Source organism: Lepisosteus oculatus, chromosome 11 (assembly GCF_040954835.1).
Source record: "Lepisosteus oculatus isolate fLepOcu1 chromosome 11, fLepOcu1.hap2, whole genome shotgun sequence".
NCBI lineage: Eukaryota > Metazoa > Chordata > Actinopteri > Semionotiformes > Lepisosteidae > Lepisosteus > Lepisosteus oculatus.
The window spans coordinates 27,580,108-27,649,031 of NC_090706.1; the positions used below are offsets into that span (position 1 = coordinate 27,580,108).

Sequence of the window (68,924 nt, forward strand, 5' to 3'; positions counted from 1 at the left end):
AATATTGCATTAATTCTTTGGTGGAGATCTGAACCCTAACCCTAACCAGTGCAAACACAAAGCTAGGGTTAGGGTTAGAACTCCAGCAAAACGTAGATACTTTTTGATGGCATAGCTGTGTTTTAGGACTGAAATGATATTTAGGAAAAGCGTTATTTCAGTGATATCTTCAAAAAAAATTTCTTCCATTTTTTGGTACTCTTCATTGCTCAAAAAGGAAATGTTGCTGAAATTGCCCTAAAGGGAAAAGTTTGAAAAAACTATTATTACATCTCAGTATCTTACCGTTGGCTTTGAACACAAATGCATGTTAACATAGAAAGACCAAATTTAGGCGCGTTTTCGTCTCTAATCCCAGTTAAGCCTTAAACTATGCTCATTAAGATCACCATCCAGCACAACATTTCCGATAGTAGAATACTTGTTCCAGCATGGAATTTTTCCTTTCTTGGTACGTTCTCCTTAGTATGGTGTGCTTGCTTAACCATTCCTGACAAATATTTTCTATCAGTGAAGTATATTTTGCAGTCAAGTGAGTGGAATATTGCATTAATTCTTCTTAGGAGATCTGAACCCTAACCCTAACCAGTGCAAACACAAAGCTAGGGTTAGGGTTAGAATTCCAGCAAAACGTAGATACTTTTTGATGGCATGGCTGTGTTTTAGGACAGAAATGATATTTAGGAAAAGCGTTATTTCAGTGATATCTTCAAACAAAAATTCTTCCATATTTTGGTACTCTGCATTGCTCAAAAAGGAAATGTGGCTGAAATTGCCCTATAGGGAAAAGTTTGAAAAAACCATTATTACATCTCACTATCTTACTGTTGTCTTTGAACACACATGCATGTTAACATAGAAAGACCAAATTTAGGCGGGTTTTCATCTCTAATCCCAGTTAAGCCTTAAACTATGCTCATTGAGATCACCATCCAGCACAACATTTCCGATAATAGAATACTTGTTCCAGCATGGAATTTTTCCTTTCTTGGTACGTTCTCCTTAGTATGGTGTGCTTGCTTAACCATTCCTGACAAATATTTTCTATCAGTGAAGTATATTTTGCAGTCAAGTGACTGGAATATTGCATTAATTCTTTGGAGGAGATCTGAACCCTAACCCTAACCAGTGCAAACACAAAGCTAGGGTTAGGGTTAGAATTCCAGCAAAACGTAGATACTTTTTGATGGCATGGCTGTGTTTAAGGACAAAAATGATATTTAGGTAAAGCGTTATTTCAGTGATATCTTCAAACAATAATTCTTCCATATTTTGGTACTCTGCATTGCTCAAAAAGGAAATGTGGCTGAAATTGCCCTATAGGGAAAAGTTTGAAAAAACCATTATTACATCTCACTATCTTACTGTTGTCTTTGAAAACACATGCATATTAACACAGAAAGACCAAATTTAGGCGGGTTTTCGACTCTAATCCCAGTTAAGCCTGAAACTATGCTCTTTGAGATCACCATCCAGCACAACATTTCCGATAGTAGAATTCTTGTTCCATCATGGAATTTTTCCTTTCTTGGTATGTTCTTCTTAATATGGTGTGCTTGCTTAAGCATTCCTGACAAATATTTTCTATCAGGGAAGTATATTTTGCAGTCAAGTGAGTGGAATATTGCATTAATTCTTTGGAGGAGATCTGAACCCTAACCCTAACCAGTGCAAACACAAACCTAGGGTTAGGGTTAGAACTCCAGCAAAACGTAGATACTTTTTGATGGCATGGCTGTGTTTTAGGACAGAAATGATATTTAGGAAAAGCGTTATTTCAGTGATATCTTCAAAAAAAAATTCTTCCATATTTTGGTACTCTGCATTGCTCAAAAAGGAAATGTTGCTGAAATTGCCCTAAAGGGAAATGTTTGAAAAAACTATTATTAGATCCCACTATCTTACTGTTGTCTTTGAACACACATGCATATTAACACAGAAATACCAAATTTAGGCGGGTTTTCAACTCTAATCCCAGTTAAGCCTTAAACTATGCTCATTGAGATCAACATCCAGCACAACATTTCCGATAATAGAATACTTGTTCCAGCATGGAATTTTTCCTTTCTTGGTACGTTCTCCTTAGTATGGTGTGCTTGCTTAACCATTCCTGACAAATATTTTCTATCAGTGAAGTATTTTTTGCAGTCAAGTGAGTGGAATATTGCATTAATTCTTTGGTGGAGATCTGAACCCTAACCCTAACCAGTGCAAACACAAAGCTAGGGTTAGGGTTAGAACTCCAGCAAAACGTAGATACTTTTTGATGGCATAGCTGTGTTTTAGGACTGAAATGATATTTAGGAAAAGCGTTATTTCAGTGATATCTTCAAAAAAAATTTCTTCCATTTTTTGGTACTCTTCATTGCTCAAAAAGGAAATGTTGCTGAAATTGCCCTAAAGGGAAAAGTTTGAAAAAACTATTATTACATCTCAGTATCTTACCGTTGGCTTTGAACACAAATGCATGTTAACATAGAAAGACCAAATTTAGGCGCGTTTTCGTCTCTAATCCCAGTTAAGCCTTAAACTATGCTCATTAAGATCACCATCCAGCACAACATTTCCGATAGTAGAATACTTGTTCCAGCATGGAATTTTTCCTTTCTTGGTACGTTCTCCTTAGTATGGTGTGCTTGCTTAACCATTCCTGACAAATATTTTCTATCAGTGAAGTATATTTTGCAGTCAAGTGAGTGGAATATTGCATTAATTCTTTGGAGGAGATCTGAACCCTAACCCTAACCATTGCAAACACAAAGCTAGGGTTAGGGTTAGAATTCCAGCAAAACGTAGATACTTTTTGATGGCATGGCTGTGTTTTAGGACAAAAATGATATTTAGGAAAAGCGTTATTTCAGTGATATCTTCAAAAAAAATTCTTCCATTTTTTGGAACTCTGCATTGCTCAAAAAGGAAATGTTGCTGAAATATCCCTAAAGGGAAAAGTTTGAAAAAACTATTATTACATCTCACTATCTTACTGTTGTCTTTGAACACACATGCATTTTAACATAGAAAGACCAAATTTAGGCGGGTTTTCGTCTCCAATCCCAGTTAAGCCTTAAACTATGCTCATTGAGATCACCATCCAGCACAACATTTCCGATAGTAGAATACTTGTTCCAGCATGGAATTTTTCCTTTCTTGGTACGTTCTCCTTAATATGGTGTGCTTGCTTAAGCATTCCTGACAAATATTTTCTATCAGTGAAGTATATTTTGCAGTCAAGTGAGTGGAATATTGCATTAATTCTTCTTAGGAGATCTCAACCCTAACCCTAACCAGTGCAAACACAAAGCTAGGGTTAGGGTTAGAACTCCAGCAAAACGTAGATACTTTTTGATGGCATGGCTGTGTTTTAGGACTGAAATGATATTTAGGAAAAGCGTTATTTCAGTGATATCTTCAAAAAAAAATTCTTCCATATTTTGGTACTCTGCATTGCTCAAAAAGGAAATGTTGCTGAAATTGCCCTAAAGGGAAAAGTTTGAAAAAACTATTATTACATCTCAGTATCTTACCGTTGGCTTTGAACACAAATGCATGTTAACATAGAAAGACCAAATTTAGGCGCGTTTTCGTCTCTAATCCCAGTTAAGCCTTAAACTATGCTCATTAAGATCACCATCCAGCACAACATTTCCGATAGTAGAATACTTGTTCCAGCATGGAATTTTTCCTTTCTTGGTACGTTCTCCTTAGTATGGTGTGCTTGCTTAACCATTCCTGACAAATATTTTCTATCAGTGAAGTATATTTTGCAGTCAAGTGAGTGGAATATTGCATTAATTCTTCTTAGGAGATCTGAACCCTAACCCTAACCAGTGCAAACACAAAGCTAGGGTTAGGGTTAGAATTCCAGCAAAACGTAGATACTTTTTGATGGCATGGCTGTGTTTTAGGACAGAAATGATATTTAGGAAAAGCGTTATTTCAGTGATATCTTCAAACAAAAATTCTTCCATATTTTGGTACTCTGCATTGCTCAAAAAGGAAATGTGGCTGAAATTGCCCTATAGGGAAAAGTTTGAAAAAACCATTATTACATCTCACTATCTTACTGTTGTCTTTGAACACACATGCATGTTAACATAGAAAGACCAAATTTAGGCGGGTTTTCATCTCTAATCCCAGTTAAGCCTTAAACTATGCTCATTGAGATCACCATCCAGCACAACATTTCCGATAATAGAATACTTGTTCCAGCATGGAATTTTTCCTTTCTTGGTACGTTCTCCTTAGTATGGTGTGCTTGCTTAACCATTCCTGACAAATATTTTCTATCAGTGAAGTATATTTTGCAGTCAAGTGACTGGAATATTGCATTAATTCTTTGGAGGAGATCTGAACCCTAACCCTAACCAGTGCAAACACAAAGCTAGGGTTAGGGTTAGAATTCCAGCAAAACGTAGATACTTTTTGATGGCATGGCTGTGTTTAAGGACAAAAATGATATTTAGGTAAAGCGTTATTTCAGTGATATCTTCAAACAATAATTCTTCCATATTTTGGTACTCTGCATTGCTCAAAAAGGAAATGTGGCTGAAATTGCCCTATAGGGAAAAGTTTGAAAAAACCATTATTACATCTCACTATCTTACTGTTGTCTTTGAACACACATGCATGTTAACATAGAAAGACCAAATTTAGGCGGGTTTTCGTCTCTAATCCCAGTTAAGCCTTAAACTATGCTCATTGAGATCACCATCCAGCACAACATTTCCGATAGTAGAATACTTGTTCCAGCATGGAATTTTTCCTTTCTTGGTACGTTCTCCTTAGTATGGTGTGCTTGCTTAACCATTCCTGACAAATATTTTCTATCAGTGAAGTATATTTTGCAGTCAAGTGACTGGAATATTGCATTAATTCTTTGGAGGAGATCTGAACCCTAACCCTAACCAGTGCAAACACAAACCTAGGGTTAGGGTTAGAACTCCAGCAAAACGTAGATACTTTTTGATGGCATGGCTGTGTTTTAGGACAGAAATGATATTTAGGAAAAGCGTTATTTCAGTGATATCTTCAAAAAAAAATTCTTCCATATTTTGGTACTCTGCATTGCTCAAAAAGGAAATGTTGCTGAAATTGCCCTAAAGGGAAAAGTTTGAAAAAACTATTATTAGATCTCACTATCTTACTGTTGGCTTTGAACACACATGCATGTTAACATAGAAAGACCAAATTTAGGCGGGTTTTCGTCTCTAATCCCTGTTAAGCCTTAAACTATGCTCATTAAGATCACCATCCAGCACAACATTTCCGATAGTAGAATACTTGTTCCAGCATGGAATTTTTCCTTTCTTGGTACGTTCTCCTTAGTATGGTGTGCTTGCTTAACCATTCCTGACAAATATTTTCTATCAGTGAAGTATATTTTGCAGTCAAGTGACTGGAATATTGCATTAATTCTTTGGAGGAGATCTGAACCCTAACCCTAACCAGTGCAAACACAAAGCTAGGGTTACGGTTAGAATTCCAGCAAAACGTAGATACTTTTTGATGGCATGGCTGTGTTTTAGGACAGAAATGATATTTAGGAAAAGCGTTATTTCAGTGATATCTTCAAAAAAAAATTCTTCCATATTTTGGTACTCTGCTTTGCTCAAAAAGGAAATGTTGCTGAAATTGCCCTAAAGGGAAAAGTTTGAAAAAACCATTATTACATCTCACTATCTTACTGTTGTCTTTGAAAACACATGCATATTAACACAGAAAGACCAAATTTAGGCGGGTTTTCGACTCTAATCCCAGTTAAGCCTGAAACTATGCTCTTTGAGATCACCATCCAGCACAACATTTCCGATAGTAGAAATCTTGTTCCATCATTGAATTTTTCCTTTCTTGGTATGGTCTCCTTAATATGGGGTGCTTGCTTAAGCATTCCTGACAAATATTTTCTATCAGGGAAGTATATTTTGCAGTCAAGTGAGTGGAATATTGCATTAATTCTTTGGAGGAGATCTGAACCCTAACCCTAACCAGTGCAAACACAAACCTAGGGTTAGGGTTAGAACTCCAGCAAAACGTAGATACTTTTTGATGGCGTGGCTGTGTTTTAGGACAGAAATGATATTTAGGAAAAGCGTTATTTCAGTGATATCTTCAAAAAAAAATTCTTCCATATTTTGGTACTCTGCATTGCTCAAAAAGGAAATGTTGCTGAAATTGCCCTAAAGGGAAAAGTTTGAAAAAACTATTATTAGATCTCACTATCTTACTGTTGTCTTTGAACACACATGCATATTAACACAGAAAGACCAAATTTAGGCGGGTTTTCGACTCTAATCCCAGTTAAGCCTTAAACTATGCTCATTGAGATCAACATCCAGCACAACATTTCCGATAGTAGAATACTTGTTCCAGCATGGAATTTTTCCTTTCTTGGTACGTTCTCCTTAGTATGGTGTGCTTGCTTAACCATTCCTGACAAATATTTTCTATCAGTGAAGTATATTTTGCAGTCAAGTGACTGGAATATTGCATTAATTCTTTGTAGGAGATCTGAACCCTAACCCTAACCAGTGCAAACACAAAGCTAGGGTTAGGGTTAGAATTCCAGCAAAACGTAGATACTTTTTGATGGCATGGCTGTGTTTAAGGACAAAAATGATATTTAGGAAAAGCGTTATTTCAGTGATATCTTCAAAAAAAAATTCTTCCATATTTTGGTACTCTGCATTGCTCAAAAAGGAAATGTGGCTGAAATTGCCCTATAGGGAAAAGTTTGAAAAAAACATTATTACATCTCACTATCTTACTGTTGTCTTTGAACACACATGCATGTTAACATAGAAAGACCAAATTTAGGCGGGTTTTCGACTCTAATCCCAGTTAAGCCTGAAACTATGCTCATTGAGATCACCATCCAGCACAACATTTCCGATAGTAGAATACTTGTTCCAGCATGGAATTTTTCCTTTCTTGGTACGTTCTCCTTAGTATGGTGTGCTTGCTTAACCATTCCTGACAAATATTTTCTATCAGTGAAGTATATTTTGCAGTCAAGTGACTGGAATATTGCATTAATTCTTTGGAGGAGATCTGAACCCTAACCCTAACCAGTGCAAACACAAACCTAGGGTTAGGGTTAGAACTCCAGCAAAACGTAGATACTTTTTGATGGCGTGGCTGTGTTTTAGGACAGAAATGATATTTAGGAAAAGCGTTATTTCAGTGATATCTTCAAAAAAAAATTCTTCCATATTTTGGTACTCTGCATTGCTCAAAAAGGAAATGTTGCTGAAATTGCCCTAAAGGGAAAAGTTTGAAAAAACTATTATTACATCTCAGTATCTTACTGTTGTCTTTGAACACACATGCATATCAACACAGAAAGACCAAATTTAGGCGGGTTTTCAACTCTAATCCCAGTTAAGCCTGAAACAATGCTCATTGAGATCACCATCCAGCACAACATTTCCGATAGTAGAATTCTTGTTCCATCATGGAATTTTTCCTTTCTTGGTATGTTCTCCTTAGTATGGTGTGCTTGCTTAAGCATTCCTGACAAATATTTTCTATTAGTGAAGTATTTTTTGCAGTCAAGTGACTGGAATATTGCATTAATTCTTTGGAGGAGATCTGAACCCTAACCCTAACCAGTGCAAACACAAAGCAAGGGTTAGGGTTAGAACTCCAGCAAAACGTAGATACTTTTTGATGGCATGGCTGTGTTTTAGGACAGAAATGATATTTAGGAAAAGCGTTATTTCAGTGATATCTTCAAAAAAAAATTCTTCCATATTTTGGTACTCTGCATTGCTCAAAAAGGAAATGTGGCTGAAATTGCCCTATAGGAAAAAGTTTGAAAAAACCATTATTACATCTCACTATCTTACTGTTGTCTTTGAACACACATGCATATTAACACAGAAAGACCAAATTTAAGCGGGTTTTCGACTCTAATCACAGTTAAGCCTGAAACAATGCTCATTGAGATCACCATCCAGCACAACATTTCCGATAGTAGAATTCTTGTTCCATCATGGAATTTTTCCTTTCTTGGTACGTTCTCCTTAATATGGTGTGCTTGCTTAAGCATTCCTGACAAATATTTTCTATCAGGGAAGTATATTTTGCAGTCAAGTGACTGGAATATTGCATTAATTCTTTGGAGGAGATCTGAACCCTAACCCTAACCAGTGCAAACACAAAGCTAGGGTTAGGTTTAGAACTCCAGCAAAACGTAGATACTTTTTGATGGCATGGCTGTGTTTTAGGACTGAAATGATATTTTTGAAAAGCGTTATTTCAGTGATATCTTCAAAAAAAAATTCTTCCATATTTTCGTACTTTGCATTGCTCAAAAAGGAAATGTTGCTGAAATTGCCCTAAAGGGAAAAGTTTTAAAAAACTATTATTACATCTCACTATCTTACTGTTGTCTTTGAACACACATGCATGTTAACATAGAAAGACCAAATTTAGGCGGGTTGTCGTCTCTAATCCCAGTTAAGCCTTAAACTATGCTCATTGAGATCACCATCCAGCACAACATTTCTGATAGTAGAATACTTGTTCCAGCATGGAATTTTTCCTTTCTTGGTACGTTCTCCTTAGTATGGTGTGCTTGCTTAACCATTCCTGACAAATATTTTCTATCAGTGAAGTATATTTTGCAGTCAAGTGACTGGAATATTGCATTAATTCTTTGTAGGAGATCTGAACCCTAACCCTAACCAGTGCAAACACAAAGCTAGGGTTAGGGTTAGAATTCCAGCAAAACGTAGATACTTTTTGATGGCATGGCTGTGTTTAAGGACAAAAATGATATTTAGGAAAAGCGTTATTTCAGTGATATCTTCAAAAAAAAATTCTTCCATATTTTGGTACTCTGCATTGCTCAAAAAGGAAATGTGGCTGAAATTGCCCTATAGGGAAAAGTTTGAAAAAACCATTATTACATCTCACTATCTTACTGTTGTCTTTGAACACACATGCATGTTAACATAGAAAGACCAAATTTAGGCGGGTTTTCGACTCTAATCCCAGTTAAGCCTGAAACTATACTCATTGAGATCAACATCCAGCACAACATTTCCGATAGTAGAATACTTGTTCCAGCATGAAATTTTTCCTTTCTTGGTACGTTCTCCTTAGTATGGTGTGCTTGCTTAACCATTCCTGACAAATATTTTCTATCAGTGAAGTATATTTTGCAGTCAAGTGACTGGAATATTGCATTAATTCTTTGTAGGAGATCTGAACCCTAACCCTAACCAGTGCAAACACAAAGCTAGGGTTAGGGTTAGAACTCCAGCAAACCGTAGATACTTTTTGATGGCGTGGCTGTGTTTTAGGACAGAAATGATATTTAGGAAAAGCGTTATTTCAGTGATATCTTCAAAAAATAATTCTTCCATATTTTGGTACTCTGCATTGCTCAAAAAGGAAATGTGGCTGAAATTGCCCTATAGGGAAAAGTTTGAAAAAACCATTATTACATCTCACTATCTTACTGTTGTCTTTGAACACACATGCATGTTAACATAGAAAGACCAAATTTAGGCGGGTTTTCGACTCTAATCCCAGTTAAGCCTGAAACTATACTCATTGAGATCAACATCCAGCACAACATTTCCGATAGTAGAATACTTGTTCCAGCATGAAATTTTTCCTTTCTTGGTATGTTCTCCTTAATATGGTGTGCTTGCTTAAGCATTCCTGACAAATATTTTCTATCAGGGAAGTATATTTTGTAGTCAAGTGAGTGGAATATTGCATTAATTCTTTGGAGGAGATCTGAACCCTAACCCTAACCAGTGCAAACACAAACCTAGGGTTAGGGTTAGAACTCCAGCAAAACGTAGATACTTTTTGATGGCATGGCTGTGTTTTAGGACAGAAATGATATTTAGGAAAAGCGTTATTTCAGTGATATCTTCAAAAAAAAATTCTTCCATATCTTGGTACTCTGCATTGCTCAAAAAGGAAATGTTGCTGAAATTGCCCTAAAGGGAAAAGTTTGAAAAAACTATTATTACATCTCACTATCTTACTGTTGTCTTTGAACACACATGCATATCAACACATAAAGACCAAATTTAGGCGGGTTTTCAACTCTAATCCCAGTTAAGCCTGAAACTATGCTCATTGAGATCACCATCCAGCACAACATTTCCGATAGTAGAATTCTTGTTCCATCATGGAATTTTTCCTTACTTGGTATGTTCTCCTTAGTATGGTGTGCTTGCTTAAGCATTCCTGACAAATATTTTCTATCCGTGAAGTATTTTTTGCAGTCAAGTGACTGGAATATTGCATTAATTCTTTGGAGGAGATCTGAACCCTAACCCTAACCAGTGCAAACACAAAGCAAGGGTTAGGGTTAGAACTCCAGCAAAACGTAGATACTTTTTGATGGCATGGCTGTGTTTTAGGACAGAAATGATATTTAGGAAAAGCGTTATTTCAGTGATAATTTCAAAAAAAAATTCTTCCATATTTTGGTACTCTGCATTGCTCAAAAAGGAAATGTGGCTGAAATTGCCCTATAGGAAAAAGTTTGAAAAAACCATGATTACATCTCACTATCTTACTGTTGTCTTTGAACACACATGCATATTAACACAGAAAGACCAAATTTAAGCGGGTTTTCGACTCTAATCCCAGTTAAGCCTGAAACAATGCTCATTGAGATCACCATCCAGCACAACATTTCCGATAGTAGAATTCTTGTTCCATCATGGAATTTTTCCTTTCTTGGTACGTTCTCCTTAATATGGTGTGCTTGCTTAAGCATTCCTGACAAATATTTTCTATCAGGGAAGTATATTTTGCAGTCAAGTGACTGGAATATTGCATTAATTCTTTGGAGGAGATCTGAACCCTAACCCTAACCAGTGCAAACACAAAGCTAGGGTTAGGGTTAGAACTCCAGCAAAACGTAGATACTTTTTGATGGCATGGCTGTGTTTTATGACTGAAATGATATTTTTGAAAAGCGTTATTTCAGTGATATCTTCAAAAAAATATTCTTCCATATTTTGGTACTTTGCATTGCTCAAAAAGGAAATGTTGCTGAAATTGCCCTAAAGGGAAAAGTGTGAAAAAACTATTATTACATCTCACTATCTTACTGTTGTCTTTGAACACACATGCATGTTAACATAGAAAGACCAAATTTAGGCGGGTTGTCGTCTCTAATCCCAGTTAAGCCTTAAACTATGCTCATTGAGATCACCATCCAGCACAACATTTCTGATAGTAGAATACTTGTTCCAGCATGGAATTTTTCCTTTCTTGGTACGTTCTCCTTAGTATGGTGTGCTTGCTTAACCATTCCGGACAAATATTTTCTATCAGTGAAGTATATTTTGCAGTCAAGTGACTGGAATATTGCATTAATTCTTTGGAGGAGATCTCAACCCTAACCCTAACCAGTGCAAAAACAAAGCTAGGGTTAGGGTTAGAACTACAGCAAAACGTAGATACTTTTTGATGGCATGGCTGTGTTTTAGGACTGAAATGATATTTAGGAAAAGCGTTATTTCAGTGATATCTTCAAAAAAAAATTCTTCCATATTTTGGTACTCTGCATTGCTCAAAAAGGAAATGTTGCTGAAATTGCCTTAAAGGGAAAAGTTTGAAAAAACTATTATTACATCTCAGTATCCTACCGTTGGCTTTGAACACACATGCATGTTAACATAGAAAGACCAAATTTAGGCGGGTTGTCGTCTCTAATCCCAGTTAAGCCTTAAACTATGCTCATTGAGATCACCATCCAGCACAACATTTCCGATAGTAGAATACTTGTTCCAGCATGGAATTTTTCCTTTCTTGGTACGTTCTCCTTAGTATGGTGTGCTTGCTTAACCATTCCTGACAAATATTTTCTATCAGTGAAGTATATTTTGCAGTCAATTGACTGGAATATTGCATTAATTCTTTGGAAGAGATCTGAACCCTAACCCTAACCAGTGCAAACACAAAGCTAGGGTTAGGGTTAGAATTCCAGCAAAACGTAGATACTTTTTGATGGCATGGCTGTGTTTAAGGACAAAAATGATATTTAGGAAAAGCGTTATTTCAGTGATATCTTCAAATAAAAATTCTTCCATATTTTAGTACTCTGCATTGCTCAAAAAGGAAATGTGGCTGAAATTGCCCTATAGGGAAAAGTTTGAAAAATCCATTATTACATCTCACTATCTTACTGTTGTCTTTGAACACACATGCATGTTAACATAGAAAGACCAAATTTAGGCGGGTTTTCGTCTCTAATCCCAGTTAAGCCTGAAACTATGCTCATTGAGATCACCATCCAGCACAACATTTCCGATAGTAGAATACTTGTTCCAGCATGGAATTTTTCCTTTCTTGGTACGTTCTCCTTAGTATGGTGTGCTTGATTAACCATTCCTGACAAATATTTTCTATCAGTGAAGTATATTTTGCAGTCAAGTGACTGGAATATTGCATTAATTCTTTGGAGGAGATCCAAACCCTAACACTAACCAGTGCAAACACAAGCCTAGGGTTAGGATTAGAACTCCAGCAAAACGTAGATACTTTTTGATGGCATGGCTGTGTTTAAGGACAAAAATGATATTTAGGAAAAGCGTTATTTCAGTGATATCTTCAAAAAAAAATTCTTCCATATTTTGGTACTCTGCATTGCTCAAAAAGGAAATGTTGCTGAAATTGCCCTAAAGGGAAAAGTTTGAAAAAACCATTATTACATCTCACTATCTTACTGTTGTCTTTGAACACACATGCATATTAACACAGAAAGACCAAATTTAGGCGGGTTTTCGTCTCTAATCCCAGTTAAGCCTTAAACTATGCTCATTGAGATCACCATCCAGCATAACAATTCCGATAGTAGAATACTTGTTCTAGCATGGAATTTTTCCTTTCTTGGTACGTTCTCCTTAGTATGGTGTGCTTGCTTAACCATTCCTGACAAATATTTTCTATCAGTGAAGTATATTTTGCAGTCAAGTGACTGGAATATTGCATTAATTCTTTGGAGGAGATCTGAACTCTAAACCTAACCAGTGCAAACACAAACCTAGGGTTAGGGTTAAAACTCGAGCAAAACGTAGATACTTTTTGATGGTGTGGCTGTGTTTTAGGACAGAAATGATATTTAGGAAAAGCGTTATTTCAGTGATATCTTCAAAAAAAATTTCTTCCATTTTTTGGTACTCTGCATTGCTCAAAAAGGAAATGTTGCTGAAATTGCCCTAAAGGGAAAAGTTTGAAAAAACTATTATTACATCTCAGTATCTTACCGTTGGCTTTGAACACATGCATGTTTACATAGAAAGACCAAATTTAAGTGGGTTTTCGTCTCTAATCCCAGTTAAGCTTTAAAATATGCTCATTGAGATCACCATCCAGCACAACATTTCCGATAGTAGAATACTTGTTCGAACATGGAATTTTTCCTTTCTTGGTACGTTCTCCTTAGTATGGTGTGCTTGCTTAACCATTCCGGACAAATATTTTCTATCAGTGAAGTATATTTTGCAGTCAAGTGACTGGAATATTGCATTAATTCTTTGGAGGAGATCTGAACCCTAACCCTAACCAGTGCAAACACAAACCTAGGGTTAGGGTTAGAATTCCAGCAAAACGTAGATACTTTTTGATGGCATGGCTGTTTTTTAGGACAGAAATGATATTTAGGAAAAGCGTTATTTCAGTGATATCTTCAAAAAAAAATTCTTCCATATTTTGGTACTCTGCATTGCTCAAAAAGGAAATGTGGCTGAAATTGCCCTATAGGGAAAAGTTTGAAAAAACCATTATTACATCTCACTATCTTACTGTTGTCTTTGAACACACATGCATGTTAACATAGAAAGACCAAATTTAGGCGGGTTTTCATCTCTAATCCCAGTTAAGCCTTAAACTATGCTCATTGAGATCACCATCCAGCACAACATTTCCGATAATAGAATACTTGTTCCAGCATGGAATTTTTCCTTTCTTGGTACGTTCTCCTTAGTATGGTGTGCTTGCTTAACCATTCCTGACAAATATTTTCTATCAGTGAAGTATATTTTGCAGTCAAGTGACTGGAATATTGCATTAATTCTTTGGAGGAGATCTGAACCCTAACCCTAACCAGTGCAAACACAAAGCTAGGGTTAGGGTTAGAATTCCAGCAAAACGTAGATACTTTTTGATGGCATGGCTGTGTTTAAGGACAAAAATGATATTTAGGTAAAGCGTTATTTCAGTGATATCTTCAAAAAAAAATTCTTCCATTTTTTGGTACTCTGCATTGCTCAAAAAGGAAATGTTGCTGAAATTGCCCTAAAGGGAAAAGTTTGAAAAAACCATTATTACATCTCACTATCTTACTGTTGGCTTTGAACACACATGCATGTTAACATAGAGAGATCAAATTCAGGCAAGTTTTCGACTCTAATCCCAGTTAAGCCTGAAACTATGATCATTGAGATCACCATCTAGCACAACATTTCTGATAGTAGAATACTTGTTCCAGCATGGAATTTTTCCTTTCTTGGTACGTTCTCCTTAGTATGGTGTGCTTGCTTAAGCATTCCTGACAAATATTTTCTATCAGGGAAGTATATTTTGCAGTCAAGTGAGTGGAATATTGCATTAATTCTTTGGAGGAGATCTGAACCCTAACCCTAACCAGTGCAGACCCAAAGCTAGGGTTAGGGTTAGGATTCCAGCAAAACGTAGATACTTTTTGATGGCATGGCTGTGTTTTAGGACTGAAATGATATTTAGGAAAAGCGTTATTTCAGTGATATCTTCAAAAAAAATTCTTCCATATTTTGGTACTCTGCATTGCTCAAAAAGGAAATGTGGCTGAAATTGCCCTGAAGGGAAAAGTTTGAAAAAACTATTATTACATCTCAGTATCTTACCGTTGGCTTTGAACACACATGCATGTTAACATAGAAAGACCAAATTTAGGCGGGTTTTCGTCTCTAATCCCAGTTAAGCCTTAACCTATGCTCATTGAGATCACCATCCAGCACAACATTTCCGATAGTAGAATACTTGTTCCAGCATGGAATTTTTCCTTTCTTGGTACGTTCTCTTTAGTATGGTGTGCTTGCTTAACCATTCCTGACAAATATTTTCTATCAGTGAAGTATATTTTGCAGTCAGGTGACTGGAATATTGCATTAATTCTTTAGAGGAGATCTGAACCCTAACCCTAACCAGTGCAAACACAAACCTAGGGTTAGGGTTAGAATTCCAGCAAAACGTAGATACTTTTTGATGGCATGGCTGTGTTTTACGACAGAAATGATATTTAGGAAAAGCGTTATTTCAGTGATATCTTCAAAAAAAAATTCTTCCATATTTTGGTACTCTGCATTGCTCAAAAAGGAAATGTTGCTGAAATTGCCCTAAAGGGAAAAGTTTGAAAAAACTATTATTACATCTCAGTATCCTACCGTTGGCTTTGAACACACATGCATGTTAACATAGAAAGACCAAATTTAGGCGGGTTTTCGTCTCTAATCCCAGTTAAGCCTTAAACTATGCTCATTGAGATCACCATCCAGCACAACATTTCCAATAGTAGAATACTTGTTCCAGCAATGAATTTTTCCTTTCTTGGTACGTTCTCCTTAGTATGGTGTGCTTGCTTAACCATTCCTGACAAATATTTTCTATCAGTGAAGTATATTTTGCAGTCAAGTGAGTGGAATATTGCATTAATTCTTTGGAGGAGATCTGAACTCTAACCCTAACCAGTGCAAACACAAACCTAGGGTTAGGGTTAAAACTCGAGCAAAACGTAGATACTTTTTGATGGTGTGGCTGTGTTTTAGGACAGAAATGATATTTAGGAAAAGCGTTATTTCAGTGATATCTTCAAAAACAATTTCTTCCATTTTATGGTACTCTGCATTGCTCAAAAGGAAATGTGGCTGAAATTGCCCTGTAGGGAAAAGTTTGAAAAAACCATTATTACATCTCACTATCTTACTGTTGTCTTTGAGCACACTTGCATATTAACACAGAAAGATCAAATTTAGGCGGGTTTTCGACTCTAATCCCAGTTAAGCCTGAAACTATGCTCATTGAGATCACCATCCAGCACAACATTTCCGATAGTAGAATTCTTGTTCCATCATGGAATTTTTCCTTTCTTGGTATGTTCTCCTTAGTATGGTGTGCTTGCATAAGCATTCCTGACGACTATTTTCTATCAGTGAAGTATATTTTGCAGTCAAGTGACTGGAATATTGCATTAATTCTTTTGAGGAGATCTGAACCCTAACCCTAACCAGTGCAAACACAAACCTAGGGTTAGGGTTAGAATTCCAGCAAAACGTAGATACTTTTTGATGGCATGGCTGTGTTTTAGGACAGAAATGATATTTAGGAAAAGCGTTATTTCAGTGATATCTTCAAAAAAAAATTCTTCCATATTTTGGTACTCTGCATTGCTCAAAAAGGAAATGTTGCTGAAATTGCCCTAAAGGGAAAAGTTTGAAAAAACCATTATTACATCTCACTATCTTACTGTTGGCTTTGAACACACATGCATGTTAACATAGAGAGATCAAATTCAGGCAAGTTTTCGACTCTAATCCCAGTTAAGCCTGAAACTATGATCATTGAGATCACCATCTAGCACAACATTTCTGATAGTAGAATACTTGTTCCAGCATGGAATTTTTCCTTTCTTGGTACGTTCTCCTTAGTATGGTGTGCTTGCTTAAGCATTCCTGACAAATATTTTCTATCAGGGAAGTATATTTTGCAGTCAATTGACTGGAATATTGCATTAATTCTTTGGAAGAGATCTGAACCCTAACCCTAACCAGTGCAAACACAAAGCTAGGGTTAGGGTTAGAATTCCAGCAAAACGTAGATACTTTTTGATGGCATGGCTGTGTTTAAGGACAAAAATGATATTTAGGAAAAGCGTTATTTCAGTGATATCTTCAAAAAAAAATTCTTCCATATTTTAGTACTCTGCATTGCTCAAAAAGGAAATGTGGCTGAAATTGCCCTATAGGGAAAAGTTTGAAAAATCCATTATTACATCTCACTATCTTACTGTTGTCTTTGAACACACATGCATGTTAACATAGAAAGACCAAATTTAGGCGGGTTTTCGTCTCTAATCCCAGTTAAGCCTGAAACTATGCTCATTGAGATCACCATCCAGCACAACATTTCCGATAGTAGAATACTTGTTCCAGCATGGAATTTTTCCTTTCTTGGTACGTTCTCCTTAGTATGGTGTGCTTGATTAACCATTCCTGACAAATATTTTCTATCAGTGAAGTATATTTTGCAGTCAAGTGACTGGAATATTGCATTAATTCTTTGGAGGAGATCCAAACCCTAACACTAACCAGTGCAAACACAAGCCTAGGGTTAGGATTAGAACTCCAGCAAAACGTAGATACTTTTTGATGGCATGGCTGTGTTTAAGGACAAAAATGATATTTAGGAAAAGCGTTATTTCAGTGATATCTTCAAAAAAAAATTCTTCCATATTTTGGTACTCTGCATTGCTCAAAAAGGAAATGTTGCTGAAATTGCCCTAAAGGGAAAAGTTTGAAAAAACCATTATTACATCTCACTATCTTACTGTTGTCTTTGAACACACATGCATATTAACACAGAAAGACCAAATTTAGGCGGGTTTTCGTCTCTAATCCCAGTTAAGCCTTAAACTATGCTCATTGAGATCACCATCCAGCACAACAATTCTGATAGTAGAATACTTGTTCTAGCATGGAATTTTTCCTTTCTTGGTACGTTCTCCTTAGTATGGTGTGCTTGCTTAACCATTCCTGACAAATATTTTCTATCAGTGAAGTATATTTTGCAGTCAAGTGACTGGAATATTGCATTAATTCTTTGGAGGAGATCTGAACTCTAAACCTAACCAGTGCAAACACAAACCTAGGGTTAGGGTTAAAACTCGAGCAAAACGTAGATACTTTTTGATGGTGTGGCTGTGTTTTAGGACAGAAATGATATTTAGGAAAAGCGTTATTTCAGTGATATCTTCAAAAAAAATTTCTTCCATTTTTTGGTACTCTGCATTGCTCAAAAAGGAAATGTTGCTGAAATTGCCCTAAAGGGAAAAGTTTGAAAAAACTATTATTACATCTCAGTATCTTACCGTTGGCTTTGAACACATGCATGTTTACATAGAAAGACCAAATTTAAGTGGGTTTTCGTCTCTAATCCCAGTTAAGCTTTAAAATATGCTCATTGAGATCACCATCCAGCACAACATTTCCGATAGTAGAATACTTGTTCGAACATGGAATTTTTCCTTTCTTGGTACGTTCTCCTTAGTATGGTGTGCTTGCTTAACCATTCCGGACAAATATTTTCTATCAGTGAAGTATATTTTGCAGTCAAGTGACTGGAATATTGCATTAATTCTTTGGAGGAGATCTCAACCCTAACCCTAACCAGTGCAAACACAAAGCTAGGGTTAGGGTTAGAACTACAGCAAAACGTAGATACTTTTTGATGGCATGGCTGTGTTTTAGGACTGAAATGATATTTAGGAAAAGCGTTATTTCAGTGATATCTTCAAAAAAAAATTCTTCCATATTTTGGTACTCTGCATTGCTCAAAAAGGAAATGTTGCTGAAATTGCCTTAAAGGGAAAAGTTTGAAAAAACTATTATTACATCTCAGTATCCTACCGTTGGCTTTGAACACACATGCATGTTAACATAGAAAGACCAAATTTAGGCGGGTTGTCGTCTCTAATCCCAGTTAAGCCTTAAACTATGCTCATTGAGATCACCATCCAGCACAACATTTCCGATAGTAGAATACTTGTTCCAGCATGGAATTTTTCCTTTCTTGGTACGTTCTCCTTAGCATGGTGTGCTTGCTTAACCATTCCGGACAAATATTTTCTATCAGTGAAGTATATTTTGCAGTCAAGTGACTGGAATATTGCATTAATTCTTTGGAGGAGATCTGAACCCTAACCCTAACCAGTGCAAACACAAAGCTAGGGTTAGGGTTAGAATTCCAGCAAAACGTAGATACTTTTTGATGGCATGGCTGTGTTTTAGGACTGAAATGATATTTAGGAAAAGCGTTATTTCAGTGATATCTTCAAAAAAAATTCTTCCATATTTTGGTACTCTGCATTGCTCAAAAAGGAAATGTTGCTGAAATTGCCCTAAAGGGAAAAGTTTGAAAAAACCATTATTACATCTCACTATCTTACTGTTGTCTTTGAACACACATGCATATTAACATTGAAAGACCAAATTTAGTCGGGTTTCCGACTTTAATCCCAGTTAAGCCTGAAACTAGGCTCATTGAGATCACCGTCCAGTACAACATTTCCGATAGTAGAATTCTTGTTCCAATTTGGAATTTCTCTTTTCTTGGTATATTCTCCTTAGTATGGTGTGCTTGCTTAACCATTTCTGACAAATATTTTCTATCAGGGAAGTATATTTTGCAGTCAAGTGAGTGGAATATTGCATTAATTCTTTGGAGGAGATCTGAACCCTAACCCTAACCAGTGCAGACCCAAAGCTAGGGTTAGGGTTAGGATTCCAGCAAAACGTAGATACTTTTTGATGGCATGGCTGTGTTTTAGGACTGAAATGATATTTAGGAAAAGCGTTATTTCAGTGATATCTTCAAAAAAAAATTCTTCCATATTTTGGTACTCTGCATTGCTCAAAAAGGAAATGTTGCTGAAATTGCCCTAAAGGGAAAAGTTTGAAAAAACTATTATTACATCTCAGTATCTTACCGTTGGCTTTGAACACACATGCATGTTAACATAGAAAGACCAAATTTAGGCGGGTTTTCGTCTCTAATCCCAGTTAAGCCTTAAACTATGCTCATTGAGATCACCATCCAGCACAACATTTCCAATAGTAGAATACTTGTTCCAGCAATGAATTTTTCCTTTCTTGGTACGTTCTCCTTAGTATGGTGTGCTTGCTTAACCATTCCTGACAAATATTTTCTATCAGTGAAGTATATTTTGCAGTCAAGTGAGTGGAATATTGCATTAATTCTTTAGAGGAGATCTGAACCCTAACCCTAACCAGTGCAAACACAAACCTAGGGTTAGGGTTAGAATTCCAGCAAAACGTAGATACTTTTTGATGGTGTGGCTGTGTTTTAGGACAGAAATGATATTTAGGAAAAGCGTTATTTCAGTGATATCTTCAAAAACAATTTCTTCCATTTTATGGTACTCTGCATTGCTCAAAAGGAAATGTGGCTGAAATTGCCCTGTAGGGAAAAGTTTGAAAAAACCATTATTACATCTCACTATCTTACTGTTGTCTTTGAGCACACTTGCATATTAACACAGAAAGATCAAATTTAGGCGGGTTTTCGACTCTAATCCCAGTTAAGCCTGAAACTATGCTCATTGAGATCACCATCCAGCACAACATTTCCGATAGTAGAATTCTTGTTCCATCATGGAATTTTTCCTTTCTTGGTATGTTCTCCTTAGTATGGTGTGCTTGCATAAGCATTCCTGACGACTATTTTCTATCAGTGAAGTATATTTTGCAGTCAAGTGACTGGAATATTGCATTAATTCTTTTGAGGAGATCTGAACCCTAACCCTAACCAGTGCAAACACAAACCTAGGGTTAGGGTTAGAATTCCAGCAAAACGTAGATACTTTTTGATGGCATGGCTGTGTTTTAGGACAGAAATGATATTTAGGAAAAGCGTTATTTCAGTGATATCTTCAAAAAAAAATTCTTCCATTTTTTGGTACTCTGCATTGCTCAAAAAGGAAATGTTGCTGAAATTGCCCTAAAGGGAAAAGTTTGAAAAAACCATTATTACATCTCACTATCTTACTGTTGGCTTTGAACACACATGCATGTTAACATAGAGAGATCAAATTCAGGCAAGTTTTCGACTCTAATCCCAGTTAAGCCTGAAACTATGATCATTGAGATCACCATCTAGCACAACATTTCTGATAGTAGAATACTTGTTCCAGCATGGAATTTTTCCTTTCTTGGTACGTTCTCCTTAGTATGGTGTGCTTGCTTAAGCATTCCTGACAAATATTTTCTATCAGGGAAGTATATTTTGCAGTCAAGTGAGTGGAATATTGCATTAATTCTTTGGAGGAGATCTGAACCCTAACCCTAACCAGTGCAGACCCAAAGCTAGGGTTAGGGTTAGGATTCCAGCAAAACGTAGATACTTTTTGATGGCATGGCTGTGTTTTAGGACTGAAATGATATTTAGGAAAAGCGTTATTTCAGTGATATCTTCAAAAAAAATTCTTCCATATTTTGGTACTCTGCATTGCTCAAAAAGGAAATGTGGCTGAAATTGCCCTGAAGGGAAAAGTTTGAAAAAACTATTATTACATCTCAGTATCTTACCGTTGGCTTTGAACACACATGCATGTTAACATAGAAAGACCAAATTTAGGCGGGTTTTCGTCTCTAATCCCAGTTAAGCCTTAACCTATGCTCATTGAGATCACCATCCAGCACAACATTTCCGATAGTAGAATACTTGTTCCAGCATGGAATTTTTCCTTTCTTGGTACGTTCTCTTTAGTATGGTGTGCTTGCTTAACCATTCCTGACAAATATTTTCTATCAGTGAAGTATATTTTGCAGTCAGGTGACTGGAATATTGCATTAATTCTTTAGAGGAGATCTGAACCCTAACCCTAACCAGTGCAAACACAAACCTAGGGTTAGGGTTAGAATTCCAGCAAAACGTAGATACTTTTTGATGGCATGGCTGTGTTTTACGACAGAAATGATATTTAGGAAAAGCGTTATTTCAGTGATATCTTCAAAAAAAAATTCTTCCATATTTTGGTACTCTGCATTGCTCAAAAAGGAAATGTTGCTGAAATTGCCCTAAAGGGAAAAGTTTGAAAAAACTATTATTACATCTCAGTATCCTACCGTTGGCTTTGAACACACATGCATGTTAACATAGAAAGACCAAATTTAGGCGGGTTTTCGTCTCTAATCCCAGTTAAGCCTTAAACTATGCTCATTGAGATCACCATCCAGCACAACATTTCCAATAGTAGAATACTTGTTCCAGCAATGAATTTTTCCTTTCTTGGTACGTTCTCCTTAGTATGGTGTGCTTGCTTAACCATTCCTGACAAATATTTTCTATCAGTGAAGTATATTTTGCAGTCAAGTGAGTGGAATATTGCATTAATTCTTTGGAGGAGATCTGAACTCTAACCCTAACCAGTGCAAACACAAACCTAGGGTTAGGGTTAAAACTCGAGCAAAACGTAGATACTTTTTGATGGTGTGGCTGTGTTTTAGGACAGAAATGATATTTAGGAAAAGCGTTATTTCAGTGATATCTTCAAAAACAATTTCTTCCATTTTATGGTACTCTGCATTGCTCAAAAGGAAATGTGGCTGAAATTGCCCTGTAGGGAAAAGTTTGAAAAAACCATTATTACATCTCACTATCTTACTGTTGTCTTTGAGCACACTTGCATATTAACACAGAAAGATCAAATTTAGGCGGGTTTTCGACTCTAATCCCAGTTAAGCCTGAAACTATGCTCATTGAGATCACCATCCAGCACAACATTTCCGATAGTAGAATTCTTGTTCCATCATGGAATTTTTCCTTTCTTGGTATGTTCTCCTTAGTATGGTGTGCTTGCATAAGCATTCCTGACGACTATTTTCTATCAGTGAAGTATATTTTGCAGTCAAGTGACTGGAATATTGCATTAATTCTTTTGAGGAGATCTGAACCCTAACCCTAACCAGTGCAAACACAAACCTAGGGTTAGGGTTAGAATTCCAGCAAAACGTAGATACTTTTTGATGGCATGGCTGTGTTTTAGGACAGAAATGATATTTAGGAAAAGCGTTATTTCAGTGATATCTTCAAAAAAAAATTCTTCCATATTTTGGTACTCTGCATTGCTCAAAAAGGAAATGTTGCTGAAATTGCCCTAAAGGGAAAAGTTTGAAAAAACCATTATTACATCTCACTATCTTACTGTTGGCTTTGAACACACATGCATGTTAACATAGAGAGATCAAATTCAGGCAAGTTTTCGACTCTAATCCCAGTTAAGCCTGAAACTATGATCATTGAGATCACCATCTAGCACAACATTTCTGATAGTAGAATACTTGTTCCAGCATGGAATTTTTCCTTTCTTGGTACGTTCTCCTTAGTATGGTGTGCTTGCTTAAGCATTCCTGACAAATATTTTCTATCAGGGAAGTATATTTTGCAGTCAAGTGAGTGGAATATTGCATTAATTCTTTGGAGGAGATCTGAACCCTAACCCTAACCAGTGCAGACCCAAAGCTAGGGTTAGGGTTAGGATTCCAGCAAAACGTAGATACTTTTTGGTGGCATGGCTGTGTTTTAGGACTGAAATGATATTTAGGAAAAGCGTTATTTTAGTGATATCTTCAAAAAAAATTCTTCCATATTTTGGTACTCTGCATTGCTCAAAAAGGAAATATTGCTGAAATTGCCCTGAAGGGAAAAGTTTGAAAAAACTATTATTACATCTCACTATCTTACCGTTGGCTTTGAACACACATGCATATTAACACAGAAAGACCAAATTTAGTCGGGTTTTCGACTCTCATCCCAGTTAACCCTGAAACTATGCTCATTGAGATCACCATCCAGCTCAACATTTCCGATAGTAGAATACTTGTTCCAAAACAGAATTTTACCCTTGGTGGTACGTACTCTTTAGTTTCCAAAAATGTTTTCAAAACATCCACTTGTAATACTTTAGCTGCTTAGTTACATGATTCCATATTAATATACTGTAGCTATATATTTATCTTTTTATATTACCAGCAAGTGGTGTTCTTACTATGTATTCCTAGAAAAGGATATACATTATAATGTTTTTTGAAGTACAAAATATCAGCTCAATGATGTTGATAAAGTAAAATAAGCACATTAAAACCAGAACCCTTGTAAGTCACCAAGTTAAAGACTGTGATTCATAAAATATTTATGATGAAGGTAGACGTTTGTGTAGTTTTGTCGAACTGAGCAATCTTGCTTTTATCAAATATATTGACTTTTTAATGTTTAAATATTAACGTGCTTTCATACGTACTTTAAAATTATTAAAAGTCTAAAGAGTCTACAATTTAAATTGGCAGTTTTACAAGGTGCTTCCGGATACTTTCAATTAACATGCAGAATGATGAGGTATGTTGCACCATGCCCACAGCATTTTAACGCAGCTTACTCCATGCCTTTTAAATGGTTGGACCTGTATGCCTATATACAGTGCAGTGCCCCAAAAGGGAATGTTGTCTAAATTGCCATCCAAGCAAAAGTTGGAAAGAAACTGATTTATTTTTTCAAACTCTTGCAATTGGCGTTGTATGCACTGGCAAATTAACACATAAGGCCAAAATGTATTAGGTTTTTCTGACTCTAACGCCAGTTAAGCCTGAACCCATACTCATTCAGGACACAATATCCAATAACAGAACATTGGTCAAAAATTAACTTTTCCATTCTTGATATATTTTCTTTCTTTTGGCGAGGTTGCTTAGTCTTTTCAGACTAATATTTTGATTCAATGAAGTAAATTTACCAATCATATGAATGGAAGATTGTGGAAACTTGTAGAAGAAGGTCTAAACCCTAACCCTTACCTAAGGCAAACCCTTAGCTAGGGTTAGGGTTAGGATTCCCACAAAACGTAGACAATTTTTGATGGCATGGCTGTGTTTTAGGACAGAAATGATAGTTAGGAAAATAGTTATTTCATTGTTTTCTAAACATTTTTTTCCTGACATACAATATATGCCTATATACAGTGCAGTGCCCCAAAAGGGAATGTTATCTACATTGCCCTTCAAGCAAAACATGGAAAGAAACTGATTATTTTTTTCAAACTCTTGCAATTGGTATTGTATGCACTGGCATATTAACACATACGGCCAAAATGTATTAGGTGTTTCTGACTCTAATTCCATGTAAGCCTGAACCCATAGTCATTCAGGACTCCATTTAACACACAATATCCAATAACAAAACATTGGTCAAAACTTAATGTTACCATTTTTGATATATTCTCTTTGTTGTGGAGTTGTCCTCTCTAGAGGAAAGTTTGAATCATGACATTGTGAAAGCAGCTATCTTACAGGCTTACGAACTTGTTCCTGAAGCTTATAGGCAATGATTCAGAAATCATAAAAGTGTCAGGCCAAACTTCTATTGAATTCACTAGAGAGAAGGGCATTCTCTTTGACAAGTGGTGTGTAAAGAGTAAAGTGAGCGACTAACTCATTGCGTGAGTTAATTCTGTTAGAATAATTTAAGAACTGTTTGCCTGAATGCGTTTTTGTCTATTTAAATAAACAGAAATAACAGGCAGCAGTGCTCGCAGACGAATTTGTGCTTACTCATAAAAAAAATACATCAGTACGCTCAGATAAGAGTTCGTTTACATTAAATACACAACCTTGGTCTACCCCGGTACAAACTGGTACCCCACATCCTTAAGAGAATCATGAATGTTTTTATTGTCATGAAAGAGGTCATGTAATTGTTGATTGTGTGGCAATAAAATGCAAGAAACGGCAAAGCCAACTAAGAGTGTAGGATTATTTCCTGTACTGCCGTTCCTTTGAGTAATGAAACTTATATTTCTGATCCTAGTTATGAACCTTTCATCTGGAATGGGTTGGTTTCATTAAGGGAGATGAGGGATACTGGGGCAACCCATTCGTTCATTGTTGCAGATACACTGTCTTTTTCAGAAGAAACCTCTTGTAAATCTAGTAGTTTAGTTCAAGGAATTGAGATGGGAACTGTAAAGGTACCCTTACATCTACTACATTTGGAGTGTGACTTAATTAAGGGGTGTGTTACAGTTGGGGTACGCCCCTCATTAACTGTTAAAGGTGTAAGTTTCATCCTAGGGAATGATTTGGCTGGAGGTAAAGTAACGCCAGTGGTAGAGGTATTGGATCAGCCAAATGTTAATGCTCACATTGAGCTAGCAAAACCTTTTCCTGATGCATTCCCTGCATGTGTCGTCATGCATGCACAGAGACATAAACTGGGTGACATAGTGGATTTGCTTGAATCATTTCTTGTGAAAGAAATTGCAGATGGTACTTCATCATCAGATTCTTCCACTTTTCCCCCTCCTGAGAAACAGCCTTCGATAAGTGTTAGAGCCTGGGTTGAGTGCTAAGAATACTGACATTAAATGAAATATCGCTTGTGAACAACTTATTGCTGCTCAGCAACCGGGCCCCTTTCTCTCTGGGCGGGTTGTGTCGCTCGTGTGTTTTGTTTTCTTTGTCTTTTGTATGGGTGGAGTTGTTACTGTACGTCCCCATACGTGTCCGTATGTTTTTTTTTTCCACTTCCTGTATTCAGGCACCCCCCCTCCCATTGGTCCTTCATTATACCATTGCTGCAGTTGTGACGTCATTATCAACTCTACTCCCGGCCAATCAGAACCCAAGATCTACAGTTTAAATACCTGAAGAAGTTTCAACTCCATTAGCTCCGGCTCAACTTAAAATGCTCTTTGCTCGACCTTTTGCTTGTTTTGCTAGCTTTGGCTTTGTTTTTGCTTATTTAGTTTTTGTTTGTTGTTTGTGCTTGTATTACCTTGCTCGTTACTCCTTATTTGTTCTCATTATATACCCTGTTCCTGGCTTGTGTATTGTGTATTCAGGTATTACCTGTTTTCCACCATTGTGCAATTTGCTGACTCATGTTTGTGTTTAACTGTGAACTTGTTGTTCACTTGGGGAATAAAGGTAATAGGTAAGATCATCGGATATATATTTCACTCATGGGGTTGTTTTCTGTCTAGACACACTAGGTTAGGGGCGTGTGCTACTCGTGTAGTTTGGTTCAGTGATGATCTCAAATGGGCCCAGTCCCACAGTTCTGTTTGATCCAGCCCACAGGCTACACAGGGCTGCAGGTAGAGCATCTGCCCACAGTGTTCCTTCAGTCTGATATTTCATCAGTCGGCCTTTCAGAATTATTTTCATTCATTACACCATCCCCGCAGACTGAGGGTGATGGGGGCAATGTAAATCGCACCTCACTTCCAGTGAGGCGATTACTGCCTGACACACCTCTCTAGTGAAATGGTTCTCTTGAGCAGAATTCAAGCGGCAGGGCAGTCCCCACCAAGGGATTATTTCCGTCATCAAGTGTTTGGCAGTCACAGAGGCAGTGGCCTCAACCCATCGAGAAAACATATCCACCATCATTAAGAGTCCAGTTTTCCCTTTACATATCGGCAAGCTACAATAGTCAATTTGCCAGTGCATGAAAGGTCCCTCAGGGGCAGGCTTTTTGAACTGTAGCACCCGCACCTGAGCTGTAGTTGAGTTGTTTTGACAAGCATCACATCGAGATACCACATCAGCTAGTGCTGAAAACCTGGTCCCCACCCAGTTTTGGGAAAACAAGAGCACCATTTGGCTCACACCCAGGTGTCCAACGGAATGCATTTGTCGGGCAATAAAGGGCATTAAGCGGTGAGGGCAGGCAGGCATCCGGTCTGCTGGCAGCACCAAACCCCATCATCATGCAGCCCCACATTCTTTTCTAATCATGTGCATTGTTCTGTTGTGGAGGCCTCATCCACCAGCAGTGGACTCAGAGGGGTCTCAGACTCCTGCTCCCCCAGGGCCGTTCACCTGGGGGCCGCATTTGCTGGGTTATTCCCTCAAGTTACTGGACACATTTCTTTATTGTGTCCTTTGCACTTTACCACAGCTACTTCAGTCGGCAGCTGCAAAGCTTCTAACAGTTCAGAGACTAATCCAGCATTCTTAACTGGAGTCCCTGCTGCAGTGAAGAAATCCCTATTCCTCCACAGCCATCCAAAATCATGGCATACACCAAATACATATCCAGAATTTGTATAAATTGTTCGTTTTTCCTTTAGCATATTTACAAGCTTCAATCGGTGCTCTCAACTCGGCTTGCTGCGCTGAGGCAGTGGGGGGCATCTTTCCGGTCGTTAGCACATCAAATTCTGTTGCAACGGCCCAGCCTGCTCTCCACTCTCCCTCACACACCAGAGAAGACCCATCGGTAAAGAGTATTAAATCTTCATTAATCTTATGATTCTTATGATTAAATCTTCAAGCTCATTTTTCTCACTTACATACAAAAAGAATGGTTGATCTATCTGAGGCAACCCCAATCCCAGCAAATTGTTACCAGGGAAATGGGGGGAGACCACCTGTGTCGGAACACTTTGAATGGCTGGTCTCATCTTCCCATAGTTAGGGAGCCTCTAGCTCGTACAAAACGTCGACACTTTTTGTTGGTATGGCTGTGTTTTAGGACAGAAATTATATTTAGGAAAACAGTTATTTCAATGATTTCTAAACATTTTTTGTCTGATATCTATGCCTATATACTGTACTGGGCATTTCCCCAAAAGGGAATGTAGTCTAAATTGCCTTACAAGCAAAAGTTAGAAAGAAACTGATTCATCTTTTTTTTAACTCTGCAATAGACATTTTATGCACAGGCATATGAACAAATAAGGCCAAAATTGATTAGGTGTTTCTGACCCTTGCATCATCTAGGCCTGAACCCATACTCATTCAGGACTCCATTCAACACACAATTTCCAGTAATAGAATACTTATCATAAATTAATTTTACCATTCTTGACACTGTAGGTGAGTATGAGGATTTTGAAGTTGACACAAAACCTGTTAGGAAGCCAGTGCAAAAACTCTAGGGGAGGAGAAATGTGATCGCTTACAAGTGACTTGGTCAGGATTCTGAGCACCAAATTCAGGACATACTGAAGTTTGTTCAGTTTGTACTTACACACTCATGCAAGTAAGGCATTACAGTTATCTGTTCTGGAAAAGACAAGTGTGTTGACCAGCTGACAACATAGGATGAAGTCTGACTTTATTTTTGAGAAGGAAGACTACAATATTTTGCACCTGTCGGTCAAACATCTAGCCAGGATCAAATATTTGCTTGCTTGTGCACATTGTATCTAAGAATGAACAATATGAGTGTTATTTTCAAGGTTGTTCTATGCCTCCCACAAATAATAACAACCTTCATAAAATCTGAGAGTGATGAGCACAGGCTTCTGGATTGATTTCTGGATTCGATGGCTTTATTTTGTGTGGACAGAATGCCACTTGAAGTGAGTTTGTGAGCAATTAGCTTATGACAGACTACTCCATTTATCTCAGCAACACAACGTACAGTGCTCTTATCTGGGAATGACAAGGCATCACTCCATTCTTTTAGATTTGACTCCTGACAGTTTAATTCATTATTGTCAATGTGTGTGCAGACTGTCAGGGATGCGATCAGCATTTCTGAAGAGGACAGAATGGAAAAGCTATCACTTTTGATTGCTCGTGGACAGATGGAGTAAGCCAGTCAAGAGAGCTTTGACAGTATCTGGGCTGCATGCAGAACACGTTCTGCTGTGCTGTTTGTGAATCAAAGCTTCTGCTTATAAGCCTTGGAATAACTGACCATGGATTTCTAACAAGTGCATTGAAAAAAGTAATTTCATGTCCTGACTGTGAGATATTCTTGAAAGAATGAGTCACACAACTCCTGTTACCATAAATGCTGCCATTTCACTTTTCCATCTGTCTTTTCAGCTAAGAATAATGTGATAAAACATTATGACTCAGTTTTAGGTTGACATTAAGGCTGTGTGCTGAAACAGGATAGCTGAGAGAGCATTAGACTAAAGTTATAAAGGTCCCTGGTTCAATCCTTTGAATCCAGGGTTCTAGCTTTGAGTTTGGACTAGAAAGGTTATTCCTTCCTACCTTTTTTCCTGGCAGATCTCAGAAGCTAAACAAGGCTGCGTGTGGTTGGAACTGATATGGGAGACCAAGGAAAACCAGGCTGCTACTGCAAATGATGGTGGTGACCCGTAGGTGGTTCTCTTCCCTCTGGACCAAGCCAATGCCCCAGTATGTTGGTCAGCGACACTGTGTTGCAGGAAGTGCTGACCTATGCTAAACCAAGATCGTGATGACTTGGTCAGAAGACTAAGGGTTTTAGCCCTGCTGTACTCACATGTACATTCTCTCTGCCCTAATCTTCCATCGTCATTCAACAGCAATTTCTCACTCCCCCTGATCTGCTTGTCCATTTTCTAAATTTTTGTCTTCTATTTGGTTTTGAATTACACTCGTGCATTTAAACACCGTAAAAATATTTCCTATTTGAAATAGAGAGATACATTTCTTTGTAATTTACATTGGTTTCATATTGAAAACTCCTTTATTTTTTGTTTTTTATAATCCAATGCTATGAGTTGTTTTAAGGATTGCTGCTTGTGATGTGTAAACAGCACATGGTGTACCTCATTTGAAAAGACAATTTCATCAACTTCATATATGTAAATGTTTTTTTTTCCAAGAAAAAATGTATTTATTATTACTACGAACACTGGTGGAAGCCAAAAAGAAAAATGCCTGTAAGGTGTTTAAAACTTCTGTAACAAAGAATATGTTCTCTTGATCTGAAGGAGAGGATCAGAAGCATAGAACAATGGGCGTGAATCAGTCTAGCAAATCTCCGGTCAGTGATGATACGGAAGAGGGTACTTTGCATGTTTTTATGCCACCCCTTAAGATTATGAATTATATAACTGATTCACACTTAAATTGTAGGCAAGAGTGAGGCTGTATCGAGATTTATTTTAATCGGTGTCAATGAAAAATAGGTTCTTACCTGCAAAATTGTTTTTGAGTTTTTGAGAAGATGGGCTTTTGAAATGAGTGTTTCCTTTTTTTCAGGTTAGCCAGATATAAATAGTACAGATTGCAGACTTTACTAACAGTATTGCAGACTGGAGAGGCCACACACTCTATTCATGACCGATATAGGACTAAGAATTTGGGAAATCATTATGGTTTGTGTGCGGCACAGTGGCTAGCAGTGCTACCTCCCAGCCCTGGGTCCCTGGGTTAAATTCCTGGGGTGGAATTTGTATGGAGTTTGTATGTTTTCCCCATGTTTGCATGGATTTCCTCTGGGTGCTCGGGTTTCTTCCCTCAGTCCACACACACATAGTGGTAGGATAATTGGATTCTGGGAAAACTGGCTCTGCTGAGTGCGTGCTGAGTGTCTGCCCTGTGGTGGACTGGTGTTCCATCTAGGATGTATCCTGTCCTGTGTCCACTGTTTGCTGGGATAGGGTCTGGCTCCCCCACAACCCTGAATTGGATAAAGCCATTAGGAAATGGATGGTACTGTTCAGGAAGGCATGGGGGGGGGGCATTTCTTTGCCATTCACAATCTGCTATTTTACTGATTTTTTCTGACCTCTGACCTTCACAGAGCTGACTTGTCACTAAAAAAAGGGAGGACTCGGATTCCCATGCCGAATATGGGCTGACGCAAAAACTTTTGCCTAAAGCCACAAGGGGGAGCTAAGCCTACAGACTGATCTATACATAAATAGTCATGATGATGTCAGCAAATTTGGGAGAAAGATGATTAAACATTTCCTTCCCTTCTCTTTCAAACATGAAGCAGCATCTAATTTTTCCTTGTCCTGTTAACTGGTATTAAAACACCTAAATTACCTTCTCAAGACAAAATGATCAAGCAAGATTTAACCTGTTATTAACAACAAAGGCAGGCTGTGCCACCTATTGATCAAATAACACATTTCAAAAAGGAATTCTGAATTCCTTCACTGTTTTCCGGCAGATTCAGAACAGGGACTGTGTTCCAACTTCCTTCTAAAAAATAATGTTCTGTTTGCTTTTATCTGTATTCTACTCCAGCAAGCAGAAAAGCATTTCTCTCCCTCTATCTCTCCATCTTTATTTCTCCCCCTCTCACTCCCAGAGGCCTACACATTCTGTCAGACTCGATTTGCTCAGCAGAATCTTTGTTTTCCTTGACAGAGAAAGGAAGATGATGTCATGTTTTCATCTCTCCCCTATGGAGGCTATTATTCCATGTTAATTTCCTGCCTGTGGAGGAACAGACAGGCCACTCTCAGTTCTGCCACTTGCAATAGTAAGTTGCAGAGAAAGAGTCATATTAAAAGAGGGACACTGCAGGGTTTGGAATCCCTACTGAAGATCTCAAGATGAGAACAGGCAAAGAAGTCAGGAGTTATGCCCAGAAAATGAAAGAAATTCAGCACTGGCTTAGGTTCATCGTGAGGCTCAGAGAAATTCTTTTGATTGCACCTTTATTATTGTTGTTTAATTTTTTCATGCATCCATCCACTTTCTAAGCGTTTTATCCAGTAAGGGGTCAGAGGGTGCTGGAGCCTAACCCGCCAAACAAAGGCATGTGCCAGGCACATCTTCAATGCGACACCAGTCCACCGCATGGCATACACACAGACACAGACTTGCACACTCTCACACCAGGGCCAATTTTCCCAGAACCTACTTAAACTACCAGTATGCTTTTGGTCTGTGGGTGCAAAACAGAGCAACTGGAGGAAACTCACAAGAAAATAGTGAGAACATACAAACTCCACATAGACAGCACCCCAGGTGTGGAACTGAGCCCAGAGCTTGCCACTGTGCCACCCCATTTATTTATTTTTTACTAGACAATTACTTAAAATACTTAGTGGTGGCCAGTGCAGAAAACAGGAAGCACTTTGATCTACTCTGAAGGACCTCAGGGTGCTACGCAATTCACCAGGAACAGCCCTCAACTGTCTTTAGGACACAATGGAATTATCTGGTTAGCACCTTGTACCCCTCAATTGATGATTTTTTTTAAACTATCATGGTTATATATTAGAAAGTATTAACTATACAAAACTAGTATTGAAACCAATAGTACTTGTTGCATTCTTATTGCCTGTCTGCACATCCAGGATGTACTATATCTTTTCTATAAATTGTATTAAACTACAGCTTAGTGTACATGGATTAAGGTAGAGAAGTTAAGATGACTCCATGTTTCCTATTTGCTGATTAGTTTCCAATCCAGTTGCATATATAACTTGGATTCCTACAGTTCTTAGGTTGAAAAATTAACCTTTTTGGACAGACGTCAAACAAAGCTTACTGGAACTCCAAATAAATGTTTTAGACCAAGCGCCGAGAAATTGTCTGAAATAAAAAAAACACAGATCATCCCTTTTATTTCCAAACCCTTCATTGACACAGAGCCATGCGTCTTCCCTTCCCCCCTAAATCAGAGCAAAATGTACAGCCTAAAAATAAAATGTTTTCACAGCCTCTGAACCTGGGCTGTCCCTTATATGAGTTATTAGATGTATAACGCATAGTGCTGTTTGCTTTTATGTGGGATTTTGCTCAAATGTAACCCAAGATCCACCAGTGGTATGTGATGACATACTACCCAACACTCCTATGCTAATTTAGAGTTTAAGCTTTAGTATTGTATCTACTTAGTCTTCCAGATGCCAGTGTCCACAATTAAAAATGCAAGGCAATAATTAAAGCCAGCAGCCATATCACCCTGCAACTCACAACGTAACCCACTGAAGCTAAGCAGGTGTGAGCCTGGTCAGTACCTGGTTTGGAGACCTCCTGGGAAAAACTAAGGTTGCTGCTGGAAGTGGTGTTAGTGGGGCTAGCAGGGGGCACTCCCCTGCAGTCTATGTGGGTCCTAATGCCCCAGTATAGTAGCCCGGCGTCCTGGCCAAAATTTCCCATTTGCCCTTATCAATCATGGCCTCCTAATAATCCCCATCTATGAATTGGCTTCATTACTCTGCTGTCCTCCCCACTGATAGCTGATGTGTGGTGAGCGTTCTGGCGCACTATGGCTGCCGTTGCATCATCCAGGTGAATGCTGCACATTGGTGGTGGTTGAAGGGAGTCCCCATTACCTGTAAAGCACTTTGAGTGAAGTGTCCATTATAATTATTATTATTAAACCAACTCTCTGAATGAGAAGTATTCAAGAGGTCAGGTAAAATAAACCTTGTGCAGTTCTAGGTTTCTAACACACAGCCATTAATAATAGAAACACTAGGTGGAGGCATTGAGCTGAAGATGATTAGGCTTTGAAAAATGGGAGTGCAATGTCCTGCTGCAGATATCTTTGTCATTTCAATGTCAACACTGACATTCCATCCCTCCATGCAAGCAGAAGACCAAAGCATCACTGTCAACCAGGCAGGTCTTCAACTGCACTTTAAGAAACTAAACATATGAAACAATAAACATGTATTCATTTCAAAATACATGAAATGTTGTATTTTCACCTTTTCTTATAATTGACTTTTTTTCACTTCTGAGCATTTATTCTTTTTAAATCATTTTTCTTCTTTTTAAAACCAAATTGCTTTCTAGATGCCAGATATGTTTTGTAAGTATTACAGTTTTAGGTTTTTGAAATAAATGTTTTGCACATTTATTCCAGTGTATTGTTAAGTTGCTTTATAATCGTATGCCTGTATGAAGACGGCAAAAATAGAACTCCGTTAAACTCTAAAAATACACATGACCTGATTTAAGTGTGAACGTCACGGATGTTTATAAATTAATACTGAGATTTGACTGCTAGAAGCTACAATTGTCCAAGAGTACATCATACAAATACACAAATTCTGCTTGGTATCTGCAGATTTCAAAAGCAAGGTTTTCAATTATCATTTTGGCTCGGTAATTGATTTATGTTTTACTCTGAAGGCATAAAAGCAACACTAGAAAAGTGCCTAATTTAACAACAGACTTAAGATCTGTTTAGACATTTATATTGAATACAAAGTGCACAGTAGATTCATAGGCCTACAGTCATTACCCACAAACCCCTTCAGTTATATCTTGATTGGAGCATAGAATGAAGGAGAAACCACTATTTTTAAATTTGATACAAATTTGCAAATGGCAAGGAAAATATACCATGATAATTACAGTAAATATATCTCAACTTTATTAGGTTTTCAATGCAAAGATTAAAGTAAGGCTACATTTAAAAGTGACAGAACCTGGATGTTTTTGAAGTTTAAGGACTTCCCCCTGTGGCAACCAGTATAAAGAACGTGTGTGTTTAATTCTCTTATACAATAATACGTTCCCTTAGGACAAGAACTACGACAAACAATTTTCTTAATACCTACTCAGAACATCTTGACCCTGTATTGCAAATGAAAATGCCATTCACTTTTTTCACAGTTAAGTTTTTATTCATTCAACATTTCACATTACAAATATTTAAAAATTATGCATACTGTTATAAATAGTTGGCTGCAAACAATTAAATAACATTAGATTCCTTTTTTCACTAGCACTTCTACAGACCAACTCTAGAAATATGGACATTTGTATTACATAACTTAATTAGAAAGAAAAATACAAAAATAGGAACTTATAAATGTGAAATGACATAATAAAAATTAAGGTGATATCTGAAGTAAAAAATGCTATTAATAAATACAACAACCTTCCCATACACAGTTAAAAACTATTGAAATTTTGCCATTAAGTAACATCATTAACAGACAAATATTTAAATATCTTTTCCTTCTGAAAATGTGAACCATATATTGTTGAGCACAATATAGCAATTAGTAAAAACTAGACACTTTAACATATTAAAAGCTTCACCTCAAAAATATAACAAAAATCTGATCAAAATTATAAAAATGAATTTTACATTCCAATTAAAAATATACCAATAAACTGCTAAATACATTATTGACCTAATAATTACAATGCTATCAATCACAGTAGCTTGAAATAAAGTAACAAAATAAGCAAATGAGCACAAAACTTTTAATGTTTTAAAAATAACTTCAATTATTTATATTAGTACAAATAGTTTGATTTCTTTTTTTTTTACAAACACCAGCATGAAAAGGATTACAATAACAGTAGAAAATGACTGTGAAAAACATATTAACATCTTCTTTAAATGTCTGCAATTAAAAATGGCATTAAAGAATTACATTGCAAAGATTCTTTTCTGAAAAAATTTCAAAAAAAGTATTGCACATAACAACTCGAAGTTAACTTGCGACATTTACCACATTCAAGTCTTAAATCCCCTTTCGCAAAAGGTTTAGGCTCTTCAACACAAAGGGCAGGGGAGCAGGGTGAATTCTCAAGTCTTTCCAACAGTGTCCTATAGAATGCTCAAATCCTGCACTGCAAAGTCTATTTTAGAGTTTTATTTGTGCATTCTGCAGAGGTCTGTGTATGGAGAAGGCATACAGATTAACACATGGGGGTCCTTAAGAAATTAAAACTTTATAAACACGTCTGTATCACAACCACGACAATTAAATTTCAAAAGCTAATTCCTGTATTCATTTTTTCCTCATGCATGCTAAGGATTACAATATGAGCTAGTTGGCAGTTCAAGAATATATATTTTAAATTTAAAATATTTAAACACCTAACATCCATTCTTGTGGTACAAGATAACAGCCTAACATATACCAAATTTTGTATTCGTAATATATTTATATTTCTGCTACCATTAGTGAGGGAGACAGAATTTTTTTTCTAATATAGCCAGGTGCTGAATGCATGTTTAGAAATATTAACATTAGTTTAATGACAACCTATTCTCATCATGCTTTAAGATCATTTGTTTTCAGTTCATACAGAAACAAACTAGTGGAAAAGATATAAGATCTTTAGCAATACACTTTCGATCTCCTCTGCAGACTCAAATTCACAACACCAGTGCACGCTTATATAGTTAAAAAGTTTCCTCAGCACTGAAATGTATAAAAAGCAGAATTGAAAATAATATATATTAAAATCATTCAATTTTTTTCTTTTAAATGAAGTTTACCATATATGCAGATCTCTCAGTAACAAAAGTACAAAAGCTACCTTTCACAATGTGAAAAATTGAGGTATTGCAAAAAGGAGTTTTCCCATTTGTGAAAAATGTGCCTAAAATGACTGTTGGAAAAAAAGATATAGAAAAGTAGTGCATAATAAATGTTTATATGTGCATGACAAAATAATTTAGCTAGAAAACACTGTACCAAAAAATCAGCAGGCCATGTACAAAAGAATTTTTTCTCATTAACAGCAAATTCTTCAAAAAGTGTTATACTACTAAAATGTTAACCCACCACACCCCCTAACTTAAGTCATGGTAGAGTTGGTGCAACAATACACCCATCAAGCCAAAACAAGGATAATTTCTCACTACTATATTAATAAGTTATATTTCAGCACTAAAATCCCTGACAAGTTATATGTAAGCAAATTCAGATACTACTGGAATTACCTACACTAGCGTAAGCTTTTGTTTTCCATAACCTGTTCGTAAGTAAGCTAATGCAGTTTTCTCTAAGATGTTCAACTGTCTAGCAACAAATGTCTCCATTTTGACCTTTGGAACATGGATTTTTCTGATGATGCCTCTACCTTTAAAAAGAACTAGCAGTTCTTGTATCGTGCAGGTCTCTTAACTTCTCTTTAACAATTTGAGGCCAATCTTTGGTTTGCTGGAGCCCATCTGAACATCATGATAAAGAAAAGAAAATGTTCATTCCTCACCGTTGCACAACCATCTTTGGCTGTAGATCCCAAAGTACCTAGGTTTCACCTCTTTATTGCAGTCGTCATTTGAGTGGATAACTTGCAGGTGGCCAGACATATTAAATGCCAACCTGCAGAGCATGCAACAACTAGACTATTTATTGTGCATCACATGCTATATGTTGGTTACACTACCACATGCATTAGTCAAGTTGGCACTAGTGATACAGAAAGGGACTTAGGTTTATAAATTTGTCAATTACACTAACTTCTATTTCCTTTCACCGTTGTTTCTTGCGTTAAATAAAATAGGTCAGCTGTGAGTCTGGGAGAGTTGCACTGACGTGCACAAACAAGGGCTCGGTATCAGCAGTCCTGAATATTACTGTGCTTTCATGTTTGCTAAAGGGTTGCAGATACAAGGTGGTTTAAATGTCTTAACAGAGGCTTGGCCTGGTTGGTTAACTGTAACTATATTTCTTATTTTATTTGTGATGAGCACAGTCTCAGTTTCTAATCCTGCCAGCAAAGAGAGGAAAAAAAACTAACAGGAGAAGCCTTTTTAAAAATCTGTACCTTCGGAAGATGCCTTATCCCTTTGATTCTCATGTTGGACAATGTTTAAGGAGGGGGAAAGCTTGTTTTCTACACCATACTCAATACATTAGCAGCAAAGCTTGAGGTATTAGGTTTTGCATGTCAAAATGGAGAACAAATGCTAACAGTTTTATAATGAAATTAATAACTTTAAACATTGGGATGGTCTAAAGAAATGCACTAACTAGACTCTAGGAAAGGAAACACCAGTCTGCAGCTATTATGTTTACACCAATTTAGATCAAGCTTTGGTTAACTACTGGGAGATTTTATTTCAAATCTGCATCCTAAAATAAAGAAATAAGTGCACCCTTCTTTAGCAAGAAACCTTTGTAATCAAAAGCCAATTCAGGATCTCTCAGCGTTCTTCTTTTCTCTTTTCTTCCTCAAGCAACTACTTTAATTTAATGATTTCCAAAAATTAGTCCAGGTTTAGCCAATGAAGCTCCGAAAAATATAAAAAGTCATATCTTTACTCTGAAACATACGAAAGAAGCACAAAGGTTTCTATCATACTTCATATGAGGTGAAACCTACACCCCTCAGTGGATAAAAAGTTAATGTTCATGAAGAATTAACGCAAACATCTGCACTGTAAAATATTTAAAATTGTACTACTTTCATACATTTCAAAGGTAAAGGACACCAGATTTGGATCATTACAACTACATTTTTTAACTGGAAGCTGTTTATAAATACATGTTTATATATATATATCATAAACAGCTCTAAATGCATTCAAGTCCCATGTGCACTAGTTAAAAAAAAAACAAATGGAGTCAAAGTAAAAATGGATTTCACTTTTCTTTTTCTACGTGTTCTTTTAAAACGAAATTCCAGTTTCAAAATAAGATTAAATAAAAATAAAAAAATAGTAAAAACCAGATTAAAAATAAAAAAAAAGGAACCAGCAACAGAAAAGTGCATTTATTTTGTATGACGTTTGCAGCTCGAGACGACCGTGCTGGTTCAGTTCCAGCGGAATGAAATGTGCCGAGGGCGATCTCCTCCCTCTTTTACCAGTGGCTTGTGGAACTCCCTGCCAGCCCGAGAGTGAATAGCAGCCCAGCAATATTCACAGTAATACTGTAGACAGGTTACATTGGCACAGAAGAACGGGGCGAACTTCCCACCGCAGCGGGTCCCCTGACATTCATCGCACAGCTGATCATCGAGGACATATGGCTTGACTTCCACCTTCAGTGCGGGAAAGGTCCGAGCGCACAAAACAAAACAAAGAAAAAAAAACACACCGTCAGTTATCGCTTAAGAGACAGGTTCCTGGGATTGTAGACTAAAGAGCAGTAGGCAAAAAACAACTACCCTGCCATTACAAATAGATTCATCTCGCATTCTCAGTGACCAACAGTCCCTTCTTCTCCGAATGAGAAACTAGGGTTTAGACGGTCTTAAAAACCCAGGTGAACATGCTGAAAGAAGCAAGTGTGTTTTGTAACTGCAAATCTACTTGTTTTTATCACTCTAATCTATAAAGCCTGAGGCATTAAAATGATTCAAACATACATAAGTATAATTCAAATGCTCATACTTGAGGGAGATGTCAATAAGGAGATTAACAAGGGTTTGACTTATTTCACCAATGGGCCCTATTCTGGATACTTCTTAAGCTTGTGTATTAAATCATAAGACATCTATAAACAACTACAGATGATAACCTTTTATCACTTCCGACTGAAATCAGAGCTCAAGTGGAAATCTAGGCAATTCACAACTTCAATGCAGTACTCAGAGGCAGTGTACAAAACAATCCATAAAACAGCAGAAAACAAATCTGGTCATTTTACATAGTAGATACCTGGTCTGGCAAACTCTACTGGTTTTTGCCTAGAGAATCTGTAACCAATGCAAAATGTATTCTGCTATTAAAATGAGAAGACTTTTGTACCTAGGTGATTACAATATATCGGAAAGCAAGCTGTGCTCGTGTTCTACAACACTTTGATTATTATGATATTGTCATTCAAATAAAACATACACAAACTATCATTTCAACTTGATGAAGGTAATCGCAGCTTTTTTTTTAAATCAAGAAAGCTGTAAGAGCACAAGCCTATTGATATCAGTCCTTGAGGACAGTGCAGATTTAATACAATATTAATGAAATATGTTTTTCTTTTTCATGTTTTTTCTTTAAGGAACAGAATCTAATTTCACTGGGCTTTAAACAATATTTCAAATAATGTGCATTCACAGTTTTGTACATTTCCAAAAACGTGAATACCATCTACACTTTTCATCATGGCGTACAAAGCAAACTGAACAGCGGCATGACTTTTCCTAAAACAGTACTGAGCCGCCTTTAGACCCAACACCCCAACTTTAACACAATATTTACAAACAAGGGAAGATCATTCTGCCTGTCAGTGCTCAGCTGTAACCAAATGACTGATAAAAGAACTGGGCAATTTGTTGCTTCATGACGCAACACCAAAAAAGCCACTACACAGCTTATCAAACGAATGGCTAGACTGACTAAACAATTCCTCCATTCATCACAGGCTTCCTGCCATCAGGCCCTGTTGTTGCTCTCGGTTTTGGGACTGCCTGTGAAGAAGACCCTGCACTGTGGCTATGTACTCACCCGTTTATCAATTTCTCCGTGCTGCAGCTGCACAAAGCGTGCGCTGATAGCAGCAATGTAGCTCTGTTGATTAGAGAAGGCGACCCGCCCAGCTCCTTTGGGGTACTTCAGCTCTGGGTCTGTGTCAATGCCTGCATAGCAAACTCCTCCATACAGCCGGTCCATGATCATGGCAAGCTCCACTACGGTACACAGCAGGAGCATGAGAAGGCAGCACATTACAAGGTACAAGCCACATGTTTAAATACACTATCAGCTTCCTGCTGTAAATGCCCATACGTATCACATACAAACTGCATAAACTGGCAGCAGCTGAATTAAAGGCATGATCCTCGTTGTGTTGTATTCATTATGGTTGCCCGATGTCTCATTAATATTATGTCTCGCAACATATAATGACCAACGCATTTGATAAACATAACTGGGATCACACAAACTTCTCAGCAATAAAGACAGCTATCCTGACACTAAACTGTGCAGCCAGCTTGAATACATCAAATTAACCCCCAAAATGAGAACTTCCACTGCCACAGTTTTTGAATTAAAAAAAAACTATAACTATTTTTCTATGGGGTACATAAGGGGGTGTACATATTGTATGGTTTACTGATTTAAAGAGCACACTACCTGCACGAAGAGGACGTGGAACGCCACCCACAAAAATAGTCTTCCTTGGATCTAGGGGCTGGGAGCCGTCCATCACAAAATCACTATCGTTGAGATTCCAAGGGCGAATCTGAACCTATTATTATCAATGTGGGATTAGCACATATTATGAATCCAGAAAAGAAGCAATTTAGTCTGCTGGGCACTGTTGCATGTCAAGAATCTAAAGCAAGCAATAATAAATATAAGCACACATTTCCCTTCTACACCCAAAAAAACAAAAAACTACTGCATTCTTACAGTAAACTAAAATGCATGATATAATTATAGCAAATCAGATAGCTGCCGGGATTCTTACCGGTTTGTCCTTAATGGTGGGACTGGAGACACAGAGGTACAGCTTCCCATCTTCCTCAATACAAGCATCAATCAAGGCCTGAACTGAGCTCTCATCTTGGAAAAGAAGGAATGCATAACCTGGCCAACCAGACAGGAGACAAGTGAGGTGGGCAGGTGCATCTTCTGTACATCCTCAAACAAACACGCATTTTTTCATTTTAAACCCACTTGGTATTCCTTACCTTTTGGAGGAAAGTAAGATTTGCTCTCTGCTTTGTGAGGCCAATCCACGAAAAGGTGTCCAAAGCGCCTGAAACTAGCAGTTATTTCATCTAGAATGCAAAGGTTTTGATATAAATTACTTATTTTACTTATTTAAGTTATTTATACTATAGAAAAATAAGCTTTCAATACCAGATAAAAAAATAAATGTTTAAAGCAATCCACAAAATCTGCAATATTTCATGGTGCAACATAGGGAATACATTTGCATGTACATCAAACGTTTCATCAAGTCGTTTTTGAAGGAAAAAAGTACAAAAGGGGCAGTATGAACAGATTAACAGGGGCAGTACGCTCTCTTTCTACATTAAGAAAGAAGAAATAAAGATCTCAGAAGTACTATTTCAGGAGTGGTGCATTTTCAGGCAGGTAAATATTCATTTTTCTTCTATTCTTTCGATTCTTGAATCCAGTTTTCGAGCTATTGAACTCGTAAACTGCAAACAAAAGATCCTGATGGTCAACGTGATTTGAAAGGTTTCCTAACAATATTACAAAAAAACAGGTGCGTGAATAGTACAGAAGAATTGCCCCCTATCAGGACTAAAATGTTTGCTATCCTACCATGTTAATTGGCCCCTAGTAAAGACAGAAAAAAAAAGTTAGTGTTATATAATATAATGGCTCGGAATTCCTGAGCAACAGATTTAAATAGAAGTGCAGTTTTTCTCCTGTGTACCCACACCACTTTTGGAAATATGTTATGGAAACTTATATATATTTCCGATACATTTTACCAGTATTATGGGAATGTTTCAATGACAAGAATTAAGTAAATATGATCTAATCCAAACATGAAAGCTCTTCAGCACAGTGGCTCAGTGGTTAGCCTTGCTGCCTCGCAGTGCTGAGGCCCTAGGTTCCATTCAGGAACGACTGAATGTTCTCCCCATGTTCTCATGGGTTTTTCTCGGGGGGGCACCGGTTTCCTGCCACAGTCCAAAGACATACTGGTGGGTTAATTGGCTTCTGGGAATATTGGCCCAGGTCTGAGTGTGATTGTATGTGCCCTGCGATGGGCTGGTGTCCCATCCAGGATGAATCCTGCCTTGCACCTGTTTCTTTGTTGAGATAGGCTCCAGCTCCCCGGCAACCCAGAATTGGATAAAGCAGTTGGAAAACCGTTGAATGAAGGCCTCTTTTTTGACATTCCTTCTATATCATCTTATTAAAACTGTATATTGTCTGGCAGTGGATCTCCCACAAACACTTAGGACATTTGTCCCGGTTGAATCATTCTGCACTTTTCCATGACCATACCTTCATCAATGTCGGGAGGAAGGCCTCCGACGAACACTTTTCGAGAGTAGCGCTCGACTCGCTCCCCGTTCTGATGGGGAAAGCAGTGAGGGGAGCCTAGGCCAGGAAGACTCTGCTCAGGTCGGTCATCATCCGGGAATCCATCCTCCATTGGGAAGAGAGAGGAATGACCTGAGAAGAGACATGGAACAGAAAACATGCCGTGAGCGCCGGCAGCCAGGCTGCAGCTCCGACAGCCAGCTACTGAAATATTTACTTTTACGTGGGCTGAGTTTCTCTTGAGTGATTCTAGCACATATCTGGAATAAAGAAAAAAGTATTCTAACAAAATCGAAGAAGGAATTGTGCATCAAAATCACAGAATTAACTGTATTCTAAAATTAGGAACAGTATTCACAAAATACAGAAAGATGAGAACAGGACTGGTGCATCTGCATCATATTAGTTTACGGCATCACATTTAAAATCAGTTACAACATAACCCTACTTCAAACCCAACTGCAGTGATATACATTTGTTTTATTTATTCTGCCACTTGTGACAGGTCTTGCCAGCTGAGCTAAAGAACACTTTCTTCAGCCCCAACGGCCAGCATCCTTGTTATGCGCAAGGATAACTGTTTCTTGCTTTGCAGCATATAGCTTTAAACCTGCATGTAATTGGAGTTTCATTTCCACCAGCTATCTTTAATGCTTGCAATGCATTTTGAACTTCTCTTGGACTTCCACTGAAACAAATGAAGAACGCAGTAACCCTCTGAACAGCAAAACTTTCAGTATTGCTTTTTAAATCCCCCTTCCCCAGTTCTACAGCAAACGTGGCAAGTAATTGAAATTGCATTTTATGAGAACTGAGTCGAAACAACAATGTGACAGAGACGCTGTAGAGGATTGTTATTTTGGGGAAAGGCATCCTTGGGGTAAATTGCTAAAGATTGTTCTGTGCTGAACCAAAAACTGCACCGATCACAATGAAAGATAAAGCTTCTTTACATAAGAGATCTAGCTCCCTGTCATATTTACTGTCATTCTGTCTCAGCCAGCATGCAATCAAATGGCTGTCACATGCACGTGTTCAAGAACAACACTATATTACAACCAATAACAGCTCCAAGACTGTCATGCCCAATCCTGTCCCTAGGCCCACTGTGATAAATCAGACTTTATTAAAAATCTGTTAACAAAAAAGCCATAGTTATAGGATTTACGAATAATACAAACTAGTAAAATATGCCTGCACTCCAATCAATGTTCAATTAGGCAGTTCTTAATTCATGATAAAATAACAGTGCATGTGGTAAGGAAAATCACAATTTGTATAATTCAAAGATAAAAAGTGTGTTTTGATGAGAGATGAGTGAAGAGCAGTGGAAAGATTGTCATGAGGACACAAACTGCTTTCAGTTTACAGGAATAATGCCATCTTTCATCAGATATTTTAAAGTGGTTTTCTAGAGGACTATGCAGCTTCTAACCAAAGGAGGCAGCTCAGATAGTTGCAGATAGCCCGCACACACAGTACGTGACTTCTAGGTAACTTTGTTGCTGTTCTTAGTACAAAGTTGCATGCTGTTATCAAAGCTATAGCCGTTTTGTGCATCTCCTTATTTCTGCAGACTGGAGACAAAATGTAGATTACATGTGTGCTCTCTCAAATATTAAAGCAGATTGTACTGTGAAACACTACATACAAAGGACTGATTTGTGATCTTGGCTTTTTTGCCCACCATCATAAGCTGAAGCCTCCTTATCAGTTCAAAAAGCTCTTATCGTGAGTCCTGAAGGCAAACATTTCAGCTTGAAATTCCAATAAACGCTCCAAGATGAATTTTCTTTTGAGTTTAAAGGTTAAAGCTATAATTCGTTCAAAAAAGACTTAATAACATTTAAATTTATAACATCCTTTTCTGTGAGCGTTTGGATTACATGAACGTTTGCATGGATGTCTTTCATGGAGGCCGTCAATTAAATGTGTTTGAGGGCTCATCAACATGCAAGTGACCTCTCTCAGAGAAATACACAGGAGACAGAAAGCACTTGCATTTATGTCAGTCACACGGGAATACCATTAAGATGAGCTTCCTGTATTACAGCGGAGACACTGGAAAGGCACAGATATACGTTTCCCTGCTCCTTCCAGCTCACGCTTTTTATTTAATTAAACAGCAGGCTGCCATGCCTTCAATTATCAAGTGAAGTGCAGAGATGGAAGGGATGATTGACGTGCTGTGGCCTTCACAAAAAAAAATGGATCACATTTATACATAATGCATTTAAAAATTATTTCATATGTTTTACCTCGTCGCCTCCCATATGTCCTTGCTGCATGCAAAACAAGACAACAGAACTGTAAGTACGTAGGTCACAAGGTGCAGTCAAGGCATAGCTTGGTTATAACCCCTATGATGGCATCCATGTGTACTGAACATTGATCTTTTGTGTTACACAAGACAGACTGCTCCAAACTGGGATTAATCTGATTCTTAGTAATTACAATACTAATGTGTTTAGTTTAATAGTAGAGTATTAGTAAAAAAGCAAGTTTTGATTCTTTTTACTTGAGGGTTAACAATAGCACTATTACAATATTTCTACCAACTGTTTTTCTTTTGTGTAACATATTATCTTTGCATGCTGCAGTAATCGGCTATCACAGAGCACAGAACAATTCTGATTTTCTTTAGTTAGCATGGCCAAAATACATAAAGACTCAAATCTGTGGTGTTAGTATAAAAAAAAAAACAATAAAGCAACTAAACATGTTGTCATACCATTTATGGGCAAAGGACTATCTCCCCCTTGATGTGAGAATCCTAAACGACCTTTAACCAAGCAAAGAAAACACAAATCAATTATGAGATCAATTTTAAAATAATTTATCAGTTAAATTGGACCATAAACTCATTTTTGCTACGAAAATGTATGAAGAAATCATAGAGAATATTAAATTGTGCACAAAACAGATCTAAATTTTGTGGTACAAAGGAAATCTTGCAGATTTAATTTCATTAAATAAAGCTGGAGCAAAAGACCAACTGAAAGCTGAACTGTAAAAATAAAGATTTTACACTTATACAAAGTAAAGATTGCTGGTCCTAGCACACAGGGGCATGAAAGCACTCGACTTTTTAGTATTCCATCACAGGCCTGCCTTCAGCAATGGATTCCGATCATGCCAGATCGATCATACCTCTATATTAGCACCAGTGATCTCCCTTACCACGGCACAGAACACTGAACCTATTTCAGACCCCACAGTGCTAATTCAGTGATGTTCCCTTTCAAAACCATCTGAATCATACTGCAACAAAGTCAATGATATTCAGTGGCAATACTATTCTGTTACCATAATGCAAATCTGTTAAAAGATTAAAGACACACCAAGTGAAAGAGGAGATGCATTTAGAATTTACATTGATCAAATTCTTAGTTTAAACCCAATTAAAAGTCCCCACCACCAACTCACCAACCACAAAAGAATTAGGCTAATATGCCTTTGTAAACAGACTGCACAGTGCAGTACAGAGATAAAATCCAACCCAAACCCCACCCTTGCCAGCTGAAATGTCACTAGGCTGCTATAAGCAAATCTTCACACAGTGTTCTTACTTTCCAAGTGTTCTGAATTAGGCAATACTGAGGGGAGTCTCCCACATGGGCTTATTATATCCTGAGATCCAAGGTTTTGTTTTTCTTATATGCTACAAAGTCTGTAGTATCCCTATCTCCCCGATACGCCCCTGGATTAGCAATACTAATCCTACTGTAGAGGGGGATGATACCACAATCGCCTGCAGGGAAATCGACATCTACAGGCAATGCACCCGTACAAGTGCAAGCACGTATTCTACATTATTTTTCAACCTCATGCAAACTCCCCCAGGTAAAAAAAAAAAATGTGCACCTGTGCTTAGGAAGCTCCCTATTGGCTTTGAGCCTTTTCGGGCAGCAAAGTAAACACACTGTTCAAACCAGGATATGGTGATTTCAAACCTTCCTGTAGGAAGTTTAGTTTAGTAACTCAGTTAAAGGGAATTATTAATATACTAAAACAATCCTTGAATGGTATTGAGAAAATGTTAATTATATTGGTGTCTCAAAAAGTATCTAAAAATGCATGCGACAGTGCAGAGGTTAATTTTATTATCTTGTTAGACCACTTTTAGCACTCTGTCAAAAAACAATATAAAAAAAACCTGGTACCTGAGTTTCTTTTATTGTTTCATTATAAAGAATGGTCACACATTAGGTTTGTTTCAACCTTGGGCAAATAGGCAAAAAAAAAACTTTTCCTGCCAGTAAAATATGGTATCACGGCAAGATTTCATAACAGCTGTTTCAAAAAGCATAAAGGCTACACTGTCTCGGCTTCCATTGAATACATGAAGTTCCAAAGAAGACAAATACTTAATACATTTCTCAGGAAGGTTAATTCACACATCTGTCCAGCCGTAACGATGTACGACTATACGGTTTTCAAACAACAGACTTGCAGTCATCAGAATTGTTTTTAGGATTTCACCCCAAAATTTCTGACTACATTCAGGAGAAAAAAGCTAAATACAGAAAAACTAAGATTCCACTTTAGCATGCAAACAAAAATACATTCTTAGGACATTAAGGTCCCATATTCATCTATACAAATGCAAAATATTTCTAATTTCACGCAATTGCTGTATTATCCATTACCAGCAATTAAAACTGTCAACTAAAGCTCCTACTATCCCATTTAACAATGAAAAATTAATTGAAGAACACAAGCAAGGAAATAACAGACCAGTTTTTGCAAAAAACAACAACTGAAGAGATGGAATTATTAATTAAATGCAACTCCTTTTGATGCCATTTCATAAAGAATCAGGATACTGCTCAACAAGCACTGGAGGTTCATATTTAGTGGTATTGCAGTATATCTGAATGTAAGACCACACTGCAATTTAGAGTCTAAATACTTTGCTGTGTACAAAGCTGTCTGAAATGCCATAAATGCTTACTATTCCCACATTCACAACTGAGACCAAAATACATCCAAGACGGCTTGCTAAATTGCTAAGATTTAACTGAGAACTGGTTATCCGCAACAAACATTACCTAGAGATACTGCAGATATGTCAAATATTCATCATGTACAGAATAAAACTATCAAAAAACACAGTGATGGGTTGACTTTAGCATCAATGAAGGATAATCATTATTGTTCATCTAGCATAGCATGTCCGGGTGAATCCTTTTATATTCTTTAGCCTAAAAATGCAATCTTAACAAGCAGCATAAATGAATACATTTCACATACAAATTTTATTTAATAACATGTGGTTAAAAGAGAAAACCACAGTTCAAGATCTTACTAAAGACTTGTCCGGTCTTTCAAATTCACAATCTGACTCTTGAATCTCAGCACAATATTAACACAATCATAAAAAGTGCAAATGACACATTTTGGAACCTATATTGAGTACCACATCAATACAAAAGCATGTTAAAGAAACACATCATACTGTACTTACAATGAGCAAAGGTTTTCTATACTGCTTGCTTTATGGTAAAAGAGGTTAACTGGGCTGTTTAATATTTATTTTGAGAGCTCAATACTCGTCGGTGATAAAGTTAGTTTCTTAGAATTAAAACATTTATTTAGAAAGGTAACATTTCATACTGGTGTTTGAAAACATTAAAAGCTTGTGCTGACAAAAAGCACAGCGTACAGTAATACCATTAAATATTCACATCACAACAAAATGTCTCTATGTGGTTAAATTCCACAAAAAAAACAATCGAAAAAGAGGGGAACGTACACAACCATGTGCAAAGAAAATAAGTAAAGTTTCTTTCCACTGGTGAAGAGGTGTGAAATTTCTCGCTTTGAAGCAGACCTAAGCCAAATGATTTAAACTATGCTGATTCTCTTGGATCAATTACTACCGAATGCTCATCAATTTGACAAAAACCTACCTTTCAGCGAGTCTTGCTCAGCCCTCATAATGTCAATCAAGGAGTTCTCCAATGAGTGCATGTTGAAGCCATCAAATGATCTTGTGCGCTCCTGCTGGATATCAAAAAAGTTTGTTAAATTATAAGATCTGTTTTGTTGTTGATTGTTTCTACTAAACCATAATAAATCCACCCTTTATAAGAAAAGCCAAGAAACAACTAAATTAGAATCCCTACATTCATGTTCTCTCTTTATAGGCTTAGTCTATATTTTTTTAATTCATGAAGGTGTTCCCAAACACGCACAGTGAGTGTAGCAGGGTCTGAAAACATATATTCATATTATTGTTGTTGTTATAAAGAACTTTTTGAAAACAAAAATGTGCTTTTTCTTACACAACTGCAGTGAATAGTACAAAATCAATCAAGTGGAATTACAGAACACCGAAGGAACATTAAGAGAAGGAATCATCATAACTTTTCTATCCACAGTATCACGACCCACAAAAAACTGCCAACACTGTTGATCATGTAAACCAAGCAGGACCATTACAAACCAGCCCAACTAGTAATTTTAACGTAATGTCTGGATCCTCCCAAAATATGATGTAGAACTGAAAAGAAAAATCACGTGCTGTCTCGATACATACCGCAGAACCACAGAAAAAAAAACTAAAGATGTCCAGTATGCATGCAACCATGCGTCGTAGACCACAGGATTTTCAAAGACATGCCCACAGTGCTGATTGGTCTTCAGAGCCTGCATTCAACCCAGCAATGCCATGCCTTTCCTAGTTCTGCTGGCAATAGTTAACAGCTTTGTTTCTGTAAAGCGAAACAGCAAGTCTGGAAATGTACCAAAAGTGCTATACTGTACATACAACACATCTGTAAGTATACGCAATGCTAACTTGACAGAACCCAAACATAGAAATAATGTTGGAAGAAGTTCAAGGTGTAACTCAAGGACATACAGCAATATTACACTGGTGATCAGTACCTGAATTTCAATTAGAAAGATTTTGAATAAAGTATTTTTTATGTAGTAAGTGATCCATGGTTTTATACGTATTGCAAATCTAGTATAATCAAGATAATTAATAGTTTAGATAAATAGTACTTAAATAACTTTTTCACTATTTAACTGTGTAATAAAGACACCAGTACCAATAGAGAACCACACACTCCCTTTGCTTCCTCGGGCCTTTGCCTTTCAAGCTTAACTGGAACTTTTGGAGTTGCCCAATTAGACCAGTGAGGAAACTCTTAAGAACTGTAAAGAAGAAATGAACATGGGGTCAAGGATCACCTGAGGACTTTACCTAAGGCCATCTTCGCTGCACCTTATGCAATGGGACTCTGCTGGGAAACATTCTAGATGAAGCTTGTCTATAATACATGTGTGCTACATCAGAGGGTACACAATTATTAAAAAATAAAAGGGGGAATGTGTATAAAAACTTTCCTTTGTGTGTTTTGTCCCTTTTACACCCACTCTTCAAACAATACAGCAACATGCATGTGTGTATGTGTATGTGTGCAACAATGTGTGTACTGAGAGTTGCAGGACGGAGAGAGTGCAGGGTGCCTCATGTTCAACTATTACCATTTTGGACAGTTATTATTTACTATAATAAAAACAGCAAAAGATTATCTCTAACATTCTTTACCATTCTCACAGGTTCCCAATTCAAATCTGTCCAGATTGGATATAAATAACGAATAACAAACCATAACATAAATACTTCTCTATATTATGCCTAGTGATTACAAAGAACCATATAGCAGAAGAAACAGTATAACTAAACCTTTTCTAACATTATAGGTCCCTCTTATCTAACAAATCATATAGATAGAGCATTTCAGTATATGACCAGTGACAAGGACAAACAATGTTTCAGTAAAAACTTGAATTTTTTTAGGGTGAAGATGTTAGCTATATTTACATTTTCATACTAACTCAAAGCTACAAGGAAATGTCAGCTGGCACTAAAGTAGGAGGAAGACTATGATCTATTATCTGCATAACACAATCGACGCCAGCACAAGCCCTTTTTAATTTAGATGAGTCTCGTGAAATTTAGCACTCCAAAGAGGTAAGAATGTGCCCACCAACTGATCTTTCACACAAACTTAGTTACAGTTGTTACGTATCTGATTGGAACAGCACAAAAGAGTGTTTCGATGTAGAATTATTTGACAAAAAAGGCCTGATTGACATCATCGATCCTGCCTCTTAAAAATATCCCATAAGAGGGTCCAGACTGCTTTCCCAAAACTCAACCCAGTAAACTAAACAATTAGTTTTTAGAAAAGGTGATGAATATTTGTAGTCCTCTCTCAAACCCCTACACTACCACTGACATTACTGTCCTTTTAATTACCATAAAATGGAAATTAAATGGAAAGAAAAAAAAAGAAAATAAAGAAGTCCTTTGAGTATTCAAACCCCTTTATATACTAGTATCTTCTAAGACATTATAAAACACTTTTTTCAGAATGGGACTCGGAAAAGAAAACAAAATGTACGTTTCTGTAAAATAAATCATTGCTGTAATTTTTTACACTGAGTGAGTGCACTTGTTAGCTTTTCCTTTGAGTGTGTAAGCCTAAAGGCTTTGCAGCAGGGCCTGGGCCTTGTCTGGGGCACAGCCAGCAGTGGAAAAGAGCAGCTCAGCTGACTCTGTGGTCACAAAGGGCAATGCTGTCACCAGTTTAAATAGGTTCTCCTCTTCAAACCAGGATCATGTAATTCCACTGTATTGTGGCTACAGAAAACACTGTGTGAGGCATTTATTCTGGGCTGTAAAACTATTTATATACTTGGAAGCCCTGAAAGTAGGAGAGTTTTGATATGAAAGAGAGGGACAGAGCAATTTCATTTCTTACTGTAGGTTAAATGCAGTACAGTAGACAAAATAAGGCATTGGAATCTGAAGATTGTGGCAAAACGTATTCCAGTAAATTACACCATGTTAAATACTGAAAACAGCAAATCGTCCACCTTAGAAATGTCCTTTTGTTACTCTTTTTTTAGAAAAAAACTGAAATTAAAAACTGTACAGACAGTATTTTGTTCTTATGCTCTTTCAAATTTTCTTCAAACTCCAAAATCTCTGGTAATAAAAGCAGCAGCTATGAACAGAAACAACTGTTTTACCTATTATATTCAAAGATGAAATTAAGAAAACTAACAGATTTTCTTTGAAATAGCAGTTTTGTAAACACCATTAATCTGGAAGTCAAACCACACCATAGATGATTGTTGTGTTGCTGTTCAAAGAGTTTCAATGCCTTTGCCACTAAAAGTATATTAATTTTCAATCCAGAGATTCTGGAGCATGGGGTGTGAAATTTTTCCACAGGGCCTGTGATTTTCTCTGATAATAAAGTAATTAAAGTGTAGCAGCAGCACTTGATCAAAATATTGCAGTAGAACATCTGTGACACATAAGCTAGAAGCTTCCCACTTCATTGCATTAAGAAGCAGAAACCGATGGATAAAGCCCACAACGAGCACAGATATAATTTGAATATTATTTCTATAGAATAAAAACTTAAAATCTGCATATATTAATCTCATTGTATCAACTCTAGAGCTTGTAATTAAGTTCTCTTTAAATACATAATTCTATCTAGCAATTTAAATTGTAGCCAACATAATTAGTTTTCCCCCCCAAGATATTGTAGACCAAAGTGAAATATGTGCTGTGCTACAAATGTAAAGCAGTGTTTCTTATTTCTCACAGGGAGAACAGAGGTTTAAATTGATGCCACAGTAATACAGACACTGTAAACAGATGCTCCAGTTTTTTTAATGCCCCAGTTAAGCTTTACTTTTCATGACTCTGTTTCTCCTAACAATTCATTTACATCACACACAATCACGTACACACGCCCACACACACGATTTTAAATCCCCCTAAAACAGAGACAATTGAAACTGATGACAGAATTGAAGGAAGAAAAAAAAAGAGTTCAAAGCTTAGCTTACAAAACATTATGCTTCACTGTAATCTTATTTTACAGAGGCCAAACCAAAATGACCCATACATTCAACTGGAATTTCAAATAAGAACTACAATATCTGACTTGTATATCTTTTACAATATTGCCAAGTAAATCACTTGTTTTTGTAAGTATGAAAGTCGTCTATCACTTACTACAGAACCAATTCGTACGGTGTGTACTCTGAATTACGCAGATCTATGACAATATTTGCTTTGGTCCGATTAAAGGACAAACTTTTTCCACAGTCCAAAAATAAGTTCCTGGAACTATTCCATTGTTAAAGTACAGTACTACTGCAAACAAACCTGACCACAGACTTTAGCACAGAATTCATACTGGAAATCCAGACCAAGAATTAAAATCGTCAAACCATAGGACGTACGCTATTATTTTTAAAATCAAACATATATACATCCGTTTTCAATAACTGCGTCATCCAATATGGGGCCAGGACCTAACCCAGCAGACAATGGGTACCTGACAGGATATATACTAGATGAGCTAATAATCATTTCTTAAATGCATTTTAACTTGAATCCAAATCACAACATTCCTGGGATACTTTTAATGGATGCAAATTGCTGCGTAAAAGGAGAAGAATAGATCTGACTGTGACCTGAAAAACTAGAAACCAAAAGTTATGAAATAAGGGGTGGAAAAATTCAAACTAGGGTGTGTTCTAATACAAACTCTACCCATATTTCACAGAAAACAAAAATTAAAGACAACAGAAATGTGATGATTTATATCCTCTTTAATGATGCCATAGCTTCTAATAGTTATCAAGGCAATAACATCAGCTGGCGTCAAATGGTAATACTGTTTTTTATTGGCTCGTGTAGCCATAATTTTTCTCAATTTAATTGCACACAGATTTAATTTGATCTTCAGTTTCTGATAGTTTGCCACTAGTACCAATTGACAAAACCTTGCTTACAGCAATTAACTAGCACAGCTAGTAAGGAAACACTGAAGACGGTTAGTGTCCTCCATTCACAGCCTTCGATCATCAAGAACCTAGACATTGGGATGCCTTGTAGCCACAAGTGTAAAATATTTCCAAGGCTATTGCTTCCTAATTTCAAGATGGGGCTATACAGCAGGCCAACACACAGCTCCGTGCAGGACCGATAGTGTCACTGCATTCTCTGTCCTGCTGCAGAAAGACAGGCCATATCCTGGCCATATCTAGTATTTTGGCATCCGGTCCACAGCCTGTCATGGCTGATCACCAAAGGGGGATGCAGTAAGGCACCTCCATGGGATCTTGATGATAAACAAAAACCTTAACAATGACTTTCCTAAACAGAACTTTGAAAGGGACTCCATCATCCAGTCTGATTTATACTGTATACTCCTTATCTTGTGCAGAGCACAAGCAAACAAGTTATTGCAACTTGTCTCATCTGCACACAGTGTGTACATTTCCACGTCTAAAACAGATTAACCATTGAATACAGCTTCACAGGCTGACAGGTAGTTATTTTTTTTTAAATCTGACCATTGCAAAACTTTACTCCTCTGTTTTTTTAGTTTATAGCCTCTGGACCTAAGCAACAGCAGATTGTTTGCCTTAGATACCAGTATCTGTATGCCGTTCAATCACAATAGTGCTTCAACTGGCCAGACACAAACCGAAAGCGGCCAAACCTGTATTACGAAGGGCACTGTTCACAGCACCTCAGGGATGCTGCCCTGGGCAGTTAGAAGTATTATCCTAAAAGGTAACAGATTTTATCAAAGCGAACCAACACTTTCAAGACCTGACAACCCTATCATCACAGCATAGCATCCATCACCAAAATCACATGTTTTATTTTCTTGTCTTCCATTCTGCTGGTTAATCATAAATGCCTCATCTGTGACAGCTTAGGCATAATTCATTTCTTCCACAGAAGGAGGCTATGTATTATATTATCACTTCTTTTTCATACTGCAAACGTTGGTGCCTTAAAAAAGGATTAAGCCCCAGGAAATGTCCAGCTCCTCTGAGCTGAATTATGAACCATGCTGTACATAATAATCACCAACATTTGCAGACAAAATTAATTACACGAGAGCCGCTTAACAGAAGCCACATAATGCATTTATAATTTTTTGGTTTAAACTATCTGGGCAACTTATTCCGACTCTGTAATTGTGGCTTGCTTTCGTCTTACGTGGTGCTCAGATAAGGCAGATGCTCAGACAACTTTCATCACAATTACAGATCATGCTCATTAGTTGTCAGATGTTGCTTTTCCTCGATTGTTCCCGTTGTGCACAGTATGCAGACGTTTACAGAATTAAACAGGATGAGAACAAACTGTTTTGATTGTCACCATCCTTGTTTTCAAAGGTCTGAATTGTGAGACCTGTTTCTTAACCGCTCCCAGGTCAACACACTGAAGACAACAGCAACATGGCTACTTCCACGCTGTAGGCCTGAACCATGTACTGTAAGTAAAAAAAACAATTTAATAATGACAATATTTTCACCGCTCACCAATGCGCATCTTTTAATGTCAACTTCGGCGCACGCATGATGCAGTTAAATGATTTCTTTGCTTCCCCCCACCCTCCACGTTCTTGCACATTTTAAATGAGTAATTGATACTTTTTAAAAGAGTTTATTCTTTGATGAAAGGTTTTGGATATTCTCTAAGTGCATATAAACTCTTAGAAGAAGGAAATGCATCTCCAGCTAAGAACTCCTACTTTGGGCACACAGTCTCTCAAAATTAATGTCAAAATGAGTCAGGAGATACAAGTACTTTAACATGCTGCACTCCAAGGCTAGGATGTCTACACATTTCCTGGATTATCAGAGAGCTCCATCTTGCATACTACCTCCTCTTATTACTATATACAAACCTAAGGGTGCATGAATTACTATAACCTAATACAGAAATATTATAATTACAAAAGGTATATTTTACCATTTCCTTTTCTTACCACCATTTGCTTTCTAAATGCAAACACCAGGTTTGACCCCTGATTTTGAAAACAATAAGGTTGAAGAAACTTACGGTAACACCCCTTAGAAAATAAACCCATTCTATCACCCTGTACTGAATGACATAGTCATTTTAAAAGTAAAATACTGATTACCACATCCCCTCCTTTTATACTTGAGACCAGCTCTCCAAAGTACCAATTATACATGTGGATGATAATTCTGCACTGTTGGCACAGCTCGAAAAGAAAATGAAATGTTAAACTTCTCATTAACTTGAGCAGCACAAGTTACTGCCCATGATGAAGGGATCCGAACATTTTACACCTACCAACTTTGGACAGAATTAATAATTCAAATGTCACCGCTATGCATTACTCCGTCTTCCCTGATCGATAACAAAAACTCATCGGGTTACCTTCCCCGTCAGCCCAGACTGAGCTGGAACGTGGCAGATTGGATTGGCAGGAAAATCCAGTTTCAGATAACAGGAGTAAAAAAAAAATATATAATCTGCATCACATCTTAATTTTGAACTGCTAAATGCTTTATAGTGTTAAAACAAAAATGAACATTATTAGTAGCATTATTTGAATTCACAAAATACCCGGGGTGAAGATTTTCAGCATGCATGCCACAGTTTAAGTGCTTAAATGATTTTGCAGGCCATCATTCAGCTGATAGGAGGTGCTGGATTTCTGTTATTTTATTTTTTATTAAAATTTCCTCACATTGACATCAGCTCACCGAATGGCAAAGAAAAGCCGCTGCTTTTGACTCACTTGTCCTTGTCTTTTTATATCTGCAAGACATGGCTTACAGAACTCGAATGGCAGGGCCACATTAGTCATCCAGGCCTGTGGCATTTACAGCACACGGCTCTGGTCTGTTGCTGCAGTGCATCTATCAAATGGAGCTACGCGAAGGCCTCGTGTTAATCAGATTAGGCCTTTCTGAGTGGCTAGGAGGTTTACAAAACATACATGCATGCATGCATAAACGTGCAAATACAGAATATTACAGGCCGCCTTGCTCTTCCCCTCACCTGAAATGGAAAGATGTTCTCACTCCTGCTCATGCTGTCTTCCATCCAGGATTTGGGGTTGAAGCCCGGGCTTGTTCGCGAATACTTCTGCGAGGGCATGTGGTTGTTCGGGAATGTCTTCTTCAGTGGGGAGATGGAGTTGAGGGGTGTCATTCCGCCATTGAGCCCCCTGCGGTAATCCCGGCCCTGGGAACCCCCCCAGCCGCCATAACCACCCCCGGGGCTCCACGATGTGGAGGAGGGGGTGGGTGAGGGGCTTTGGTAACTGGCCCACGGCGAAGGCGGCTTATTCAAATTATTAGCCAAATGGGGCAGCTGGCTGAATGCCGCATTCCTGTGGGGGAAAGGCGGGGGGTGGGGGCTCGCCGGCGACCTCCGGTGCGGCTGATGCTGGTTGTGGGGGTGCTGGAAGTGGGGGTGCGGGGGGTGGTGCTGGGACAGGGGTCCGATCTGAGGGGAGAAATTGCCCCCGAAGCCCGGGCTGACGTGGTGGGAGAAATTCTGGAACAGCAGGGGCCCGTTGCTGGCCGAGGCGGCCGGGTTGAAGAAGCTGACGTCTTCGTTGATGATCGTGGAAGGGGTGGGCGGGATAGCAGCCGACCAGTTGTTGAAGCCGGTCAGGGAGGACGAGGAGGAGGTGCTGGACTGGGCGGCAGTGCCCAGGCCCGTCGTCTCCTGGTAGTCAAAGCCGGTCAGCACCGGGGACTCGATCCGGAGCTTGTCCTTCCCGTTGCTGCTCTCCGTCGTACCATTCTCCCCTTTACTCTCCTCTGGTCTTGCCTTCTCCAGCTCTGACATAATACCTGCTTCCTGGTGGCTTGGCGACAGCTGCTGTTTTTCTTGCGTTTCTTGTATCTCCTGTTGCTGCTGCTGGACTTTGGGTTTTTCTGACCCCAGAATCTCATCTTGCATGTTACTGTGGGTTGCCGGTGCAGGAAAAAGCCAAGCCGATCCAGCACTGCTGCCATTGGCAGCTGTGTTGTTATTTATAAAAGCAGCAGGACTTGGGGTTGCATTCTGATGATGATGCGGAGGCTGCAGATGTGGGTGAATTCTTACTGGGAAAGCTGACTTACTACCAGTGTTGTTTTGCACTAAGACTCCAAACCCGTAATCCCCCATTTAGGTGATCCAGTATAGTTTTCCCCCAAAACACTCAGTATTTTGCTCCTTCCCTGTATTCCCTAAAACAAACACAGACACAACACACAAAAGGGCGAGAGAAAGTTAGCTGATGGGGCGTTCTAGCCAAGTTAATGGGAATTAAATTACGAAATTTCTGGCCTTGAGTCGGAGCAAGTCTGTAAATGACATTCAGTAATGTATGTTTGATCTTAATTCTCGAGTCATCGTATTCTTTGAAGACAAATTACTATTGCTGTCCAAGAGGAGCTTTTTAGTATCCTAATTATAGCCTTGTGACGTTTCTATAAAAATACGCTAGCGATTCCACAAATATTTTTAGCACATCACATACGTACATAATTGCGCCACTGCCCTTGCAATCATCTGTATATGGTCGCGCTAGTTTAAGAAAACGTAAAGATCTTACCTTTTCGTCGTTTTTTTTTTTTGCTTCTTGTCAGCAAACAGCCTTAACCTTGCTCGACCATTTAAATACAGGAAAATTGTGATGACGTCTAACGTTTGATCAAGATTCAGGCCACTTTTCCCTCTCCTGCTGAGCAATTCACGCCAAAAGCTTACTAGAACATCTCCAAATAGGCTATTTCCGAAGCCCAGCTCAGGTTTCGAGAAGAATAAATTGACTTTTTTTCACCTTTTAGTACCCTTGTGTTCTCAGATGCGACGTCTCCAACGAGATCCGTTCGCTTGACCACAGCAAAATAAGCTGCGGCTGAGAAAGCTAAATGGCCGGCGAGGATATGTTTCCTTATAAATCTGTTTCATAGAAAATTAATCCTACAGAGCTGTATTTCCCAGCGTCTTGTTCTTTTCTTCAATGACACAAAATCTTATTCTTATTTTTTTCAAAAAAACTATTTAACAAACAAAATTTACGTCATCGGTCGTTCCTTGGGTTCATTAACTGCAGCGAGTTCCAATCAAATTTCAATCAAATATGTTTCTTCGTCGGCCTCATGTTTTTGTCACCTTGTTCTCGTAATTATTTAATTATTTTATTTGTCGTTACTGCGTTTCTTTGCCGCTGTCCTTCTCTCCTCAGAAACGACCGAAGCTAAATGACAGCCAGACCAGTCGCGAGACACTTCCGGCTAGAGCCCTTCCCCTCCCAGAAAGCCACACCTACATTGTGGGCCACAATTCCTCAACCACGCCCATTTCAGCACCGTATTCGCTATCTCATTGGCTGTCGCAATGAAAACTGCGCCTTCTTCACCCAACATTCTATACCTTTGGTGTGTCCCCGCCTATTAAGGTCACCGGTTATTAAAATACGCCTCTCTTCCTCTTTGAGGCTCCTCCCAATGAGGTCTCCCCCTGCAATGGATAGGCGAATGGCATTCATTCTAAGACGGCAGAATTCCCTTTGCTGGTTTGCGAGTTGAACAGGAAAGCTCCACCTAAAAAAGAAGTTATTGACTTGATCTTCCTGGAAAGGCCAAAGAAAGAAAAAGGCCTGGTTTGTGTTGTACCCTTGTTTTGTTCTTGCTAAAGGACGAACTGTAATAGAAGCAAGGCTAGAGTTCATTGGAATTATACACTGCTTCGCATAAGCGATGAAAAGAGACTCGGACAGGAAGTCTTTGGATTTCGTGTAAACATGTCACATTCACTTTCTCCAGCACACATTTTAAAACTTACAAAGTTTTTGTTTTACCGTTAAAGATGAGGCACTTGCTTGTGGCCCAGTCAGTACATACTTAATTCTGTTTCACGCCTAACTTTTGATGTGCCCGTTTCAAACATTTAAGAGCTGGGTACTCCTCCATAGACATTATAATCACGGTCCAATATGAAAAAGTCACAGCTGAGACATAGAAAATAATTGTTTTCCTTTTATTCATAATCTCTTGGATATACACTGTATAGCATTAGTAAAGTGCTAGTTTGTTCTGTAAATTCTGTATTACAGTGTTACTGTATTAACAGCAGCAGTAGCAATATTAACAACAATACCACTAATAATAACGAGAAGAATCGGTGTACCAAAAATGTGTCTGCTTCCTTTCCGCTTCTTATTATATTTACATTAAGTAAAAATGAAACAAGCTGAGACATGGGCAAAACGTAAAATTAAAATGGGATCCTGTATCTTTAACACATTGCCATGCAGCGTAAGTAAAAGGCAGTATGGTAGGTTCTACAAGGAATTTGAGATGCAAATGTACTGCAGCTCCTAGTATTCTCCCTGTCCCTGTGTGGTTGTAAAATGTGTGTGTGGGGGGGGAGTTGTCCCGTGTATGGAGAGAGCACCTGCTTTCTTTTTTCTTCCCATTTTAGGAGAACGGGATCAATCTCATTACCAGTAGGGCTGCAAATTGATGGGTCAGAGAGCACAGAGAGTGTCTTGCGCAGAACAGCTGGGGCCATAGCCACAAACCTCATTAAAGTAAGCTGCTTCTATTTTCAGCCTGTAATAGAGCTTCACGGCTTGATTATTTTCACTGAGGCCAGGTCATTACAAACGCACATTTTCCTCCGCACACAGCCTCAGTCTTCCATTTGTGTATGCAGCAGAAGTCAGTAAAGAGACAAAAGAGGGAATTCGCCAGCTAAACCTTGTTTAACGAAACTAGCGGTGATGAGACCCATCGCCTTCTCTTGCTGTAGATGTTCTCCGAAAGTCTTTTCCTTCTTTGTTTTTGTTTTGTAACCCTGCGCAATAAGACACAATGTGCCTCCTGCACTCGCTGGCAAGTGGGTGTATTTTGATTGTATTCGAGTCCAATGAAGTGATTATCTTCAGGCCGAGGTGCAGAACAATGCATCTTTTGATTTATTTTAATTGTGTGTACCTAACGAGGAATCAAGATGTAGTATCAGTGAATGATCACTACTTAAACGTTCTTTCATCATGAAATCACATTTCTTCCATCATGTTCCCAGTATATTGCATTCAATTCAATTTCACTTCCTCTGACTGCTCCTGCTATACATTTCCTCTCTGTGTAATTTACCTCATTGTGTTGGACTGTTTTGCATTGCTGGAATAATATTCCTATTTTAAAATTGGATCTTTATCTTCCATAGAAGGAGATTCTTGTGACTCCTCTTGATCATTTTCATGAGTTTACTGTTTCATTAAAAATAATCACAGTGCACGTACATCTTTGCATTTTGCTTGATGTCCAAAATGTTAAGCATGCAGAAAAAGTAGCGCATCGCGAATACAATTTTAAACAGCCCCTCTCTCAGCTGAATAAGTCATCAAACCTTAATGATTACATTTTCTATGCCAGTACAATGTGAGGGGACAGTTAAGGACTAATTTGGAGGAATTCTGTTTCGGAGTGTTATCAGGGCTTCTCTTTCAATATCTCCAACCTTTGATCCTTCAAAGTCTCGCTTGATTATATAAACTACAGTGTGAGGCTTTGAACATTAATTTAATCAGTCATAAACCAGGAGGAAAACAGAGAGTGTAAAGGAAGAGCAATGGGGGGTGGAGGGGAGGTTGAAGATTAAAAAGCAAATTGCAGTCCAGAGCTTTCTTCAAACATCGTGCTGTATTTTTGGATGGTGACATCCAGAAAATATTTCTGAGACTGGAATTAGATTTCATCCGATGTATTTATTCACTGAAAACCATTCTCTCTGCCTCCTAGACCCATGTGTAAAAAATGCTGCATCACTGTGCTGCTCTGTGTGTCTCCTTCCAGCACAAAATGGAGGAGTGAGACAAGGCATGGCTTTTGACTTAACTAGTTATTAATAAGTATTGCAAACACACATGTGAGCTATTTATCCAGGTGGGGCTGGCATTTTATAGACCTTACATAGGTTTAATAAATTGATTTCTACAACATTCTCAATACAGGTGTTGATCCTCCTGAACTGGGTTTTATTCATCCCTATCTCACCCACTCTTACAAACCATGAAGAAAACAAGGATAGGGTGATAGGGTAACACCTTATTGATCAGGCCCACAGTGCTTGGTTTATTGGTTTTTTTTTCCAACTCACATGCCAATCTCCTTTAAAAGCTCCACAAGCAAGAGGATATTTAATCACGTATGATGACAGTATGGGATTGAAGGACGATTTGATCATTTTCTCTGGGATGAAACGGAAAACCGTGTCAAAGTGTATGAGAGCAAAGCCCAAGAACAGTTCATAATAAATATCTCCTTCAACAACATTTATGAAAAATGACATCTAGTTTTACCTGCTTGTCTTTTATGAAATAGTCTAAAGAGAGGACATGAATTATATCTGTCCAGTTCATGCATTTTCGGTTACAATTAGAATTGAAAACACTTTTTGTTGTACACTATCTCTCAGGATTCCCACTTTTAAATAATCCAAAATAAGAATGTTAGAAGATGTGTACATTTCTTTTTTTTTTTAAAGCACATAGTTTGTGAACACTCCTTTACATATCCAGAGCATGTTTTAATATTATTTTACATAACAACTGTGTGGGCAAAAGAGATGAATAAAACATTTAATACATTAAAAAATTCATTAGCCCTTTTGAGGCGTAATTGTGGTACAGCTGAGAAAGAAATATTTTGTGACACAGCCACATTGTCCTGTGCAAAACCATGGTAAAGCAGGACATAAAATATTTAATAAATGCACACAAAGAGATTGAAATTGGACACGCTAGTGGGATGCTGTTCTTCTTCTGTGTATGAGCCTTCTAATTCCTTTTTTGTTCTTGCTGAGATATATATGGTTGTCACTTTCTTGAGGAGTTTATAGTTTAGTTATTCATGCCTTCCAGATCCCTGGATAGTTCCTCTCCTGCCTGTCTTCTGCAAGTACATTCCTGACCCTGGTTATTTCCAGACATTATGTACAGTACAAACATTATAAACGATATAAAACAGTGCTGTCTCCGCACAGCCTTCATAACGCCAAAGGAATGCTTCTGAAAGCAAAACACCTGGCCCACATTTACGCAAATCCTGCTTTCGTTTGTTTTTGGTCTAAATGGCAGGCTTCGTGTCATGGAAGATCTCCAGTACCTGTGGTTTTAAAGGGAAGATGAAAGATTGGGATATTCTCTAGGTTAATACAGGGTTTGCATTTGCCCTGGGTTCAGTGTGGGCTTTATTGCTTTTAATTAAGTCTCCTCTAGTCAGAAATGAAGAGTATAAGAAAATGCACTTCCAATATAAAATATTCCCTGAGACAGTCAGTGAAGCATTAGCTGTTTCTGTATTTTTTATACTTACTCGAATGAGTTCAGCAGGAAAATCACACTGTGCAGACCCAACAGTGAAAAGCCAGGGTTCTCCAAGCTTTCTGTGCAGCCCAGCTCTCCCCTCTGAAAGTCCAGGACCAGAACTGGGAAATTCAGATTCCAGAACTATGGAACAAGCGGCCCATTCTGTCATGTCAATAACACTAATACCCTCCCTGCCTTTTGAAATATGAACAGTGAAACATAAAACAGAGGACACAAGTGGAAGGTAAGGAGAAGTGCATTTAAAGCTGATAATAAGAGGCTCTTCTCTACAGAAAGGGTTCAGGGGGGCTGGAATAAGATACCCAGCCATGTCGTCAAAGGCTAGCCAAGCAACTTTTAAGAAACAACTGGAAAACTTCACTAAACTCAGATCTATGAGCTTTTGGAAAACCCGATGAGGTTGTCGGGCCTCCTGGTGTCTGTGATCTGTCTTGTGTTCTTATTTTCTAAGTCACTGGGCTGCATGCTTAACTGAGCACAAGGATTTGCAGCAGAGAACAGGCTTCAAGGCACTGCACTGCTGCTTATTCCCCTTTTCGTGTCATTGTTGCATGCAGATTGACCCAACTCTGTTCATATATTGCTGACAGGGATGCAGCGGTTTGGCAGAGAAATGCTGAGTAAGAGGCCAGCTGAGCTTCCACCTAGTGATGTATGAAGCAGTTCCATCAATAATTTAAATTCCTCCATGGAACAGTATCCATAGAGACGAAAGCTTCAATTTCTCCTTATGTGAAGGATGGTATTACAGAGGTGATCTGTCTGACAGGCCACAGTTCCAATTAGAATGGTGCTGAGCAGTTTTTTTTTGCTTGTTTCTTTTTTTACTGTCTGATTAAACACACATGTGAAAGAATCTTCCTGTCACCCTTGTTTTTGAGAACCTTTTGGCTGTTTTTGGAACGAGAAAGATCACTGTATGTGGGGGGGGGGCAGTAATTCAGTCTTTACAAACCTTCTGAAAAATGTTTGAATATGCAGAGTTGCTAAAAGCGGCTCAGCTCTGTTTGTATTTGGTTTGGCTCTGGCTTTTGCAAACTTTACTTTCTGTTTGTGGCTTAATTATTGTAACACATGTTCTCTGCAGTGGATTTGCTACTCTCCAAATTGAAATTGTCTGCAATGGGAATGCATAGCTTAAATAAGACTTGATTCCTTGGGCAGGTTATCTTCAACCTTCAATCCTTTTCTTTTTAATGTTGTGGATTATGACATGGGTGTCACAGTGGTTAGCATTGCTGCCTCACAGCACTGGAGCCCTGGGTTCAATTCCTGGGGTGCTGTCTGTGTGGAGTCTGGATGTTCTTCCTGTGTTTGTGTGGGTTTCCTTGGGGTGCTCTGGTTTCTGCTCACAGTCTAATGACATTTTTTGTTTCTCACAAAATAAACTTTATTTTACAATAAACATCTGACCATAAATACACGCTCATGCAAAGTCATGTAATCTCTACCATATTACGAAAGTTCTTAAAAAGGGCGATTGTCCTTTATCAGTCTGAGCAAGTGGAGGCTGGGGCTGGATTCGCACAATAAAAGAGGCCCTCTAAGCCCTACTGCTTCCCCTGTGCTGGCTCTGAAACCACGGTCGTCCAGTCCTCCGCAGGAGTGCAAAGGGACAGGTTTTTCCTCCTTAGTCCCTGTACAGTCATTCCCAGCGCTCCCTCGCCATTGAGAAGCCCCATTTGGCAACATCGTGCTTCATCCTCCCTCTGAGGTTCTCTCTCCTCCAGCTGCCTCGCTCCCCACTCTGCGTTGTGCCGGATAAGAGTGTTCCTCACATTCCACAGCCCTTGTTTTGTTAGGGACACCAGCAGCCAAAGCAAGTACTGTGTCCCTCTGTCCAGCCTGGTCAGTACCAGCCCCTTGCAGGATGTACTGGTTTGTCCAGTGTTGTCCATTCTGCCTCATGCCACTTTGCGAAGGGACAGCTCCAGAACACATGCTCCTGTAACCCCTCAATGAAACACAGGTCCCGGGGGCAATGCGGGTTCCTGGTGAGCATGTGTCTGTAGACGACCTCTCTGGTGCACGGCCATCCCACAGTTCAATGACATCTAGGTAGGTTAATTGGCTACTGGGAAAATTGGCCTGATGTGAGCGTGTGCGTGTCTGTGAGTCTGTGCCCTGCAATGGGTTGGTGACCTGTCAAGGGTGTATTCTGTCTTGTGCCTGTGGCTTGTCAGAATAGTCCAGAGCCCCCCTCACAACCCTGTATTGGATAAAGTAGTTAGGAAATGGATGGATGAATGGGCTACAATATTGATTTGTATAGATTATATTTACTGATAATACTACTGTATCTCAGGCCTGTGTATAACAGCCCATTCTGTATGCTTTCTTGCAGCCCCTGTTGAAAGACACTGTCTACTATTAAATGTCAAGATAACAGATCTTTACCCTTTTAATTCTGTATGCATCATGTTCTGTGTATGACCATAGTGTCACATGACATTATCTAAAAAATATTGAAGGTTTTGAGTAACATTCTTAATTAGAATCTGACTAAAGCTTGGGTTGTGCAAAAATTGATTTCCAATCTGTCCCCTAGAGATACTATCATGCATATTGACCTCTGTGTTAAGAGTTCACTGGGTGATAGATAGATCTATCTAGTCTATTTATCTGACAGATGCTTAATACATATCTGTCTGTTTAAGAATAAATAAGCAAACCGTTCTTAGTCCCAGTAATTACAGAAGAAACAGCTGATCTAGAGATGAGAGGGTTCTGGCATACCCAGGTAAAACTCCAGAGGAACCACCACACGTTTTGCATATCCTTGCATTCAAAGCCTCATTAATTAGCAGTTTTTTTAGTCTTAAAATATGCACAGATTTGATTTTCATCACCGACATCATACCCCACAAAAAGCTTTTTTTCGCCTCTAATCTCTCAGGCAGAGGCATGGGCCAGATGGCTCTATACGCTACATCAGAGAAGCAATCTGCACTGTGCCTCTCCCCCATCAAACATTAACAGCATCACCTCCCTGCTTAGGACAAACTCCACCTGCCTGGAAACACAGGGCATATCTTTCTTCTTTCTTTCTTTCGAGCTGTCCCATCCCAATGGGTGCCCATTGAAATACATGGTCAAATGAAATGTAATATTTATAAGCACAAGGTCATTGCAGGAGGGAGGAGCATACAGTATATACCACACTATACACAGCCTGGGCAATGATGAGCTGCAGGAAGCTATGCAGAAAGGAATCTGGATGATTTATGTGGATTTCTACTCAATCTCATCATGATAATGAGGCAAATAAAAAGGTGAATAGAATGGAGACCTGGGGTATAGAGCAAAAAGTGTGCTATTTAAATGAAGGAACATCATGCTCAAGAGTTTTCAATGCAATACTATGACATCATTCAGAATATTGTTTTCCATTTTAGACACCAAATAACAATAATGGCCTAGTCTTAGAAAGAGTTCAAAGAAGAAAAAATAAAATGCTTCCTGGCCCCAGGGCGATGTCTTATACAGATGGGTTAAAAGAAATAAACCTGAAGTGTAGAGTAGGAGTCTCAACCTGTGGTCCCATGGTGACCCATGGTGATAACAGAAACTATAACAGGGGCTGAAATGCAAAAGAGAATGTGTGCATGTCTGTGTCTGTGTCTGTGTCTGCCTGTGCCCTGCGTTGGACTGGCGTCCCATTCTGGGTGTAACCCACCTTCTACCTTTTGCTTGCGGGATCTCCCCCGCAACCCTGATTTGGATGATGCAGTTAGAAAATAGACGGATGGATAAAAAAGCCCATTGGTAAAATTGTTCATTCACAGAGTAGGTAAAACTCTGTAATTCCAGATATCACTAACAACAGGCTTTATAAGACAACAGATAACAAGCCAAAAAGGGTCATGTTTCAACCCAGGGTGTTTTTTTCCTCTATCATAGGGCTCCTGGGCTGGAGAAGGGGGCCAGATGGTGCGTTGCAGTTTTGTGAAGCTGCAGGCAGGTGATTTAAAGTCAGAATTTCTTTTCCTTCGCTGAAAAACTAAAGGCTGCCTCTGGAAGAGTTCAACGAGCCTGAAGCCATTTGCAGGATATGAAGGCTCACAGCTGAGCCCAAACAGACATTTCATTGCAGGAGGGGCTTCTGAGAAAACTACACCTGGCCTTCCCAGAGGTACAGGACAAGTGCTTCAGTGATTGAAAATTCCCTTTTTTGTGAAATTGAGGGTGACATCCTGGCAGCTGCGACTCTGAGACCTTGCAAAGGTTAGTCTGATTCTGAGAGGGTTACGTCGTTCAGTAGGACAAGGGTAAATTATGAATAAGTTCAAGTAGGGAGCTGTGTCAGCGTGTATAGGCTGCAAAAGTAAAGGTTTATTCCATGCTGAAAGGAAAAGAGACACAACATTTCAGCTGTGGAGCATTCTTCAGGCGTCACACCTGAATGGTAAATTATGATGTGCAGAACACCCAGTTCTTGTTGCAAAATCCACATTTGATTATATTTATGATTTCTTGCCTCTTCCAACTAGCCCTGTCCCCTATGCTCCTCCTGGTCACTGTCACCACACAGGAGAGTCGCATCTAACATCTAACTGGGCCCACAACAATGAGGGATATCCCTGCCCCAAGGGTTATCCCCAGAATCATGACTGTCTTTGGTGACACACCACAGGGCCTTGGTGCGGCAAAGCGGGAGATTAAGGCAGTGTGTAAAAATGCCTCCTTTACCACACAATGCTTAATGCCTGCTTCATAGTGAGTGGGCAGAGTACTTACCCTCAGCAACAGGATGAGATGTAGGAGTGAATTTCTGCAGCACATGGTGTTCACTTCTTACTTGGCCAGTCAAATTAAAAGATTTTTAATTGAAGTTAAAAAATATTGTTCTATTAATGAATTGTTTTGTTTAAAATGGCTCTTAGCATTATTTAATAGTCCCAGGATCTTCCAACTATATATAGAAACTCTATGTTGTGCCCCATTCTATTGCTTTGATCTCCTACCTTTTCAATTTTTCTATTTTATAAAAATGCTGAAACTTTCATAGCAGAAGTTTTAAGGCTGTAGGCCACTAAGTGGCACTGTGCTATATCAGTCTTGGGGTCCCTGTGAACATGGTGCAGATAATGAGGAAGTCAGATCTGATCTAAAACACAGGCCTTTAATAAAATGCAAATCTTTGCTTTCCATGTCAAAGCAAAATGTTAATGCCAAAACTCTTTTGGGCAAAAGGGTGTGAACTTTTGCGCCAGTCTGTAAGAAGACGCCATTTTCCAACGAGTTCAAAAACGCATTGAAATCCCGGGGTGAGGCAGTGAACAGGAAGGCTTTGCTTCGTCTGAGAATGATGTGGTAGATACGTCAGACCCATCAAAGAGATTTCTTTACTTGACATTCCCTGGAGGCAACGATTATTTGACAAAGCTGGTGCAGTTACAGGTGTCAGATGAAGCTGCATGTGTTTCAGCTCCTTCTGTGCCCAGGATAAAAAGATTTCTTCCTCACTACTGGGGTTCCCTTGGCAGGTCTGCGTGTCTCTAGACTTGGGATCGACAAATCACACACTTTGCCTCTACTTCCAATGGCGTAGATTTGTATACCATAGTGTTAGGTAGTTAGTTT

At 38.2% G+C, this 68,924-nt stretch overlaps 1 protein-coding gene across 6 annotated transcripts; it reads right to left on the reverse strand.

Moving 5' to 3' along the window:
• Positions 1–35,050: 35,050 nt before the first annotated feature.
• On the reverse strand, positions 35,051–59,223 carry cpeb4b (cytoplasmic polyadenylation element binding protein 4b). Of its 6 annotated transcripts, none has more exons than XM_006631678.3 (11): positions 58,554–59,223; positions 57,002–58,185; positions 49,032–49,122; positions 45,851–45,901; positions 45,378–45,401; positions 43,081–43,251; positions 41,781–41,870; positions 41,558–41,676; positions 41,221–41,335; positions 40,594–40,775; positions 35,051–39,188 (listed from the first exon to the last, which is right to left on the reverse strand). In XM_006631678.3, exons 2-11 carry the CDS (start codon positions 58,121–58,123, stop codon positions 38,961–38,963), a joined length of 2,193 nt encoding a protein of 730 aa, XP_006631741.1. In that variant the 5' UTR covers positions 58,124–58,185; positions 58,554–59,223; the 3' UTR covers positions 35,051–38,960. The 6 variants fall into 6 exon arrangements, with proteins under 6 accessions (XP_006631741.1, XP_015204853.1, XP_015204855.1 ...); XM_015349367.2 differs by having other exon boundaries at positions 49,032–49,125; positions 58,554–59,222; XM_015349369.2 differs by lacking the exon at positions 45,378–45,401 and having other exon boundaries at positions 58,554–59,222.
• Positions 59,224–68,924: the final 9,701 nt, after the last annotated feature.

Excerpts from the sequence above, each read along its gene's own strand:
- cpeb4b (XM_015349367.2), bottom strand. The coding sequence starts at position 58,123 with ATGGGGGATTACGGGTTTGGAGTCTTAGTGCAAAACAACACTGGTAGT. Across the intron at positions 45,402-45,850 it reads TAGTCCTTTGCCCATAAATG|CAAGGACATATGGGAGGCGA; the intron begins GTATGACAACAT and ends TTTTGCATGCAG. Across the intron at positions 41,336-41,557 it reads CCACCATTAAGGACAAACCG|GTTCAGATTCGCCCTTGGAA; the intron begins GTAAGAATCCCG and ends TGATAATAATAG.